Consider the following 60,948-nt stretch of genomic DNA (forward strand, 5'->3'; position numbering starts at 1 on the left):
AAATAAGTAACACTTGAGACTTTGGAAATCACACTTTCCCACACGTTGACACTTTAACACTTTCACCACACAAGCTGAAGTTGTGAGCGATCCAAAGTTGTCCAACTCTTTTTATTGTATGCACAGCTGTTTGTCTACACAGACACAAGAATACAGTCAATTTTAAGTTTTTAAGTTTTTAAGTTTTTTTTTCTAACAGAACAAACTAACAACAGAGGTATTAATTCACAATGTACCAGATATCACATAATGCTTGACACACTTTTGTCTTTTGTCACTTCTGGTCCCATGACAGCAGGACTCAAGGACAGATTATTTCTCTGCAAAAACTCAATTTAAAACTGCAATAATCAATATTTGTATACAAATAATGGATTTAAGTGACCCACAGATTATTATCACCCAATTCTGCAGTTCCTCTCTACTCTAGAGAGCATCATGGCATCTTCCATCTCATGGATTTGGTTGCACGCCCCACAACTTTACTGTTTCACACTCCAGTGAGAAAGCTGTAAATTGTTCAGCATTTTGTAAGTTAAAGTTTCCCTCTGGAGTTGGTAGAGACCAAAAACAGAGCTAAAAGAGAGTGAATTAGACTTACCTTTGCCAGGTGACCAGAAACAAGAGTCCAAATGAACTGTAATGTTGCTTCGTGGATGCTGGATGTGTAAATAGTTTGCCAACACATAACAACTTTATAAGGTGGGAATATGTTTGTTTATAGCTTGCTGCAATGCCCTCAAGAAGCCCCCCCCCACCCAAAAAAGAAAAAAATTCAATCAATACCGGTTAAAATGGTCAATGTAGTTTATTTCTAAATTTAGTACATATCTTAAAAATATGTTGATCATAAGAACAATGACCTCATAGAGTTTTAAACTCTTAAAGGGAAAATGCAGGATATTTCAGCAGGTGTTTCTATATATAAAAAGTGACAGACAATACGTATTTATCTACTTAATTACAATTCTATTTTAATAAAAAAAAAAGACGACATGTTTCTTATTGTGAGTAATAAAGACTGCATAGGGTTAACTGTGTTAAATATGATTGAGTGTGAAACAGGAAGAAACATTGTTGTTAGTGGTTTCACCCTCAACTGCAAAACTAAAAGAGAAAATGCCCCTGTTCACATTTTCCTGGAACCCTCAGCTGCATATGTGGACAAAACAGCAAGTACCGGTAGCTACTTGTGGTCCTCCAAAATGAACTGAATTGCAGCAGTTTTCTGATGCCATGTGGTTTTCTTACTTAGTGGAACCATGAATGTTAAAAGCACATGTGCGCGAAGTAACACCTAACCTGCTCCACAACTGCGGTGAGACCAAGGTTTGTACATGAAGCTGAATTTATGCTCCGTCGTGTGTTTGCAGAGGGGTTGAAACTGAACTGGTTACTTGATTCTGTGGTCTTTCAACAATATTCAACCGCAGTCACAGCTCAGTTTGCACAGTGCAGTTTACAAGTTTCAAGTCCCTGACAGCTGATTTCATAGCATATATAATGAATACAGGCCAGTGGTCTGCTTTAAACACTATATGGTACACTTTAGGAAATCATTGGCAGCACCGTAAAGTAATTTTGTCTTGTAGAAAAACAAATACTTATTGAAATAATTACACATGATAATATCTTGCAAATACTCTAAAATCCTTTTACAGTTACTCTCTCTCTCTCTCTCTCTCTCTCTCTCTCTCTCTCTCTCTCTCTCTCTCTCTCTCTCTCTCTCCTCACCAATTGTATTTGTGTGAGTTTTGGACAAGTTTTCTTTTGAAACCATTTATCAGATTGGTTGTACTTGGTGCTGAATTAGATTTTAAAATGTGACTCAAAGAGCCATATAGACAACTCTGGTGAAACATACGTCATTCATTGAAAAATGTTTTTCTTTCAGCGGTTAAGTCGTGGAAGTCTCTGACGGTCAAGACTGAAGAGGAGGAGAATTTTCCACACAGACATTTAAAATATGATGTAAGGGAGAGACTGAACCTCGGTACAGAGGAAGTGAGAAACGGTGACACACACGCACACACACACACACACACACACACACACACACACACACACACACACACACACACAACCTGATGAATTTCAGGTAAAACGCCCTGGGTAAATGCTGCATGGGTCAACATGACTGACTCATCAAGGAGTTGATATTTCCAATAAACACATATGTCATTGTCATTTGGTATGAAGTAAAACATTTTACCTCAATATTTCTTTTACCAGATATTACAGAATGGAGCTTTCCCAGGTTCCTTCAAAATAGTAAAGTCTATTCGGAGTCTGACTAAGGCTCCCTTATGGACTCTCACTTATGAACTCGACTGATTTTCATATTTTGATAGCTAATGAAATTGCTCAATAACCTTTCAGAGACCAGATTAATTTTTGGATAAATTCTGCGGACAAATATATCAATTTGTGTCTTTGATTAACGCCTTAACTGTCTTTACCACACATACATGATATCTTCTTTTTCAGCAAAAACCCAGCGACAAGTCTGACCGTTCATTTCGTTCAACATTGTCTATTCTTATATAAATATCAGAAAAATGATGTAGGTGCATGAAAATGTACAACTCTTTAATGATAATAGTTCTCACAACATTGTTATAGAACTCAATATTTAACTACAAGAAACACAACAAAGCAAATATAGTTTGAAAATAAATACTCTACCTCCGCACAGCAGTCAAATGCATCCGAATGATGCAAGGCAAAAACTAGAGATTATTGTGACAATATATCATTTAGTGTCCTAAAGACAAACTTTCATACAAGCTTGATTGTATTAAAATAATGAATTCATAAATTTCCAAGGTGCAACATGGTTCAATTTGAAATGAATGCAACTCAAATTTCTGACTCTATTTATTTTGTGTTTAATCATATATAGACAGTTGCAGGTGGACTGGTATTTACACAGTCCATGTTAACTAAGAGTCTCAAGGTTTGTCCGAACCCTGCGTATCTTTGTCATTTCATTCATGAACATTTTGCAATTCTCCACTTTCCAGTGTTAATGCTAAATGTGCGTTATTGTGTAATGGTGTTACTGTCAGTTGTGTTGCATGTTAAGACAGGTGCTTTTAGTTGTCACGCACTAAGATTTGCGGCCTCAGTGGATAACATCTGTGAAAAAGAGGAACATTATACACACCAACCGAGACAGCACCTTCTGGATGGTTTTCTTTATGCTACAATAGGCTAAAGTTAGCATGTTTGTCACATTAAGAATGGAAGCATACGCTCAAAGCATGCGTGATCACTGCCTCACAGAGCTGCTAAAATGGCTGTCGATTTTTAGGAAACCTCAAAGCTCAAAATGTAATTTGTAAGGAACCATGTACAATATTAAACGTTAATGTTACCATCCGCAATCCCTTGGCAGGTCGCAAATTAGAATAAACGGAGAATGAAAATCAATCAAAATGCCTACAGTTTTTCATGGTCAAATTCTCAACATCATGTGTTGGCGGGCAGCACACATGAACTGCTGAGTGATCTTTTGATTCAGTTTGCAAATAAAGATTTTCATCTTCATACAGATGAAAGATTAGATTGTTGTGCAACCAGTGTGTGAAATACTGGGGGGTCTCTGGGGGGCCGAGACCCTTTGATTGACAACTCAGACCCCCTGAAAGCTGCAATAGCAACATTTTGAGGGGCTCTCTAAAATCACAAGACAAATAGTTTATCACAAGTAATCGTCACTAAAATGTAGTTTAAAAGCTAACTAATGCCCAGCAGTTTTCATTTTTCAAATATAATTAGTGAGTGCAAGAGACCTTATTTTGCGGGACCTCCAGATTGACAGCAGGCCTTTCACACACTGTGGGTGCAGCACAAAATGTACTTTCATGCCAAAGAGTGAGTGCATTGACTGGAAGACGTGTCTCGATGAGTGGGACGTGTTAAGGTTTCGTGTGATTGTGGTCTCAACAAAACCACTTAAAAGTTAGAGACACTGCTGGTTGTGGTTTGAATTTCCATCTCCGGGGGCTGGCGTGAGAGTTGTTCTGCAGCCCCTCACCTCTGTTGTGTATAAAAGGTGTGATATCACCAGACACACACTCACACACACACACACACACTCAGAGATCACCGCTCACTGCCAGCAATGGAAACATCTTCAGTCCTCCTTGTGTGCATTCTGGTGACATGTTCAGGTGAGCTGATGTGTTTTTGATGGTAACATTGTCTTTATCGTGTGAAGTGTTCTTCACCATTGTTTGTTTTTGTCTCTTCACAGTTTGGACGGTCCACGGGAGAAGCTTCAGAGTCAACATTGATGATCAGAAGCAGGTGGAAGTGGAAATCTCCGTGAATGCCGGCAAGGTAATGTGGCTGTTTTAAACACTACGATAGACTGCATTCATCTTCAAATATGTCAAAATTTGATATGAACCACAAAGCTCAAGGTGGAGCTAGTCTTAATGACTTTATATATACACTTTGGTTACAGGTTGGATACAGGTCGGAAAGAAAAAACAAACCTAAAAAAGAATCTGCAAACACTTAAAAATGCCCCAATATGGGCTTACAACTAAATTGCCCCGAATGAAACTTATTTTGAAATTGATGATTTTTATTTGATGAAATTTATTATTTTTGGATTTACTGCTTATGCCACACTTCTCCATCACTGAGAGTATTATTTTTAGGACTCATCCCTTTGCTCAGTATTTAGAGTATGTGTGACTTTCATCTGCAGCTTCCAGGTGTGTGCTGGGCGTGCAAGTGGGCTTTAAAGAAGGTGAAGAAAGTCATCGGACCCAATGCCACTGCAGAGGTAACATACAGGCTAAACGTCTGACAGCTCAGTGAGCAGGACGATCTAGTTGCTGCTTTGTGTTATGAACAATAATGACAATCTTCTTCTCTCACAGAACCTGACATTGAAGTTGAAGTCCATCTGCAAGGAAATGGGCCTCTTAAAATCTCTGTGCAACAAATTTGTGAAGACGCACCTCGCAGAATTAATTGAGGAGCTCACTACTACGGACAATGTGAGGACGATCTGTGTCAACACCGGAGCCTGCAAGTGAGTTACCGGCCCGCCATTATGTTATTAACCATCAAGATAATGTAACTACAGTGTATCTTCACAAAGCCCTTCCACAATAATTATTATTCTGCTATTACAATTCATAAATGCTCTTTTTTGAACCCTGAAAATTTGCACAATAGGTCACCTTTAAGTAAATAATTTCAATACATTTGAATCATTTTGTATCTTTCCCTGTTTTTCTGATGTGTCTCTTTAGGCCAAAGGAGTTGTTGGACCTGCCCTTTTATCCAATGGACGAGGAGTCATCAAATGAAATTAATGAATATCGCGAATGGCGTATGCATGAACAATAATTAAGATGCACTTCATTTGTTTGACTGATACTCGGTGCATAAAAAGTATTTGATCAAGAATCTCTTTCAGGGTTCTTTCTACTTTGCAATGTCTGTAACGTCTATTTCTGTGCACAGAAGACATCAATAAATGTTTGCATTTCAAATTTTCAAGAATATTCTTTGTCGGACAGGACAATCCAGACATCTTCACCCTTAACCCTCGTTAAAATCTCATAAATCCGATTTTGGTGATTAACTATCTCTCCAGTTGGATATATCTTTCTTTTTCGATGTATCTTTTAAGGCTTATCTTTAATTTAATTTTCTCTATTTTAAGTTGTTTTTGTCAAAGATTTTGCAGCTTTGTTGTTCTATAGAAGTGAACGAGAAGGAAGGAATGCTCTGTGAACACATGATGGCACCTGTCAGACAATGTTAGAAAATGACACATTTCTAGTTTGCGTGTTGACTTTAAATGTGATCACTCTCGTGCGTTTTTTTGTCTTTCTCAGCACAGTTCTGAACAGCACTTGCTGTACAGAGTCCAGTTACATGCGTTTATGGAGAGGTGTTGCATCATAGTAGATATAGTATATCTCTTGAAGGTTGTTCTGCACTGAAACTCGGCTTTATTGAATGTCCAATAACTCCACATTGTATATACTGTACATGCAAAATTAAAATTTCTTCTTTATCACAACAACCATAAGTGTATTATGATGTTTTTTTGTCTGCCTTCTTCTCTTCTTTCTGCAACAAAGAGTTACTGCAATCATACAAACATATGCCTAATATTTCACATATCTCATCCTACTTCTCTCAGAATGATTCCTAAATTTCTCTCATGGTTCTCTCTCCTCTCTTGGGCATGAATTAGTTATCAATAATAAGCTCATCGTTCACTCAAGTTGGCCCCTACAAAATAATGCGTCATGCAATTATGCATATTATGATGTTATTTAGTTGACAGAGAAAACATCTGGATTGTGACTGAGTTATTCCCAGTGCGTAAAGACCCAAAAGCATTTTTCGCAGAAAGAAAGACCAAAGTGGGGAGAAGACAAGTAAAACATTTTGCTGTAATGCACAGAGATACACAACGATTCCTTTGTCTCAGTTTTCGCATCAGTCCCAATCTCTCAATGCTGAATTGTATACTTCTAATTCTGAACTGAGAAGCACATGAAACCTTGATGCCTTCTCGATCAGACAGCCACGATGGAATAATGCTGTCAAAATCCATCAAAATCGGATGCAATGATCATTTCTTAACACTGGGAAAAGGTCTTGAACTCCACTGATAGCATTACCTTTGTTATTATGATCCTGTATGCTGATACACGGCATTATGAATATACTAGAGCCCATCCTGATGCAAGTAGGGCTCAAAACAGTTCATTCCAAACAACCCCAAATAGATAATACAAAAATGGTAATATCAGCCAAAACATATCTCTATTTGAGATCGACAATTCATTCTTGAACATCTTAAGCAAAATTGTTATGCAAACATGGACGATGAGTCCTAGAAGTGGTCAGAGTATTGATTCTATTTTTGTATTGTGCAGTTTTGTGCCACACACAAAAGATAAGGTTCATCAATCTATCAGCTAAATTTAAACAGTTTCTACAGAAGTTTGGAGCTTGTTTTGTCACGATACTGTATCGTGTAGATACGGTTGTAAAAGCGAGATCATTCAGACGCTTTGCAAGTTTCACTAATTCGGGTTTGTACGAAATAATTTGCTCACATGCTCTCTGCTCAAAGCAAAACCTAAAAAAACCCAAAAAACTGTGAAGTGTTGTTTCCTTTTATGACGTATCTTTACCTCAGGACACTTTATCACCTCACCATCTCACAGTTCAGTAAGCCTTGCTGATGTTACCCTTTTGATCTGCTACACACCTTCTGACCACAGTCTGCACCCTGCAGTCCACCATCAGAGTCTGGTTCAAACTTCAGAGGCTTTAGCAGCTCCGTTAAACAACTGTTTGCATGTTTAAATTGTCTCTTGATGCACAGCAAAGCTATAGAAGTTGAGACAATCACAGACACTTTGCTATTTCAGAGTTTGCCCATTTTCCTGTTCTATGTCTGTGTAATGACAAATCCCAGGCCCAGGTCTCACATACTTGACTCTAGCACCACCTAGTGGTTCATTAGAGTAATGGCAACATCCGGTTACCTGAGAGCAGGGGTATTCAATTAAAATTCAAAAAGGTCCAGATTGAGAAAATCTCCTCGGGCAAAGGTCCGGAACATTACATTAATATCTAACTTGCGCTATTTAGGGTGTTGTGAAAAATAAAGCTATCTTTCACTCAGAGCGGATTTAAGAGGATAACATATATATATCCAAGCAGCCTAAACAACGTCTCTATCGAGTCAACAACTGTCAAATCAAAGAAAGAAAGTACACATCCATTATATTTTAACAATTATTATTGTGTTTTCAAATTTAACTGGATGGATTATGAATAACACATAGAAATACATGAATAAATGTTCTCATTTCAAGTCAAATAAGGGCTGGATTAAAGAATAACTGACATAACAGAAAGCTTTTGAAAAAATGTGCATCTTAAAATAAAGTATTTCATTTGAGAAAAATGAATTTCACTGAATTGCCCTACAGCTTTCAATTCACTTCATTCAGGTGTGAAGTGATGTCAATCAAAAATCAATATAATATTTTTCTCATCTTCTAACAAGATAAATGAGTGAGCATGGACTTTATCTGAGGTTATTAAACCACTTGTTTCAGCTCTATTCTGTGTCAGGGTGTATGAACATCTCACTCGAGTCAAGAAACTTGTCAAAATACCCATTCTTTTGATTGGCTGAGCTGCGTCACGTGATGCGATTTACACCGCATTGGTCGGCGTGTTTCTTGCACCGATGAACAAGTGCCGAGAAGGCTGAAAAAGATGCGCTGGTTAAAATAGAAGCGCTCCGTCAAAATAAAATCGGTTTTAGGTCCTGGGTCCGGATACAACGGCCTCCGGGTGACCCCTGCCTTCGAGCTTGTTGAGCAAGTGCAGCAGCCTGTGAACTAGTGAGACACAAATAAGTAACACTTGAGACTTTGGAAATCACACTTTCCCACACGTTGACACTTTAACACTTTCACCACACAAGCTGAAGTTGTGAGCGATCCAAAGTTGTCCAACTCTTTTTATTGTATGCACAGCTGTTTGTCTACACAGACACAAGAATACAGTCAATTTTAAGTTTTTAAGTTTTTAAGTTTTTTTTTCTAACAGAACAAACTAACAACAGAGGTACTAATTCACAATGTACCAGATATCACATAATGCTTGACACACTTTTGTCTTTTGTCACTTCTGGTCCCATGACAGCAGGACTCAAGGACAGATTATTTCTCTGCAAAAACTCAATTTAAAACTGCAATAATCAATATTTGTATACAAATAATGGATTTAAGTGACCCACAGATTATTATCACCCAATTCTGCAGTTCCTCTCTACTCTAGAGAGCATCATGGCATCTTCCATCTCATGGATTTGGTTGCACGCCCCACAACTTTACTGTTTCACACTCCAGTGAGAAAGCTGTAAAAACCCACTGTACACCTGCTCAGCACCACACAGCCGACAGACACAGCTATAGCCACTACAGTGAACATTGTTCAGCATTTTGTAAGTTAAAGTTTCCCTCTGGAGTTGGTAGAGACCAAAAACAGAGCTAAAAGAGAGTGAATTAGACTTACCTTTGCCAGGTGACCAGAAACAAGAGTCCAAATGAACTGTAATGTTGCTTCGTGGATGCTGGATGTGTAAATAGTTTGCCAACACATAACAACTTTATAAGGTGGGAATATGTTTGTTTATAGCTTGCTGCAATGCCCTCAAGAAGCCCCCCCCACCCAAAAAAGAAAAAAATTCAATCAATACCGGTTAAAATGGTCAATGTAGTTTATTTCTAAATTTAGTACATATCTTAAAAATATGTTGATCATAAGAACAATGACCTCATAGAGTTTTAAACTCTTAAAGGGAAAATGCAGGATATTTCAGCAGGTGTTTCTATATATAAAAAGTGACAGACAATACGTATTTATCTACTTAATTACAATTCAATTTTAATTTTAAAAAAAGACGACATGTTTCTTATTGTGAGTAATAAAGACTGCATAGGGTTAACTGTGTTAAATATGATTGAGTGTGAAACAGGAAGAAACATTGTTGTTAGTGGTTTCACCCTCAACTGCAAAACTAAAAGAGAAAACTAACTCAATTCTGAAAATGCCCCTGTTCACATTTTGCTGGAACCCTCAGCTGCATATGTGGACAAAACAGCAAGTACCGGTAGCTACTTGTGGTCCTCCAAAATGAACTGAATTGCAGCAGTTTTCTGATGCCATGTGGTTTTCTTACTTAGTGGAACCATGAATGTTAAAAGCACATGTGCGCGAAGTAACACCTAACCTGCTCCACAACTGCGGTGAGACCAAGGTTTGTACATGAAGCTGAATTTATGCTCCGTCGTGTGTTTGCAGAGGGGTTGAAACTGAACTAGTCACTTGATTCTGTGGTCTTTCAACAATATTCAACCGCAGTCACAGCTCAGTTTGCACAGTGCAGTTTACAAGTTTCAAGTCCCTGACAGCTGATTTCATAGCATATATAATGAATACAGGCCAGTGGTCTGCTTTAAACACTATATGGTACACTTTAGGAAATCATTGGCAGCACCGTAAAGTCATTTTGTCTTGTAGAAAAACAAATACTTATTGAAATAATTACACATGATAATATCTTGCAAATACTCTAAAATCCTTTTACAGTTACTCTCTCTCTCTCTCTCTCTCTCTCTCTCTCTCTCTCTCTCTCTCTCTCTCTCTCTCTCTCTCTCTCTCTCTCTCTCTCCTCACCAATTGTATTTGTGTGAGTTTTGGACAAGTTTTCTTTTGAAACCATTTATCAGATTGGTTGTACTTGGTGCTGAATTAGATTTTAAAATGTGACTCAAAGAGCCATATAGACAACTCTGGTGAAACATACGTCATTCATTGAAAAATGTTTTTCTTTCAGCGGTTAAGTCGTGGAAGTCTCTGACGGTCAAGACTGAAGAGGAGGAGAATTTTCCACACAGACATTTAAAATATGATGTAAGGGAGAGACTGAACCTCGGTACAGAGGAAGTGAGAAACGGTGACACACACGCACACACACACACACACACACACACAACCTGATGAATTTCAGGTAAAACGCCCTGGGTAAATGCTGGGTCAACATGACTGACTCATCAAGGAGTTGATATTTCCAATAAACACATATGTCATTGTCATTTGGTATGAAGTAAAACATTTTACCTCAATATTTCTTTTACCAGATATTACAGAATGGAGCTTTCCCAGGTTCCTTCAAAATAGTAAAGTCTATTCGGAGTCTGACTAAGGCTCCCTTATGGACTCTCACTTATGAACTCGACTGATTTTCATATTTTGATAGCTAATGAAATTGCTCAATAACCTTTCAGAGACCAGATTAATTTTTGGATAAATTCTGCGGACAAATATATCAATTTGTGTCTTTGATTAATGCCTTAACTGTCTTTACCACACATACATGATATCTTCTTTTTCAGCAAAAACCCAGCGACAAGTCTGACCGTTCATTTTGTTCAACATTGTCTATTCTTATATAAATATCAGAAAAATGATGTAGGTGCATGAAAATGTACAACTCTTTAATGATAATAGTTCTCACAACATTGTTATAGAACTCAATATTTAACTACAAGAAACACAACAAAGCAGATATAGTTTGAAAATAAATACTCTACCTCCGCACAGCAGTCAAATGCATCCGAATGATGCAAGGCAAAAACTAGAGATTATTGTGACAATGTATCATTTAGTGTCCTAAAGACAAACTTTCATACAAGCTTGATTGTATTAAAATAATGAATTCATAAATTTCAGTTGGAGGTGGACTGGTATTTACACAGTCCATGTTAACTAAGAGTCTCAAGGTTTGTCCGAACCCTGCGTATCTTTGTCATTTCATTCATGAACATTTTGCAATTCTCCACTTTCCAGTGTTAATGCTAAATGTGCGTTATTGTGTAATGGTGTTACTGTCAGTTGTGTTGCATGTTAAGACAGGTGCTTTTAGTTGTCACGCACTAAGATTTGCGGCCTCAGTGGATAACATCTGTGAAAAAGAGGAACATTATACACACCAACCGAGACAATACCTTCTGGATGGTTTTCTTTATGCTACAATAGGCTAAAGTTAGCATGTTTGTCACATTAAGAATGGAAGCATACGCTCAAAGCATGCGTGATCACAGCCTCACAGAGCTGCTAAAATGGCTGTCGATTTTTAGGAAACCTCAAAGCTCAAAATGTAATTTGTAAGGAACCATGTACAATATTAAACGTTAATGTTACCATCCGCAATCCCTTGGCAGGTCGCAAATTAGAATAAACGGAGAATGAAAATCAATCAAAATGCCTACAGTTTTTCATGGTCAAATTCTCAACATCATGTGTTGGCGGGCAGCACACATGAACTGCTGAGTGATCTTTTGATTCAGTTTGCAAATAAAGATTTTCATCTTCATACAGATGAAAGATTAGATTGTTGTGCAACCAGTGTGTGAAATACTGGGGGGTCTCTGGGGGGCCGAGACCCTTTGATTGACAACTCAGACCCCCTGAAAGCTGCAATAGCAACATTTTGAGGGGCTCTCTAAAATCACAAGACAAATAGTTTATCACAAGTAATCGTCACTAAAATGTAGTTTAAAAGCTAACTAATGCCCAGCAGTTTTCATTTTTCAAATATAATTAGTGAGTGCAAGAGACCTTATTTTGCGGGACCTCCAGATTGACAGCAGGCCTTTCACACACTGTGGGTGCAGCACAAAATGTACTTTCATGCCAAAGAGTGAGTGCATTGACTGGAAGACGTGTCTCGATGAGTGGGACGTGTTAAGGTTTCGTGTGATTGTGGTCTCAACAAAACCACTTAAAAGTTAGAGACACTGCTGGTTGTGGTTTGAATTTCCATCTCCGGGGGCTGGCGTGAGAGTTGTTCTGCAGCCCCTCACCTCTGTTGTGTATAAAAGGTGTGATATCACCAGACACACACTCACACACACACACACACTCAGAGATCACCGCTCACTGCCAGCAATGGAAACATCTTCAGTCCTCCTTGTGTGCATTCTGGTGACATGTTCAGGTGAGCTGATGTGTTTTTGATGGTAACATTGTCTTTATCGTGTGAAGTGTTCTTCACCATTGTTTGTTTTTGTCTCTTCACAGTTTGGACGGTCCACGGGAGAAGCTTCAGAGTCAACATTGATGATCAGAAGCAGGTGGAAGTGGAAATCTCCGTGAATGCCGGCAAGGTAATGTGGCTGTTTTAAACACTACGATAGACTGCATTCATCTTCAAATATGTCAAAATTTGATATGAACCACAAAGCTCAAGGTGGAGCTAGTCTTAATGACTTTATATATACACTTTGGTTACAGGTTGGATACAGGTCGGAAAGAAAAAACAAACCTAAAAAAGAATCTGCAAACACTTAAAAATGCCCCAATATGGGCTTACAACTAAATTGCCCCGAATGAAACTTATTTTGAAATTGATGATTTTTATTTGATGAAATTTATTATTTTTGGATTTACTGCTTATGCCACACTTCTCCATCACTGAGAGTATTATTTTTAGGACTCATCCCTTTGCTCAGTATTTAGAGTATGTGTGACTTTCATCTGCAGCTTCCAGGTGTGTGCTGGGCGTGCAAGTGGGCTTTAAAGAAGGTGAAGAAAGTCATCGGACCCAATGCCACTGCAGAGGTAACATACAGGCTAAACGTCTGACAGCTCAGTGAGCAGGACGATCTAGTTGCTGCTTTGTGTTATGAACAATAATGACAATCTTCTTCTCTCACAGAACCTGACATTGAAGTTGAAGTCCATCTGCAAGGAAATGGGCCTCTTAAAATCTCTGTGCAACAAATTTGTGAAGACGCACCTCGCAGAATTAATTGAGGAGCTCACTACTACGGACGGTGTGAGGACGATCTGTGTCAACACCGGAGCCTGCAAGTGAGTTACCGGCCCGCCATTATGTTATTAACCATCAAGATAATGTAACTACAGTGTATCTTCACAAAGCCCTTCCACAATAATTATTATTCTGCTATTACAATTCATAAATGCTCTTTTTTGAACCCTGAAAATTTGCACAATAGGTCGCCTTTAAGTAAATAATTTCAACACATTTGAATCATTTTGTATCTTTCCCTGTTTTTCTGATGTGTCTCTTTAGGCCAAAGGAGTTGTTGGACCTGCCCTTTTATCCAATGGACGAGGAGTCATCAAATGAAATGAATGAATATCGCGAATGGCGTATGCATGAACAATAATTAAGATGCACTTCATTTGTTTGACTGATACTCGGTGCATAAAAAGTATTTGATCAAGAATCTCTTTCAGGGTTCTTTCTACTTTGCAATGTCTGTAACGTCTATTTCTGTGCACAGAAGACATCAATAAATGTTTGCATTTCAAATTTTCAAGAATATTCTTTGTCGGACAGGACAATCCAGACATCTTCACCCTTAACCCTCGTTAAAATCTCATAAATCCGATTTTGGTGATTAACTATCTCTCCAGTTGGATATATCTTTCTTTTTCGATGTATCTTTTAAGGCTTATCTTTAATTCAATTTTCTCTATTTTAAGTTGTTTTTGTCAAAGATTTTGCAGCTTTGTTGTTCTATAGAAGTGAACGAGAAGGAAGGAATGCTCTGTGAACACATGATGGCACCTGTCAGACAATGTTAGAAAATGACACATTTCTAGTTTGCGTGTTGACTTTAAATGTGATCACTCTCGTGCGTTTTTTTGTCTTTCTCAGCACAGTTCTGAACAGCACTTGCTGTACAGAGTCCAGTTACATGCGTTTATGGAGAGGTGTTGCATCATAGTAGATATAGTATATCTCTTGAAGGTTGTTCTGCACTGAAACTCGGCTTTATTGAATGTCCAATAACTCCACATTGTATATACTGTACATGCAAAATAAAAATGTCTTCTTTATCACAACAACCATAAGTGTATTATGATGTTTTTTTGTCTGCCTTCTTCTCTTCTTTCTGCAACAAAGAGTTACTGCAATCATACAAACATATGCCTAATATTTCACATATCTCATCCTACTTCTCTCAGAATGATTCCTAAATTTCTCTCATGGTTCTCTCTCCTCTCTTGGGCATGAATTAGTTATCAATAATAAGCTCATCATTCACTCAAGTTGGCCCCTACAAAATAATGCGTCATGCAATTATGCATATTATGATGTTATTTAGTTGACAGAGAAAACATCTGGATTGTGACTGAGTTATTCCCAGTGCGTAAAGACCCAAAAGCATTTTTCGCAGAAAGAAAGACCAAAGTGGGGAGAAGACAAGTAAAACATTTTGCTGTAATGCACAGAGATACACAACGATTCCTTTGTCTCAGTTTTCGCATCAGTCCCAATCTCTCAATGCTGAATTGTATACTTCTAATTCTGAACTGAGAAGCACATGAAACCTTGAAGCCTTCTCGATCAGACAGCCACGATGGAATAATGCTGTCAAAATCCATCAAAATCGGATGCAATGATCATTTCTTAACACTGGGAAAAGGTCTTGAACTCCACTGATAGCATTACCTTTGTTATTATGATCCTGTATGCTGATACACGGCATTATGAATATACTAGAGCCCATCCTGATGCAAGTAGGGCTCACAACAGTTCATTCCAAACAACCCCAAATAGATAATACAAAAATGGTAATATCAACCAAAACATATCTCTATTTGAGATCGACAATTCATTCTTGAACATCTTAAGCAAAATTGTTATGCAAACATGGATGATGAGTCCTAGAAGTGGTCAGAGTATTGATTCTATTTTTGTATTGTGCAGTTTTGTGCCACACACAAAAGATAAGGTTCATCAATCTATCAGCTAAATTTAAACAGTTTCTACAGAACAAAGGAATAGGTGGAGCTTGTTTTGTCACGATACTGTATCTGTTTCGTTGCAGATACGGTTGTAAAAGCGAGATCATTCAGACGCTTTGCAAGTTTCACTAATTCGGGTTTGTACGAAATAATTTGCTCACATGCTCTCTGCTCAAAGCAAAACCTAAAAAAAAACAAAAAACTGTGAAGTGTTGTGTCCTTTTATGACGTATCTTTACCTCAGGACACTTTATCACCTCACCATCTCACAGTTCAGTAAGCCTTGCTGATGTTACCCTTTTGATCTGCTACACACCTTCTGACCACAGTCTGCACCCTGCAGTCCACCATCAGAGAGTCTGGTTCAAACTTCAGAGGCTTTAGCAGCTCCGTTAAACAACTGTTTGCATGTTTAAATTGTCTCTTGATGCACAGCAAAGCTATAGAAGTTGAGACAATCACAGACACTTTGCTATTTCAGAGTTTGCCCATTTTCCTGTTCTATGTCTGTGTAATGACAAATCCCAGGCCCAGGTCTCACATACTTGACTCTAGCACCACCTAGTGGTTCATTAGAGTAATGGCAACATCCGGTTACCTGAGAGCAGGGGTATTCAATTAAAATTCAAAAAGGTCCAGATTGAGAAAATCTCCTCGGGCAAAGGTCCGGAACATTACATTAATATCTAACTTGCGCTATTTAGTGCCATATATATATCTAAGAAGCCTAAACAACGTCTCTATCGAGTCAACAACTGTCAAATCAAAGAAAGAAAGTACACATCCATTATATTTGAACAATTATTATTGTGTTTTCAAATTTAACTGGATGGATTATGAATAACACATAGAAATACATGAATAAATGTTCTCATTTCAAGTAAAATAAGGGCTGGATTAAAGAATAACTGACATAACAGAAAACTTTTGAAAAAATGTGCATCTTAAAATAAAGTATTTCATTTGAGAAAAATGAATTTCACTGAATTGCCCTACAGCTTTCAATTCACTTCATTCAGGTGTGAAGTGATGTCAATCAAAAATCAATATAATATTTTTCTCATCTTCTAACAAGATAAATGAGTGAGCATGGACTTTATCTGAGGTTATTAAACCACTTGTTTCAGCTCTATTCTGTGTCAGGGTGTATGAACATCTCACTCGAGTCAAGAAACTTGTCAAAATACCCATTCTTTTGATTGGCTGAGCTGCGTCACGTGATGTGATTTACACCGCATTGGTCGGCGTGTTTCTTGCACCGATGAACAAGTGCAGAGAAGGCTGAAAAAGATGCGCCGGTTAAAATAGAAGCGCTCCGTCAAAATAAAATCGGTTTTAGGTCCTGGGTCCGGATACAACGGCCTCCGGGTCCGCCTATTAGTGACCCCTGCCTTCGAGCTTGTTGAGCAAGTGCAGCAGCCTGTGAACTAGTGAGACACAAATAAGTAACACTTGAGACTTTGGAAATCACACTTTCCCACACGTTGACACTTTAACACTTTCACCACACAAGCTGAAGTTGTGAGCGATCCAAAGTTGTCCAACTCTTTTTATTGTATGCACAGCTGTTTGTCTACACAGACACAAGAATACAGTCAATTTTAAGTTTTTAAGTTTTTAAGTTTTTTTTTCTAACAGAACAAACTAACAACAGAGGTACTAATTCACAATGTACCAGATATCACATAATGCTTGACACACTTTTGTCTTTTGTCACTTCTGGTCCCATGACAGCAGGACTCAAGGACAGATTATTTCTCTGCAAAAACTCAATTTAAAACTGCAATAATCAATATTTGTATACAAATAATGGATTTAAGTGACCCACAGATTATTATCACCCAATTCTGCAGTTCCTCTCTACTCTAGAGAGCATCATGGCATCTTCCATCTCATGGATTTGGTTGCACGCCCCACAACTTTACTGTTTCACACTCCAGTGAGAAAGCTGTAAATTGTTCAGCATTTTGTAAGTTAAAGTTTCCCTCTGGAGTTGGTAGAGACCAAAAACAGAGCTAAAAGAGAGTGAATTAGACTTACCTTTGCCAGGTGACCAGAAACAAGAGTCCAAATGAACTGTAATGTTGCTTCGTGGATGCTGGATGCGTAAATAGTTTGCCAACACATAACAACTTTATAAGGTGGGAATATGTTTGTTTATAGCTTGCTGCAATGCCCTCAAGAAGCCCCCCCCCCCAAAAAGAAAAAAATTCAATCAATACCGGTTAAAATGGTCAATGTAGTTTATTTCTAAATTTAGTACATATCTTAAAAATATGTTGATCATAAGAACAATGACCTCATAGAGTTTTAAACTCTTAAAGGGAAAATGCAGGATATTTCAGCAGGTGTTTCTATATATAAAAAGTGACAGACAATACGTATTTATCTACTTAATTACAATTCAATTTTAATTTTAAAAAAAGACGACATGTTTCTTATTGTGAGTAATAAAGACTGCATAGGGTTAACTGTGTTAAATATGATTGAGTGTGAAACAGGAAGAAACATTGTTGTTAGTGGTTTCACCCTCAACTGCAAAACAAAAAGAGAAAACTAACTCAATTCTGAAAATGCCCCTGTTCACATTTTGCTGGAACCCTCAGCTGCATATGTGGACAAAACAGCAAGTACCGGTAGCTACTTGTGGTCCTCCAAAATGAACTGAATTGCAGCAGTTTTTCTTACTTAGTGGAACCATGAATGTTAAAAGCACATGTGGGCGAAGTAACACCTAACCTGCTCCACAACTGCGGTGAGACCAAGGTTTGTACATGAAGCTGAATTTATGCTCCGTCGTGTGTTTGCAGAGGGGTTGAAACTGAACTGGTTACTTGATTCTGTGGTCTTTCAACAATATTCAACCGCAGTCACAGTGCACAGTGCAGTTTACAAGTTTCAAGTCCCTGACAGCTGATTTCATAGCATATATAAAGTAATTTTGTCTTGTAGAAAAACAAATACTTATTGAAATAATTACACATGATAATATCTTGCAAATACTCTAAAATCCTTTTACAGTTTCTCTCTCTCCTCACCAATTGTATTTGTGTGAGTTTTGGACAAGTTTTCTTTTAATAATTCTTTATTTTATATAGCGCTTTTCTAAGTACTCAAAGAGCACTTTACAAGGTCCCATGCACACCATTCGCCCAGTCATACCGGTGATGGTAAGCTACGTCTGTAGCCACAGCTGCCCTGGGGCAGACTGACGGAAGCGTGGCAACTAATTTGTGCACAACGGCCCCTCCGACCAACACCAAGCATTCACTCGCATTCACACGGATTCACACGCATTCACACCAACCATTCACCATTCATTGCATGTAACCGGAGTGCCCGGAGGAAACCCACACGGCCACGGCTGAGAACATGCAAACTCAACACAGGTTGTACCAGGAATCGAAACCACAAACCTCCGCGAACCCAGTACCTTCTTACTGTGAGGCAGTGATCTTAACCACTCTGCCACCGTGGTTTTGAAACCATTTATCAGATTGGTTGTACTTGGTGCTGAATTAGATTTTAAAATGTGACTCAAAGAGCCATATAGACAACTCTGGTGAAACATACGTCATTCATTGAAAAATGTTTTTCTTTCAGCGGTTAAGTCGTGGAAGTCTCTGACGGTCAAGACTGAAGAGGAGGAGAATTTTCCACACAGACATTTAAAATATGATGTAAGGGAGAGACTGAACCTCGGTACAGAGGAGGTGAGAAACGGTGACACACACACACACACACACACACACACACACACACACACACACACACACACACACACACACACACACAACCTGATGAATTTCAGGTAAAACGCCCTGGGTAAATGCTGGGTCAACATGACTGACTCATCAAGGAGTTGATATTTCCAATAAACACATATGTCATTGTCATTTGGTATGAAGTAAAACATTTTACCTCAATATTTCTTTTACCAGATATTACAGAATGGAGCTTTCCCAGGTTCCTTCAAAATAGTAAAGTCTATTCGGAGTCTGACTAAGGCTCCCTTATGGACTCTCACTTATGAACTCGACTGATTTTCATATTTTGATAGCTAATGAAATTGCTCAATAACCTTTCAGAGACCAGATTCATTTTTGGATAAATTTTGCGGACAAATATATCAATTTGTGTCTTTGATTAACGCCTTAACTGTCTTTACCACACATACATGATATCTTCTTTTTCAGCAAAAACCAAGCGACAAGTCTGACCGTTCATTTCGTTCAACATTGTCTATTCTTATATAAATATCAGAAAAATGATGTAGGTGCATAAAAATGTACAACTCTTTAATGATAATAGTTCTCACAACATTGTTATAGAACTCAATATTTAACTACAAGAAACACAACAAAGCAAATATAGTTTGAAAATAAATACTCTACCTCCGCACAGCAGTCAAATGCATCCGAATGATGCAAGGCAAAAACTAGAGATTATTGTGACAATATATCATTTAGTGTCCTAAAGACAAACTTTCATACAAGCTTGATTGTATTAAAATAATGAATTCATAAATTTCCAAGGTGCAACATGGTTCAATTTGAAATGACTAATGACTAAGAGTCTCAAGGTTTGTCCGAACCCTGCGTATCTTTGTCATTTCATTCATGAACATTTTGCAATTCTCCACTTTCCAGTGTTAATGCTAAATGTGCGTTATTGTGTAATGGTGTTACTGTCAGTTGTGTTGCATGTTAAGACAGGTGCTTTTAGTTGTCACGCACTAAGATTTGCGGCCTCAGTGGATAACATCTGTGAAAAAGAGGAACATTATACACACCAACCGAGACAACACCTTCTGGATGGTTTTCTTTATGCTACAATAGGCTAAAGTTAGCATGTTTGTCACATTAAGAATGGAAGCATACGCTCAAAGCATGCGTGATCACAGCCTCACAGAGCTGCTAAAATGGCTGTCGATTTTTAGGAAACCTCAAAGCTCAAAATGTAATTTGTAAGGAACCATGTACAATATTAAACGTTAATGTTACCATCCGCAATCCCTTGGCAGGTCGCAAATTAGAATAAACGGAGAATGAAAATCAATCAAAATGCCTACAGTTTTTCATGGTCAAATTCTCAACATCATGTGTTGGCGGGCAGCACACATGAACTGCTGAGTGATTTTTTTGATTCAGTTTGCAAATAAAGATTTTCATCTTCATACAGATGAAAGATTAGATTGTTGTGCAACCAGTGTGTGAAATACTGGGGGGTCTCTGGGGGGCCGAGACCCTTTGATTGACAACTCAGACCCCCTGAAAGCTGCAATAGCAACATTTTGATGGGCTCTCTAAAATCACAAGACAAATAGTTTATCACAAGTAATCGTCACTAAAATGTAGTTTAAAAGCTAACTAATGCCCAGCAGTTTTCATTTTTCAAATATAATTAGTGAGTGCAAGAGACCTTATTTTGCGGGACCTCCAGATTGACAGCAGGCCTTTCACACACTGTGGGTGCAGCACAAAATGTACTTTCATGCCAAAGAGTGAGTGCATTGACTGGAAGACGTGTCTCGATGAGTGGGACGTGTTAAGGTTTCGTGTGATTGTGGTCTCAACAAAACCACTTAAAAGTTAGAGACACTGCTGGTTGTGGTTTGAATTTCCATCTCCGGGGGCTGGTGTGAGAGTTGTTCTGCAGCCCCTCACCTCTGTTGTGTATAAAAGGTGTGATATCACCAGACACACACTCACACACACACACACACACTCAGAGATCACCGCTCACTGCCAGCAATGGAAACATCTTCAGTCCTCCTTGTGTGCATTCTGGTGACATGTTCAGGTGAGCTGATGTGTTTTTGATGGTAACATTGTCTTTATCGTGTGAAGTGTTCTTCACCATTGTTTGTTTTTGTCTCTTCACAGTTTGGACGGTCCACGGGAGAAGCTTCAGAGTCAACATTGATGATCAGAAGCAGGTGGAAGTGGAAATCTCCGTGAATGCCGGCAAGGTAATGTGGCTGTTTTAAACACTACGATAGACTGCATTCATCTTCAAATATGTCAAAATTTGATATGAACCACAAAGCTCAAGGTGGAGCTAGTCTTAATGACTTTATATATACACTTTGGTTACAGGTTGGATACAGGTTGGAAAGAAAAAACAAACCTAAAAAAGAATCTGCAAACACTTAAAAATGCCCCAATATGGGCTTACAACTAAATTGCCCCGAATGAAACTTATTTTGAAATTGATGATTTTTATTTGATGAAATTTATTATTTTTGGATTTACTGCTTATGCCACACTTCTCCATCACTGAGAGTATTATTTTTAGGACTCATCCCTTTGCTCAGTATTTAGAGTATGTGTGACTTTCATCTGCAGCTTCCAGGTGTGTGCTGGGCGTGCAAGTGGGCTTTAAAGAAGGTGAAGAAAGTCATCGGACCCAATGCCACTGCAGAGGTAACATACAGGCTAAACGTCTGACAGCTCAGTGAGCAGGACGATCTAGTTGCTGCTTTGTGTTATGAACAATAATGACAATCTTCTTCTCTCACAGAACCTGACATTGAAGTTGAAGTCCATCTGCAAGGAAATGGGCCTCTTAAAATCTCTGTGCAACAAATTTGTGAAGACGCACCTCGCAGAATTAATTGAGGAGCTCACTACTACGGACGGTGTGAGGACGATCTGTGTCAACACCGGAGCCTGCAAGTGAGTTACCGGCCCGCCATTATGTTATTAACCATCAAGATAATGTAACTACAGTGTATCTTCACAAAGCCCTTCCACAATAATTATTATTCTGCTATTACAATTCATAAATGCTCTTTTTTGAACCCTGAAAATTTGCACAATAGGTCGCCTTTAAGTAAATAATTTCAACACATTTGAATCATTTTGTATCTTTCCCTGTTTTTCTGATGTGTCTCTTTAGGCCAAAGGAGTTGTTGGACCTGCCCTTTTATCCAATGGACGAGGAGTCATCAAATGAAATTAATGAATATCGCGAATGGCGTATGCATGAACAATAATTAAGATGCACTTCATTTGTTTGACTGATACTCGGTGCATAAAAAGTATATGATCAAGAATCTCTTTCAGGGTTCTTTCTACTTTGCAATGTCTGTAACGTCTATTTCTGTGCACAGAAGACATCAATAAATGTTTGCATTTCAAATTTTCAAGAATATTCTTTGTCGGACAGGACAATCCAGACATCTTCACCCTTAACCCTCGTTAAAATCTCATAAATCCGATTTTGGTGATTAACTATCTCTCCAGTTGGAAGATTGCATGCATCTGAATGGTTTGAGAAAATGTACAGAGAAAAAAACTGGGCTTTGTGAAACTTCTTTGTGGCGAAGCTTCTCAGATACCTTTCGTTTCGATACTTGAACTCCTGCACCTCATGGCATCCAGTCTGTGTGTAGCTTTTAAGGATGGACAGATGGCAAAAAACAAGCAACCCTTGCCCACTAAGCTTCCTCTGCACCAAAGCAATGAAAAGGAGAAACAAAAACATGTTTGAAGTTGGTGTTAAATCGGTGATACAGGCCGGAATACATGTGAAAATGTGTGAGCCAAATGTCTTGAAGACAGCACTGTCCTATCACAGCTCATTGGCTTCATCAAACAGCAGATCATCCTCACCTCTTTGTGTATATAAACCAGAAAGAATCCCTTCATAGAGATGAAAAATGGACAAAAGCCTCATGAGTCACTTTAATTGTTTTTTTTATATTAAATCATACAATCCGGTATCCAGCGGGTGCGTTACGACACAAACACACTGCTGCCAACATAACAAACTTAAGACTTTGACAGACACACATAAACGAGTACAAAATAGAACCCCATAAAGCATTCACACAGAATGTCCGTGGATGCCATGTCACTGGCAGTTTGCTGCTTTTGAAGACTTAAGTGCGCAGCCTCAAGTGATGACTGCTAACAGAGTGGACCCTTTAAGGAATAGCACCCTTATCATACAAGTTGTGTGTTAACCCTAACCCAGCGTCCGCGATTAACGATCTGCCATTGTGTCTCTGACACGTTTCACTTTCCCCCTCTTCACGAGGAGGCGCCAGCAGAGAGCAGACACTTGCTGTTCCGGTCAATGAAGTGTCCACGGGACCGACTCGTGTCCCAGCTCTGCTTTAAGGCCTGCCGGTCCAGCTTGTTGAGTCCCTGAGAGCAAAGACGGAGGTCCTTGACCAGCTCCGACAAGCCATCCAGACCGGCACTGTCCCAGGGGCCGGACACCTCGCAACCTGTGGGAGAAGCAACAAGGAGCTTGTATTAAACTGTAAATAATAAAATGAATTTAGTTTTCCAGCTAATTCAATTTGAACAATATTCCCATTTTATAATCTTCAATAACCCCTTTGAACCTTCCAGTTTAAATATGTAACGGCCATGTTAGGTTCAACACACACTGGTACCTTGAAGGTTTAGAAGGGTCAGAGGTCGACGAGCCTCTCTGAGTGAGATCAGGATGTTGTGAAGTGCTGCTGAGGTAACAGACGGATTTCCTGACAGGTTCAGACTCACCAGAGTCGGACATGAAGGCAGGCACCTGGAAGGAGAAACCAAAAAGTTTCAGAGAGAAACTGATGATTGCAGACAGAGGCAAACAAAGGACGACAGACCAAACCATAGAACTCCTAAATGAAAGACTGTTCACAGTGAAAAAGAGGCCGTGGCTTTGTGTTGATGTACGAGGCATGAAATGAATCCAATCATAATTCTGAGCACATGTTCACAGACGTTTGGCAGCACACTTCAAAGATGTGATTACAGAGTAATTATGATTAAAGTTATGCATATTCTCACAAAACAATGCAGGGGCACACACTCACCTGGCCAAGGTGGCTACACTGCTGTCCGTCAACCCGTTTGCTGCCAGACTCAGGTGGGTCAGTGAACACTCATCCTAGTACAAAGACCAATGATGTGATTCGTTGGTATTGTACCGACGTTACAGTTAAAGCTCTCAAGTGTTCCACACGTGAATGATAGCCGTGTATTCATTAAATAGTTTGTGTGCAGAGTACCGAACATGATTTATGCGCGTGTACCTGCGACAGGATTTTGGTGAGGTGTTCCAGCGCCGGGTAATCAGCCGGACCCCTGCAGACAGCAGACAGGTCCAGGTGTGTGAGACAGTGGAGAGGCAGAGTCTTTAACAGCAGCTCAAAGCCAGTGGAGCCCAGTGCATTGTGGGACAGACACACTGATTTCAGGTGGCCGGTTCCTGAAAGATCAAAAGGATATTAATCTATTTATCGATATACTCATTGTAAAAAATAAAACAAAAACACATTTCTTTCAAGCTGATGAAGATAATATGTTGGTTCCTGATACATATTGACTTGTACATGAATAATACCAGCCTTTGTCATTTCTAGTTACTCATTGACAACACAGTCTTTAGACCGTCACTTTTTAGAGTTATTTATTTTGCACAATTCAAACAACAAAATTTTAAATAATCAAACATAACAGAAATAAATGAATATCACAGTGCAGGAAGAGACAGAAAGCCAACTTGGCTTATTTGAAGCCTCAACCTATATAATATTACAAAATTACAAAGAAAAAATAAAATATGCATAAGACATTACATTACAACAAAACAAAGAAAGAAAGAAAAGAAAAAAAAATAATGTAATCGTGTCGAGTGTGAGTGAGCGTGTGTGTGTGCATGTGTAATATAACAGCTAAAACAAGAAAGACATGAAAACTAATACACAAACAAACTGTTACAAAACAGCAATTAGATGTTCTTTTAGGCATCTTTTAAAACATTTCACAGAGGGACATTCTTTTGTTAGGTGGGAAAAGTCATTCCATAGTTTGGTTCGCCCAAATCTTATTGAAAATTTACCTCTTTGTCCTCACCTGTCAGAGCGTTGGCCAGCAGCAGGCGATGCTGCTGTAGGAAGCGGGCGGTGAGGCCACAGGCCTGCAGAGACAGCTTGGCTAGCAGAGGGCAGCAGGACAGCAGACAGGACAGGGTCTCGGACACTCCGTCACCCAGCTGGTTCATGCTGAGGTCAAGCTCCTCCAGGCACTGTACGAGGAAACGACCACAAACAGCATTTTGTTTGTAGTACTGAATCCAACAGCAGCACGTCTTTCCATGACTTTTTATAATCTACAGATCTCACTGTGAACAGATTGCTGTCGGACTTTGGTGGAGGAAAAATCGCTGCACAATAAAACAGAAACTATCTGCATGGATAAGAGTAAAAAGAGTGAGCAAAACAAAAACTCGTCCAGCCTGGCTCTTTACCGGAAACGCAGGATGGCTCTGTCCCTTCAAAGCATTTATTAAATTCTCCAGCCCTTCCCCTGTAATGCCGTTGGCAGAAATGTCCAACAGCCGAAGCCGAGGCATGGTGACCGTAGTGGCAACCAGATCGGGAAGAAGGTTGTCATTGAGACGGTTGCCGGAAATATGCAGCTCGGTGAGGCTGGCCTGCAGTTTTAGGGCACGAAGGAGCGGGTTGAGGGAGGAGGCCGCCAAGCTGAGGCCGCAAACCGACACAGAGGAGCTCCCGTCCTGCACCTCACACAGCCGGGTGACACGCTTGTTCTCATCTGCAGGGAGACAAACACATGCTCCAGGACGGGGTATCAAAATGTGTGTGTCTGGTTATTTGTGTGTGTTGCTCACCCACTGCCAGGCTGTTACAGGCTTTCTTATAGCGCTCAGGGAGAGGAGGAACAACCCAGGAGCTAACCTCAGCCAGAACCTACAACAGAACACACCTTTAAAAGTCTATGAAAATAAGTGAAAGTAATAGTAAAAAGATACTTTTCTTAAAGCCAGCCTTACCTCTTCATTGGTGTGTAGGACAGCCAGCAGCAGGTCCTGCGGGGAGAGCAGAGCACCTTCCTTCTGCAGTGAGAGGCGAGGCAGGAGGCCACATTTCTGGTAATAACGCTGAGCGGCCTGCTCACACAGCCAGGACACGGTGCAGGAGTCCGCCTCACTGGAACACAGAGGAGTGAGGATATGGATAAAAAAAAAAACAGGCAAAAATGTTAAATCTGCAAAAAATGAATTACTGGTATCTTTTAAATCACTTCTTAAAACCCATTTTTACACACTGGCTTTTATGCGATGTCGTCGCTTTGCTGCTTTATTTTGTATTATTATTATTAGTCATTCATATCATTCAAAAGGTACATATTCACCAACCTTTGTGGAACTGGGATGAGGAAAACATCCTCCTGAACTCTGACCCTCATTCTGATCGGTGGAGGCAGTGATCTCGGCATGGAAGCAGCAAAGCTTTGAGCTGGAAGCTGAAATAAATGGACGAATAAAGAAACAACAAACACATGAGCAAAACAGATTGGAAATCAGATCCAGTGGGTTTCGATCCACGGTGAAGATGACGGCATTCAAGCTGCAGCAGTGTCTTTTCCACCATTGCGACATACTGTCAGGTGTGTTTGGTTTTTTCTATAGTAGAACTGACTCCATCTCTAACTTACACAGGGTTTGATACAGAGGGTTTTTTTTCTGACCTGCATGATTATCTGTGGGGGTGGTGGCGTGTCCGGTCTGACGTCCTCATCGTCTGTGACTGTGGGGCTGTGTGACCTGTTCACCTCTCGTCTGCCCAACCTGACCATCCCGGGCATCTGAGTCATTTTGACCTGCTGAGGCTTCAGAAAGCTGCTCTTTTTCACAGAGAGACTCCTGCTGGAGAACGACGGAACTGCAGAACATGACAGAAAAGAGGAGCACAATGACGGTAAAAATAAGCAAAGAAATGTAGAGGAACATAAGATGAGACAAAAATAGTGAAGTCATTACCTCTGTAGGCTGCGTCAGAGTTTAAGAGCCTGTTTTGGCCTCTTGCTGATGCGGACACGGCTGCGTCCTCCCCTCTCAGCTCACTCTGATCCACTCCAAGCCTCCTCTTCTTCTTCGGCTGGATTTCCCCCAAATCATCCTCCAGCCAGTCATCAGCCAGATCCTCCTCCTCTGGAACCAGGGCTGATTTGTTGCTGGATGTAACAGCTGTTGTGCTGGAGAACTGAGGCTGGGACAGACCCTGGAGAAGAGTTTTGGCGCTGCCTAAGCCTCGAATGGCGCTGTGGTACTCCTCTCGGGCAAAGACAGATGGCGCGGGAGCCTCCCTGAGACTTTCTAGACCGGAGTTGGGGATCGGGTTGGTTTCCCTGTTCGGGGGGACTTCCTTTTGACTCGGGGCTGCTGGGAAACTGCGTCGAGGGCGGATGGCATGGAGAGGACTCAGCTGGCAGTCAGAGTCGCTGTCTTCTGAGGAGCTGCCGTTATTCTAAGGACGACATACATACAAATCACTTACAGTACTTGTAGATCTAAAGAATTCACTTTCAGTGGCAGGGTTTCTGCAGGGAACAACCAAGCTAATCCAAGACTTTTCCTTACATCACATAGAATGCTATTTAACCGTCCAAAGCATGAAAGCAGCCGTGATGGCCTAAATGGATTTATTTATATGTCAGATAATTATTTTCAGGACATACAGACAGTTGCTCCAGGATTAAACAGCCTCTTGCAGCACAACTTTTAGTTTGAAAAGGTGTATAAAGTCTCCTGACAGGTTATAATCAGATACAAAAACATTATAGTATTTCTATCGTCATATAAAAGAGGCATTTGGCAGACATTACCCCGTACAAGACAGCAGCCTCTGTTCCTCTGGCTCTGTGCCGCTGTGACGAGCCGTTGCTCTTCCACCGTTTGGGGCTGGCCGGTACCGCCTTCACCTCTGAGCTCCTGCTGGTCCGGGGCCTGTCTTGGCTGGAGGAACAGCCCCTTTCAGAGGACAGCAGCGGCTCTGAGAACTCAGCATCAAACACCTGGCTGTCCTGCAGCTCATCAAAAGCCTTGGCTGGGGCCGGAGCAGCGGGCACTGTGTTAGACAGAGATATAAAAACAAAACAAAACAAAAAAACTGTGTCTGAAAGAATATTTTAAAAAGCAAACCGAGGCGAAACTGTTGTGATGATGCAAAGGCCTCACCTCCCCCTGCAAGAGCCTTCCTTAGCAGTCTCTCTGTAGCGATGCACTCCTGCTTGGCGTCCTTGTCCAACTCTCTGCTGTACGTCCTCTGCCACTGGCGCAGGGTGTCCATGGCGGTGTGACCCTGACAGAGGATGGTGGACGCATGAGACAGATGCACGCATGTAAGACCCATCGGAACAGATTTGGTTGGTTGGGTAATAACGCAACGCAGAGGGGCGGTAACTATTTCGCCCAGAAGGACACACGAACAGGGACTCGCATGCACGTGCGAACGGCCAGGCTACCAAAACAAAACAAGAGAGCGGCTCGGATCACAACACACACACACACACCTTAGAGTTGTGTTGGGTGACAGAAGCCCCTCGTTCCACCAAGAGTCTTGCAACTTTGAAATTGCCACAAGAGAGGGCGTCGTGTAGAGGTGTCACTCCATCACACGAGGGTCCACCAGGATCATTGATGTTAGCGCCGTGCTCCAGAAGCACAGCCACAATGTCTGCATGAGAGAAAGAGTTGCTTTTTTTGATATTTTTTTTGTAAAAGCAACATTTAAAGCAGGTTATATTAAGTTAATATGAAATCAGTTACCATAGTGGCCGTGGTTGCAGGCCTCATGAAGAGGAGTCCAGCCACAATAGTCTCTTGGGTTCACTGGGTGACCCTGACATACAGACAAGCAGAGCATCATTAGTCATCATACAATCCAGGTTCTCTTTTTTTTTAGTAAGATATTTTACTGTTAACTGAGGATTTTCTTGCCATTTGTCTGGATGACAATTTTGTCTTAATTTAACACTTAAAAAATGTGCATTATTTATTGAAACAAAAATGACAAATGTTGTTTTCCTCACCTGTTCCACCAGATACTGGACCTGCTTCAGGTTTCCGTCAATACAAGCCCTGTGCAGAGTCGTCTCGCCCTTCTCGTTCCTCCTGTTCCACTAAAGTAGGAAAACAGATGCAGAAAGAGCAGACGGTAAACCACTGAAGAGGGAGGACACATGATTGCTGGGGAAAATGACACCGGATGTGATCACTCACCCTTCCCGTCTTCCTCCTTCCTGATACCATCTTGTCATAACCTTCCAAATCATCATCTAGAAAGCACATGAAAAGTCATACGAGACACATATAAACAAACGGAAACATATAACGTTAAAATTTGTCGAGAGAGGCAGAATGCCAGTTGTACCCGAGTCTGAGAGAACGACATCACTGTCATCCAGCGGTTCACTGTTGTCCATCTCCTCCTCTTCATCGTCCTCACCATCACTCCCATCTGGACTCCAGCCCTCAGCAGCACACAGCTCCCGCAGCCTCGCCTCAGTGTCGCCAATCTTTGGCGAGGCGTGCCGTCTCTGCGACGCCAGCCAGAGCCTCAACGCGCGTTTCTGTTGGAGAGAAGTGAACGTTTTCACACAGTAACTGCTTTTAGAACCTTTAGAAAGTATTGTTCTTTACACATGGCATATGGATTGGCAGCTATTAAAAGGGCAGCTGTGTACGTAACAGCCTTTCAAATCCATTTCAGCTCACATGTAGTCTGGTCTGGCCAGACTTCTGAGCGCAGAGTGAGGCCGCACTGTAGCTGCCGTCTATTTCCTCAAAGCCACAGCCGCTCTCCTCCTGAGCTGTTGCGATGTTCAGCCAGGTACTACACTCCTGATATAGACACAAACAAGTGATGAAAGTGGGTAATAAAGAGAGTAATGTTGGGTGAAGATACATATATATATATGGTACATGTATACCTCAGTAGCGCTGCCCTGGCGTAAAGCCAGCTCCTGTCTGTAGTGCTCCACTGCCTTGCTGTGCTGCCTCAGGTCGGTGTAGGTCGCAGCCAGGGACACATGGATGACAGCCAGCTCCCTTGCAGGCTTTCCCAAAACTTCAGCGCCCTTTAACTGCAACACATAGAAAACACAACTTAACACAACTCATGATATTGTGTGAATACACTTGACTGGAGAGAGGTTCAAATGCAGTCATGTTGGGTGAGGTAAACACTGAAATGTTCTTTACCTGAGCTTGATACGCATCCAGAGCTTTGCTGTAGCAGCCGACCTTACAGTAAAGGTCCCCCAGCTGCTCTGCCAGCCCCACGGCCTGATGGGAGCTCAGTCCTTTGCCCGGATCCTCCCCCAACTCTTCCTCCAATTTACAACCCTGGTCCGCTATAGAATTCACACAAACCACGACATCAACTCAGCTATCTTTGTGAAAAAAAAAGTCAAATAATCAACAAGACTGAGTGGATAAACACACCATATTTAAAAGCTTTCTTCACTGTTTGCCTGTCCAGTGGCTGCTGGGAACCCAGAAAGACGGCTTTCTTCAGAGATCGTCTAGCTGCTACAAAATCAGCCAGAGACAGCTGCACCTGTGGATGAATGTCATGCAGATGCACCGGTTACAAAGTGCACAGCCACAATCACAGAAAACGGGTACTTGGTTGAATGCATAATTTGACTATTTTTGCGAATGGGGTTTTTGTACCTTGCCAATGCAGTGAAAGCACTCGCTCTCACTGAACTTGTCTTTGATCTTCCTTGCACACTCTTTGGCCTGTTGAAGGCAGCGCACAGCATTAGACTGCTGACCATGACGGAAGTAAATGTTGCCCAGGTTAAAGTTTGCACGGTAGAGATCCTCCAGCAGATGACTCTTCCTTTACAGGACAAGAATACAGAAAGCAGAATTAACAAGTTCATGGTAATCTTTAAATCCCTGTTGTACTGAAAAAAACTGAAACTTTTTTTAGTTTTACATTATTATAGTTTAGGATGTTCTTACTCTGCAATGAAGACACTTCGTCTGATGAACTCGCTGCAACGTTTGTGTTCCCCTAGATGATCACAGACCAGACCAAGATTGAGGAAGAGGCGTGCCTTCATCTCTCTGATCTCTCGCTCTGGCACAGTCCCTGGAAGAAAGAAAAACATTGGAACAGACAAAAGTTACAAAAACTATGGGCACTAGATCATTTAACAGGCTCCATAAAAACCCTGAGGATAAAAACAAGTACATTAAAACAGTGCAGACCTTCAAGACGGTCATCCACGATGGCCAGGCTCTTCCTGAAGGCCTCCTCCGCTTGCTCCAAGCTCTTCCTCGATTGGTCTGATTCATAACGGAAGAGGTAGGTTCGACCAATAGTGGCGAGGGCCCTTTGCTCCTCAGCATGATCTCTGACAGAGCGAGCTAGGTCCAGGTGACATCGCTGGTACTAAAGAGGAAAAATACATACGACCCATTAAATGCTTTCTGAAGTGCTTTTAACATGAGCCGGCACGCTTGTATCACTACAGTACTAACCTAAATAGTTTTAAGTATTGGTTTAATGCCCACAAAAAGACATTCTGTATAAGGCAGAACAATCTACTCACTTTCAGTGCAGCTTCAATGTTTCCCATCTCTGCGTAGCATTCTCCTATCTTACGATGGGCCACAGCTCGTCCAATCACATCGTTTAGCACCTCAGAGAGAGACAACTCCTGCTGGTGCTCCCTGATGGCCGCCTCATAATCACCTGAGAGACACAAAAACAACAGGAGGATGAATGAGTAGATTAAGAACAGGACACAGTAATATCGGCGCTGCACTTTACATTACTGGAAATTGTTATATATTTTGTTTTTTGTGATAAGTGCATCGGGACAGAAAGAGCGTGTAACATACACACAACATGTGACAGAGACACAAGAAATGATTGCAGCAGGACTAAAATAGAAGACAACTAAATTGATTAAACTACTAGAAATGTCACGCTAGTAGCAGTTTAATTATTAAAGAGGCAGCAGCAGAAGAAGACAGTGGTCATTCTTCAATGTCCAATATCATGTGAAGGTATTGTGAGTAAATTGACGTTTAGTTTTTTTTAAATTAGGAGTTGTGTCTAGTGAAATAACCCCGATCTGTATTATGAGTAACTCTGTATAATCAGCATTATTTACACACATGACGGCTATCAATTCAGTTTGAAAACTATGTCTATTTCACATCATTATGCCTTTATTATACATAATAAATGCCATCTGCACAGATTCCTATTGCTGCATTACATTTCGTCATTCAAAAGCAACTTTAATATTGTGACTATCATGAACCACTTACCACTCCTGGACAGCAGTTCTCCCAGCTGATTGCAGATGGTTGCTTCCTCTCGTAGATTGTTGCTGTTCTGCGCTTTGCTCTTTGCTTTCTGCAGCTCTGCGGAGAAATCCCACATTGAGCAGATCCCGCATCAACAGTGTAAACAAACAAAGCAAAAACGTGCTGAATCAAAACTTACGTTTTATCTCCCGTGAGGAGCTCATCTTGATTCGGAACTGATTGGCAAAAGCTGTGTTAGCTAACCACAACGCAACGCCATCCGCATTAGCTTCGCTATCTGGATGACACCCAACTGGCAAATTAAAAACAACTTTTTTTAAACTTTATTTTCACTTGTACTTGCATTTGCATGTCAATCAATGTCCTCGTTGTCAGTGTATTTATCCGATCGTGTTCAACATCTCATCAAACAGCGCTACCTAGAGAACATCTCAGTAAACGTCTTTATATTCCAGCTATCGGTCCTCTGTAAACTTTACAATGCCCCGCCAGTATTGCGCGACACCAATGACGAGTCGACACTGTATCTGAGAAGTGTGACCTCCCCCGATCATTGCCTGTCAGGTACAAATCCCGCCTGGCTCAATAGGATTATAAAATGTTGTGTTCTACACTGCCCTCAACCTTTACCATCGCTATAATTTAGCACTTAAAGATAACGCATATGATTTGTAAACGTGTCTGTGGATGGTGTACTGCAGACAACTGAGTGTGTCTCTCTGACAGACTAAACTCAGGGCACAGGAACAAATTATTCTCATATGACTGCCGTTCATTGGCTAACGCCAGAAGCGTGACGTAGGTCTACATGGAAACAAAGAGAAGGGTGAGTTCAAGATACACATTCTGGTGACTTGTTACAGTTTGACAACTAGCGATTGTAGATGCACTTAAATCCCCCCCCCCCCCCCCCCCCCACACACACAAAGCTATGGTACAAAAATATAGGATTAGAATAAAGCCTCGTGAGTGAAACAATGCATACAGACGTAACAAAAGGCCCATGAGGTCGTGTCGATGAGTAGCTGGTGCCTGTTTCTGAACTCTTCTGTATGTGGGCCAAGCGAAGTCACTTCGGTCAGAAAGGTTAGGAGGGACGTTACTTCCGGAGCCAGTTTTGACCTAAATTATCACATCTAAACACGATGTCACTGTTGGCTCGTCCATTATGCTGCAGCAAGGGAGATAATGAGATCTGTTTGTTTATAGGTAATATTAATTATGATTCCATTCTGCTAGGGAGATAACAACAGATATCTTGTATTATTTGAATTGGTCGGAAAAACTATTGAAATACCTCATAATACTGTCAGGATAGAAAGTTATTCCGAGCTGAATTAGCAACATTCATCAAAAATGTTTGTTCATGTTAATAAATGTAAAGATATACACTTCACTCTCTTCTTCTATGAAATATCATGGACGCCTGCTAGATATACAAGACAAACTGAAACATCTGCACACCGCGTCTTCTGCAGAAAATGTTACTTACCATTAAATAATAAGCACATATTATTCTGCATTAGATATTATTTCCTGCACAAGGCACGGTGTCTGTTTTATGTCCTACTTATGAACATTTTCTGGAGAGGTTTTTATTTAATTCCATATCAAATCATATTTTAACACCACTGTACAACAACAAAAAAATCTGTGTATGAATCATACATTGTTTGTTAGTTTGTGTAATTTGGTAGCTGGTATTTGCTGCGTCAGCAGGACTCAAATCCGCAAATCTGAAACACAAACAATGCCGAACGTTACTGACATCAATTTTCAGATTGAAGTCCATGGAGCTAACCCAAATTCATGATTTTATAATCCAACTGTTCAGACTGACAAAAGGAGGCCACACGGCTGGTGACGTGCTGAGATGTTTGTTTTTTTATTGGCTTATGCAGATGGACAGCACGCCTTGACAGACAAATAGTGGTGCAGCCAGTCGAGTGCGTTGCTAAACTGAAAATACATCCGTTATTTCTCCTCTTGAGTTTGTTAAAGCAGCTTGATAGGTGTGTGTGATGATCAGTCTGTTGTAACCAAATGCATGTCGTCCAGTATTTATTCATCAATCATCTGACAAAAACAGACGAACAGAGGAATTAAGCAAATATTAAAATGCTGTTGCTTTAATGGCTTAATATTCCACATTATATATCCTCTAAATTATGTATTTATAGGTCTATTGTTTGAAGAATTCAGTTGTCCTTATTTCTGCTGGATTTGCCAACACATCAACCTGTGTCATCATTTTTTTCTTTTTTGGAGCATCCAAAAATATTCCCCGGAGAAAAAACAGGAGACAGACACGAAAATAAATCCACATCCAGAAAACCCGACATTCACAGTCGAGGCAGAGATTTATTTTGACATGCCAGACCCAAGACTCCTGCATCAGAAGGAGCCGAGAAGCCTTTCACATCAGACAAAGAGCTCCCTCTCAGCCTCTGTGAGTCTGCATCTCTAAACCGTTGACCTTACAAATGAGTGCGCCGCATCATTGTGAGAATTGGTGTTTCTGGGCGGTGCGAAGTGGAGAAGAGCACATCAGAGTGCAGGATATCAGAGCAGAGCACAGAGAGGCAGGCACATCCACCGCTGGAGGGATCAAACCTGTACCATCTGACACTCAAGGATTTATGGGTTTAGTCAAAATTGCTTTTCCTACTGTAGAGATTAAGCACAGTAGGATGTTTTCCACTCAGGCCGTAGAATAGCTCAGTGTGGCTGCTGCTGCTGTTGCTGTTTTTCCTCCCTCTTATCGGCTCCAGCGCTGGAGAAGGGGAATGTCTCAGCAAGGCAGAGTGCTCTGAACCCTTGAGGGGAGCAGATTCTGACTGACAGGAGAGGTCCGTCCTCTGGGGAATGTGAACCATGCAGGTGGATGCTGTCCTCGTTCTCTTCTGTGTTTGGCTCGCAGGTGCAGCAGGGAGGATGGTCCAGTCGAGGGCTCACAAGCTGGAGACCTACAAGCAGAACAGGTAATGTCAAAGGAGTCACTAACACTGTTTTCATTGTCTCGACGGTATGTACGACAGTTTTAAATGGAACATTTATTGCACGTGCTCTTTTTATAAAAGCTCTGTTCCCCATAATGGCTTCATCATGTTCTGATAGATGTTTTTTGAGGTTTATGCAATGTTGTCCAGTGTTTCCTGTGTCACCTGTGCTGATCCCTTCTGAAAACAGACTCATTCAGATGTCAGATTGGAGAGCGGAGAGAGAGAGGGAGACCTAAATCCCCACATCTATTTATGCACTACTCGTGAATGTTGTGTTCTCTTGCCCCACAAATGCTGCAGGCCAGTTATTGACTGTTTTCCCCACTGGCAGCAGTTGTAGCCAATGTCATTTCCAGGTTACTATTTAGGCTAATTGCTGCCTTGTTAATGCGTCCAGTGGATTAGATGTTTTTGTCGGTGACTGAACTAGATCTGGGAATCGTTAAAGCACCCTCAATTCTATATACACATTATCGATTGAGTTGGCTTCAACATGGTAAGGGATTGAAATAGAAAGGTTTGCATATGTTTGACAATCAAAAGTTGTATCACTGCTGTTATGTGCAGGGAGCAGTTTGTGGAGGGGCAGTCTGACATAGCTCTGGTGGAAGAAATGTCACATTTTCACAACAAAACAAGCTATTGGCTTCTTAGTCTTTTTGTAGTCACATTAGAAATGCTGATAACTTGATGCTGGTTATTTAAAATTGATTAATGATTCAGTTAGATTTGGGGCACATAATGAAGTATGAGAAAAATGTTATGAAATTTATATTTTGTGTATAAATATTTTTAGAAAGGTGAATGCTTAAACTACATAGCAAAATTGTCAGAAATAATTATTTCGGAATTATCATAATATTAAATACAAATTATTTTCACAATTATTCAAAAGATGAATGTTTAAATGCACAACAAAATTGTCAGAATGAATATAAATAACACCCTCACATGGCGTTGAACACCTGTCAAGTGCTGTGAGCAGAGAAATAACTCAGTGAGGCTGCAACTCATGAGTATTGTCATTACCGATAAATCTATTGATGTTTTGTTGTTGATAAAATGTCAAAGCATGACATAAAAATCATGGATTGGACTCTTTCCCTGCACCATTTATATCCACAAATTCAAATATTCTCTTGTAGCAAATATCAGCAAAATAGCTCCACTATATCCTGAGCTCCTCCAGTGAGACATGATAAGATTCTCCCAAGCAGGCAAAGTACAGCGCCATACGCTTCATGGTGCAATCTGCGTCAAATAATTAGCATCCACTTAATATCCTCAACAAACCCTGTCAAATCATATAACCCCTCTGCCTTTAGATACAGTGTCACTTTTCATGCTGTAACTGCTGTTATTTATAGAGCAGAGGAGACGGCAAACAGCATTTCACTGTTGAGATTCTCATCCACTTGAGTGAAATAAACGTGTTTGACGTCACATTCTTGCTGGTTCTTAAGTACGTCACGTCAAACTGTCAGAGCGCTTGACAGGGCAAATCGGATTTTATTGAATATGCAGTATGTTAAAGAGTTCAAGCTGTCTCCTTACATCCAAACGATCCTCATTCAAAGTGATCATCCCAGCCATAAGATGATCATTAAGTAGAAGAGGAGCACAATCGTAATCATCTGTGGGAAATCTTCAAAAGACTGAAAGCACAAGTGGCTCAAAGCTGCATTGTAATCTCTGAGCACCAGTGTTGCCTTGTTGTCAAATCACTTTCCGCCGCCCCCAACCAGTTGAAAATCCTCTCACGTTATGTCTCTCTGCTGACACACAGGCTGAGAATACAAATCAAATGTTACTATTTCATGATATTCCAGCAGGAGGGGGAAGAAGAATCCCAAACGAGAAGAAGTCGACCATTTCCTCTCCCTGTTTCTCATCACACCCCTCCTCTTCTCTCGGAGTGAGAAATTGTGGAAGCGGCTGGATGCTGCTGGCATGTGTAGTGGGATTTTTCACTTTATTACTTACAATTTCCATTTTTTCGCTGCCGTGAGAAGGAAGCAGAGAGGGGGATAAGTGTAGGATAGCAGACTCCCACATACGAAAACATCTGAGGAGAAAACCCTCATGAGATCGTTTTTAGTGGTGGCTTGATGATTATTGATACAAAAACACATTCTGATTTCCCTATACATTTGCTTTTTTTCACACCTGCACATAAACAATCTAAAGCAGTGGTTTTGGTGACTGAGTGCCTATTGAGGGAGCCAGCGTTGAGGGCCACACAAATTGAGGTTCAGGACCTTTCACCAAGCCGACCCACACAAACTCTCCATCATTTAACAGCTCACTACTGCGCTCAGCAGTTTTGTGAGATACCGCGTAGTTTTCTTGTGTTTTACAGCCTCAATACTTTTCACAAGATTTGTCAAGACTGACTGTTGTGTAGATAACCCACGTTCAGCTGTTCAACTTTATGTTTGTGCTCTTCACCGGTGAACTTTTCATGGGATTTGTTATTGGTCTCATAATGGCATTAAAGATTTGTATTTTGACAACAATGGGCTGTAACAAGCCCAGTTTAGCAGAGTAGGCTACCAGATGCTGTCTTAGCTTCCTGACTATATGAAATCACGATTCAATTTTTACATTCATTTTATTGAAACTAAACAACGAACATGGCTGTTATTAGTACTCACAGATGTAAATCTAGCAGTTTGTGGAAGATGACGCCCAATGAATGCACGAGCAGAGTGTGTGCAGGCAGGCAGGTAGACATGTAGGTAGCCAGGCAGGTAGCCTGGCCAATCAGATTGGACGGTTACAGTCGGTGGACGTTTGTTTTGTCAGACCATTTGATTTATTGATTGCTGTGGGGATTATTTGAGAATTTCAACAAATATAACAAAAACATTTTTTGAAGAACAATAGCAACCCCAACTGTAAGTGCAATGCCACAGGGTACGAGTAAAGGTCTTGCATTCAAAATCTCAAGTCCAACCAACTTGTGAGGTAGCTAATGTTGGAGTCAAAGGTGTAAGGTATAGCACGACATGAAAATAAATAAAGCACAAGTCCCTCAAAATTGCACTTAACAGTACTCTCCACCACCATGATTGTGGTAAAATATGTCTGAAAATACATCAAATCTAAATATTACACCATCTTCATCTGTTATAGCCTACCCTGGCAGCCGATACTTTAATTCCCCTTTTTCTCAAATTCAGTTTTTTCCTGCCATGCTGTCTGCATACATTAATGTGTCCAGAATGATCAGAGTAATGTGGCCCGTCAGCCCTGATGCAGCCCCCGCAGTGATGTGTGCATGCAGGTCCTAGCCGCAGAGCAGAAACAGCGAGCAGACAGGTGGTCTGCTGTGCGGCGTAGGCAGGCGGAGGGGGATTGGAGAGGCATTTCTGCCAAGAGGATTATGGAACCAGCTGCTGGATGGACACAGACGAGTAGCACCCATTGCCCATCAGAGCTCTGCAGCCAGAGAAACCCTCGTCTTACCGTTTCAGTTTGCATGTTTTTTTCTTCTGTATTCATCCCCCCCCCCCTCTATCTCTCTCTCTTCCTCTGTGGTATTTCCTTAATGCATGTCTGTAGTTGTCATAGGGATTTGTCCCTGTCTGTCACAGCATGCTCTACTCTAATAATCCATTTTAGGGTTTTAGGGAAATCTTTTGTTCTTCTCCTTCTTTCTCTGTTCGGCTTCCTAAGAGATAAGTATAAGGAGGCAGCACTCCTTAAAAGTGACACCAGAGAAGAGCTGCTTCCTCTCAATACGATGTGAAGAGGAAATTGTCTTTTGTCCTTTGTGCGATTTGTGGATAAAATGTGTTGTTTAACCGGATGTACGGCTTCTTAGGAAGTGAGAAGCATCAAGACAAAACAAAGAAAAGGCCAAAGTATCGTCCATTATTGTCCCCACCCTAAAACCATGTACCGGTACATTTATGAGCAAAATCATTTATTTCTCAATTAAAGCAACAGATACTGATTTTAATTAATTTATCTGCAGATTACTTTCTCATTTAATTGATATAATCTTTAAGTAATAGTTTCAAATCTACAGTGGAAATAGTGAACAGTGACTAGTATAGTTTCTCAAGATTTAAGTTGCTTCTTTTTTTCCAACCAACAGCCCCAAACTCAAAGATATTAAGTTTAACATTGTAACATATACAACTGACAGATCTAAACATTTAATCATTTTGTCAATAATAAAATAGTGATTATAATTTCCCACAGTCCAAGGTGACGTCTTGAGATATCAGGTTTTGGTCGAACAGTCCAAAGCCCAAAGATATTCAGTTTACTATCACGTCCTACAACAAAGAAGAGACACAAATCCTCTCATTCCACAAGCAGGAACCAGGAGATGTTTGGCTTTTTTGCCCAATAAGTTTGTAAAATGATCATTTAATTATAAAAATAGCTGCATAATTAATTTCTGTGGATCGACGAATCGACGTTAAATACGTCAAAATAAGGACAATTTGATTTGACTATAAAATCTCAGCAAGCTCAACTACTTTGTATGATGTTGCTGCCATGTGACGGATGTTCTCTTCTCTTTTTTTTTTTTACTGTCGTGAACTTATCAGGTCGCGAAGAGAGACCAGAATGGATGGAGGTGGAGGTGAAAAACCTGGAAAGTGAGTGTTTTCAAAATCTTTAATTTCAACAGGATCCAAGTTCTTTTGATTCTTTGGCGAATTACTTTGGACTTTTTTGTTTGACAGCCCAATTTACAAACGGAGTCCAGACATGACAAAATCTCTGGTGACAAAATCTGAGCAGCTCCTGAGAATTGACGACCATGATTTCACCATGAGGCCAGCGTTTGGAGGTCAGAAACTGAATCTTACTTCAGTGCTTTTGAATGAAAGGGTTTTATTTGTAGCTCAACGTGTTCAGTGCATGCTGGCTGCATGCTCAGGAAGAGATCTGTGCAGCGTTCACTGGTTCGGGCCAAACGGTCCCATGAGCATTAAGCTCTTGGAGATCTTTAATGACGCAATCAATGCAAGCTGTGCTGGGGTTTCCAGTTGCAGCTCAGTTCTTGACATCACGCAAGTGTTAAATTCACGATTTTTGCATCATCATCACTGTGTATTACAGGGGATTTGATGTCAGAACGATTTTTATTGCAATGAAGTATACATTAATAATCCTTTTAGCTGTCTTTATCTTTTTATTCGTCATTTAAAAAACACGAGAGCTGTATTTAAGTACAAAACGAATCAGCCATGACACGTGCTGTTTTTATCAGCACGTGTAATAATCTGCTGCTGAAAACACACCAAGTGACCCGCAGAACCCTTTAGCTGTGTTTGGTTTCCAACATCAAGTGTGTGGAAAAGAGAGGAAAAGAGAGCTATAGATTTCATCCGTCGCTGCATCATCTTTGATCCATTATTGTGACCTAATTGTATTTTTGTACTGTTAGTGGATGATGATGCAGAGTAGAAAGGATGAAATAGGTCAAAAGTCAGAGAATCCGTGCTCTATATTTGTCATTGTTCTTTTTGGAAACATGATTCTTCAAAACAAAAGATTCAAACAGTCTCTGTTGGCCAGCTCCAAAATCAGGCAGAGCTCAACAAGAGAAACATTTTTTTAATACATTTCTGACATGAGTCCATTTTCTTTTAGGTCCTCCAATTCCTGTTGGAGTGGATGTTCAGGTTGAAAGTCTGGACACCATCTCCGAGGTGGATATGGTAAGTATGAAATAGCCTGTTTGTATAATTTAATTTGATCTGAAATTCACATTTCAGATAATTCCACCGATTGTCTCCGATGGTATCAAATCATCCAACATTGCACAAAACAGAAAGATTATGTGTATGTAAGAACTGTATTTTGCATTCTTTCCCCCCATCATTAATCATCTCACAACCCCACAGATTCAACTTGAGCCCCTTCGGAGGGGCTTGACCCATAACCTAAATAACCTAACTGTATATAAAGTAGATAAACTAGGTCCCCGTCACATCCACTACTTTTACTTTCAAACTTATGATGATAATACTGCACTTTCATCTCAGTAAGATTTTAAATGCAGGTAAATCGTGCGAGTAAAAACTTGTAATGGAGTATTGTACATTGTTGTGTTGGTACTTTTATTATGTAAAGCATTTGAGCACCAGCTTCTTTTCTTCCTTTTGAAGACTTTTGTTGCTGCTCTACATGCCAAGAGGCGTAAAGGGAAATGATGATGATTCTTTTCTTCCTATAGGACTTTACCATGACACTGTACCTGCGTCACTACTGGAAGGATGAGCGGCTGTCGTTCCCAAGCACCAACAACCAGAGCATGACCTTTGACAGTCGCCTGGCGAAGAAGATTTGGGTTCCTGACATGTTCTTCGTCCACTCCAAGCGCTCTTTTATCCACGACACCACCACCGAAAACGTCATGCTGAGGGTTTACCCTGACGGCAACGTCCTCTACAGCCTCAGGTAAACACATGGACAGCAGCCTTAACTTGGCCAAGGAGGACTGAGTCATACAAGGAGATCCACATCCTTCCACAAGCAGTTTGCATATCTATAAAAAAATAATTTTAAGATCAAGATATTGGTCATTCATCACTAAAATAGAAAACAGTGGTGAAGGGAAATGTTTATTTTCATGTAGTGCAAAAAAAAGAGAGAAAAACATCACGATAAAAACAACAACATACCACATAGAAAGATCAAATAGCAGGAATTAGAAATGCGAAAGGTCATCACTGATTGGCTTTGATAATTTTCCCAGCAGGTGATGCATTTTGTGGAATAATAACATTTCTGTGTCATTTGATAATTTACAATCAGTGTAGCAAACAAATGTGACGGTGTCAAGTTATCAGAGGAGAATGACAAATGTGTGACTTTTGTCAATTCACTGCAGGGACTTCTTAACTGCTATTTAATCAGGCAATATATATATATATATATGAACAAGTTATATACAAGGAAAGTGTGGAGGCTACGTGATGGGTGGAATTGGGGGGAAAGGGTGAAACATCACTGCTAGAATAGAATAGCATACAAAAAACAATTCTTCTTCTATTTCTTTTGTTTTGGGTCGACTAACACAGAAGCCAATATACAGAAATATGTAAATCAACCATTGCTGTTTCTTGAGGAAGTTGAATTCCAGTGTTTTCCTTTGGGTCACTGCTGTTTTCCCTGCAGAATCACCGTCACCGCCATGTGCAACATGGACCTCAGTCGCTTCCCTCTGGACACTCAAACCTGCTCGCTGGAGATCGAGAGCTGTGAGTAGAAATGGAAAAAATGATTCATGTTTCCCAGACGTATGGATTCCATCCTCTTTGACCTCGCCTCTAGCGCCATCAAAGTGACAAATATTTCACTTATATAGGCTACTGAGCTCATACACACCTTTTTACCATTTCCATTTTGTGGATACGATATGAGCTTTTCTATTGCGCTCTCTCCTTGTTGCCAAAATGTCAAGATTGCGAATCAGATCTCATGAAATCTATCATGCCATAACATGGCAAGAACTATTCCCGTCAGTGGTGCTTTGGAATTGTAGTCTTGTTAAATCGTCACACATTTTGTTCACATTAACATCCAACAATGTTCACACTAAATCTGTCCTGATTTGCTCACTTCTACTTCTTTCCCCTCCAGATGCGTACACAGACGACGACCTGATGTTGTACTGGAAGAAAGGCAACGAATCCCTGAACACGGACGAAAGAATATCCCTGTCCCAGTTCCTCATTCAGAAGTTTCACACCACCACCAAGCTGGCTTTCTACAGCAGCACAGGTACTGTAACCCACAACACCAGCACTTCTTATGCAGTAAACTGAACAGATTATGCATGGCAAATCTAGATCACAATTTAATTACAACTTCAGTGAATGTGATTTTATTTTACAAGCCTTTTCCAACTAAAGGATCAAGTCCTTTGAACGTCACACCAAGAAGAATGTACTCATATTTAATCCTAAAAGGATTTTGTGTCTTATCTCTCCCTGCCACAATAGCTGGGAACCTCGGCTTCGAGTGTTTGTACAGTGCATCGGCAGCTACCATATGACAAAGTAATGGTGATATTTCTTCTTCCCCAGGCTGGTACAATCGTTTGTACATCCACTTCACCCTGCGGCGCCACATCTTCTTCTTCCTGCTGCAGACCTACTTCCCTGCTACTCTGATGGTCATGCTGTCCTGGGTGTCCTTCTGGATTGACCGCAGGGCCGTCCCTGCCAGGGTGCCACTAGGTGGGACAGTTTCCTTTACAGGGCACGGCCTTAGCAAAGAAATCTAGCTTTGCAAAAAGATTATTTCGTACGAGAATTGAAAACTGAAACCGGGTAACATAGTGCAGTGGTTCCCAACCTCTTAGTGAACCCAAATTTTGGATTTCTACACTGTTTTCTTGCCGAGAGTTAGATGAGAAGATTGACACCGCTCTCCTGTGAATCTTTCATGGGTTCCCGACCTGCAGGTTGTCAATAAGTCGGTCATTTAATATAATTTCATGTTGCAGCTGAGACTGAGCAGTGACCTTCCCGATGAAGTGGGAGAGCAATTACAAAACGTTCCGACGGTGATAAACTAGTGGATCACATTAAAAAACAAAACAAGTACGCAAATAAGAAAATGATTACAGCAGTACAAAATGAAACAATATTAAGTGTCCCCTTTCTATGATGTTTAGCATTGAGTTTTAGCTTAACTAGCATGACTAAACTGTTTGTGTTTTTCACTCCAGGCATCACCACAGTGCTGACCATGTCCACCATCATTACCGGGGTCAACGCCTCCATGCCGCGGGTCTCCTACATCAAGGCAGTGGACATTTACCTCTGGGTCAGTTTTGTCTTCGTCTTCCTGTCGGTGATAGAGTATGCGGCAGTCAACTACCTCTCCACCGTACAGGAGAGGAAAGAGAGGAAACTGAGGGAGAGAGTAAGTGTTATTTAATGTGACTTCTCTTTGTGGTTGCTCATCGCCTGCAGCTAAAAACACAGTTGAAACCTTGGAAATGTTGATTTACAACATTTGAATAACAGTAAAAACGGCTTTATTCTTACTCAGTGATGAAATCACATTCCCACTCGTTCTCTTACTTTTTTAGTTTTGCAATAAAAAATAAGCACGCAAACGTGATGTTTTCATAAATACATAAATTACGACCGTTTGACTGTGAAACAAACAGTTTGATCTTGTTTAATGCTGTTTTTTTCCCCTGAGTTAACCCTCGCCACATAGATTTGGATCTGTGCAGAGGGCATCGGGACTGTTATAGTTCTAAGTGGTTTAACCCTTTAACAACCACCCCAAGGCACACGTTTACGGTTTGAGTCGTATATTCCCCAATGCATTGTTAGTTTTTCTTGGAAGCTTGCAAATTTTCAGTGTTACTCTTGTATTTTTAAATGTGACCAACCTGACCAGACATGCAAGAGTCTAAATGATCGATACTTAAGTTCATATACTAATGTAAAATGTGTCCCACGGGTAAAACAGGAGTTGTTAAAGCTTAGAAGTCAATTAAAACTATTTCATGCTCAAAGAATCTAATCCAAATTGACCATGAAGCTTCTATGATTTAAATCCCCCTATGGGATTATTTGAATTTCCTTAAACTGTTAACTGATAGAACTCTAGTTACAGCCTGTAATAGCTGCAGATAAGATGGTCTCATTAAAAGTAAGGAAGGAGACAGCTGAAGTGAAATGAAGCAGACACATTAATAGCTCTCTCGAAGTCAACACAGGACAAGGCTGACCTGATTTATATTAAAATATTTTACACATTACTATATTTCTAAACTGGTAGAAACATAGAGTATTACTTAATGCGCATTTCCAATAAACAGATAAATATTTTTCTAAATTGACTCACTTTAAATTGCTCCCGAGGCTATGGCAAATGATTTCTGGGACTACAGCTTGCGTACTATATTGCTCTTCTTCATCTGCCAAATGCTGCAGCATATGGAGCCAAATTGCCCACATACCCCGAGGAACATTTGTAGCACAAACATCCTTCCATAAATGTTTCATGCAGAAGTTATTTAAAGGCACCGAGTGTGCAGCAACATGCTAAACATTTAGCAATCTAATGTATTTATAATCTTGTTTTAATTCATGGCTTTACAGAAAACAGCGTTTACAATGAACAGATTACAAAGTGTAACAATTACCTTTGTCTTCTTTATACCTCTCTAGCTGCCGTGTACATGCGGCATTGGCAACCCAGACGATATGATGATCGACCCCCAGATCACTGGCTACGGGTCCATGGATGTCAACACCACAGGGAATTATGGGATGCCAGAGAACGGCGGTCGCCAGGATCGAATGTTGGCCCAGGTTTCCCTGAATGACCCGCAGATCACAGGCCAGGTTCAGCCATCCAGAGCCTACGTGAACGTCTGGATAGACACCCACGCCATAGACAAGTACTCGAGGGTTTTGTTTCCTGGTGCGTACATCCTCTTTAACATCATCTATTGGTCCATCTACTCGTAACCCGGGATGAAGAAGTAGACTCGAGGAGCTCGGCTCATTTGGTAAAGAGCAGGAAAAACAAACAAACATTGCATGCGATGCTTTTCAGACAGAGAAACTACAGTTAAGATGCACCTTTGGCAGATTGGTGACCATTGCCTTCTCGACCCAGCCACTTAAAACTGAAGAGTTTATAAATGAGTTACCGCACTGACAAACGGGACGATCATTGTTGTCGCTGGTTTTGTCAATGGATCAAGTCGATGTGGTTTCATATTGTACCTAGAATGCTGTTGATGGAAAGATTGGACGGACTGCACAGAGAGATATTATCCTGTGTTCAGTTCCCGATGCAGCGATTCTGACCCTATTTCAAAACCGAAAATGAGAACTGAAAACGGATTTCTGACATTGCCAGGATATGGACAGATTCCTTCTTCTCTGCATATGAACTGTACTTGACAATCAACGGTAAACTTAAAATACTTCAATGGTTCGGCTTATTTGCTTTCTGGTGGAAAGCTAGAGAAGACATGAGAGTGGTGTCAATCCTCTTATCGGACTCTTGGCCGAGAAAACAAATCAGTGCCATTTCCCAAAATGTGGGACTACGTCTTCAAAAAAAACCTGCTGATGCGATTATTCTTAAAGCTTGATTTTTCTTTTGCAGCACAGAACGATTCAGTACGTGTTCCATTTTTCTTGTGATCTTTGTATCAATGAGATTGTTTTGTTGATTATGGTATTGACTTTTTAAAAATGTCCCTTTTTTCTTCTTCTTTTGATACAACTGAATCTCATCTCCTCTGTTTGGTGTTCTAGTTTTATCGTCCTTTTCAGCTTAAAACAACTTCATACTTTGTTAGGCAAAAGATATACCGTATTTCAATATATTTTGGTGGTTAATGAACAAACATGTTAAATTAAACTCTGGAAAAATGTTATATATGGGGAATATGTTTAATGTTTTCTGAATATGTGAAAATTATTTGAGCAGAGGTGCTGAACAACACAAACACAATACTGTACATTTTAAATCTCCATGTAATACATTTAGTATGTACAAATATAAATGGATTGAAACGCTTGGCTGAATATTGAATATATCATCAATTAAAATCTGCTAAAACATTCTGGAACGACCTCTGAAGTCTCTGTGCCAAATGTTGCTCAGGAGTATGTTCCTGCTCTCTTACACAGAATACTGAAACGGTGCCGGAGAATAAGATTTCACAGTTATTAGACGTTGGATTGCCACCATGCTGCAGGATCTCTCCTCTTTCTATCGCACAGGTCTGATTGCTGATGAGCTTTTCACACCAAATCATATAAACTGCATATTCTGTAATACCATTATCTGCTCACATGTGTCATGAAGGGATATGTTGAGCCAATTTTCAGATTTCTCCCAGCCAAATGTGTGGATTAAGTTTCTTTTTTTAAAAACTTTTCTTTGCATCAAAGTAATGTCCCAAAGGGAAAGTTGACAACTCAACCTTTGTGCACAATCATCCCTCTAAAAAAAAAAAAAAAAAAATATGAACAAAGGCATCCCTGCAGATAAAAGACATGAAAAGGATAAAGCATCAAAAAAATGCCCAGAACCTGATGTGCCACCACATCTGTGACCTCTAAAGGGAAGCCAAAGATTTGAATCGACCTGTGTGCTGGTGAAGGCATGCCTGTAAATCTAAATGAATGAAATTACATATAATTATAAAGCAAGAAATCTCGGTCTGTCTGTCTGTGTATGTAGGTATTTGCGTTAGTTCTCGCATATCTCGAGAATCCGATCTACTCCACACTTGCTGGTTGTATACCTGGGGACCAAAGGGAATGCTCTGTCAAAATTCCGCACGACACATTCAATATTAATGAAAAATAAACAAGTGCTCTGATCAGCAGCGGGGGCAGGCTTCAGGGCTCTGCAGACTGAGTCCAGTGTGTCGTCTGCAGCTGGCCTTTGTAGATCGCAGCTCTGCAGTTCACTGGATGCTGAATACGTGTCATGGATGCTGACTCATTAAAGTTACGACCACACTCTTCTTCATCTCCCTGGTGTCAACACCAACGGATTGCCAACTGAAAGCAGAGTTGAACCAGAGTGCAAAATACCTCTGCTAATTAAATCCAAGCTCTACTTTAGAACCGCGGTGGTTAGGTCATAGAAAGTGCTAATACTGCTAAAATGACCTCCGCTAAGTAGGCTATACAGTTGAATTGGATATTTTTAAGGGCTTTTTGTAAGTCATTTAGTACAATGAGTTGGAATAGTGACACAATTCAATACTTTTCATATTTATCTGAATAACAATAGATGGTGCTTGGCCCTAAATGCTAACACATTTTAATTTAGCATGCCAACAATATTTTATCAGCACTAAATGAGAACTACAGCTGAAGATTATATGAATGTGATTCGTTTTGGAGGTATTTTAGTATTTCTATTTAAAATGTTGGCGTGAATCATTTACGAAATTACCATTTCATTGTGCAAACGTAACTATTTTTCCAGTTCCTGGCACCACACAACCTATATAACTATATACCCATGTTGATAGTGAACCTAATGAAGGTGGTATTTGAGATACTCAGAGGCCCTGTTGTCGAAAATATTACACACCACACCGAGTTGCAGTTTTACGGCTCTGTCCTTCAACCGTAAACATACAAACTGTTGAAATGTGCTCTTGAGTTAAAGCTTGATTGTCAGCTGTAAAATGTGCTATAATTATTACTAAATGAATTGTATTCATTGGGCTGTCAGAGCTGTATTGATGCCTTTTAGTTGTTTCTCCTGTTTCAGTTTGGCCAGGCTGAAGTCCTCCCTGACTTGCCTCAGCAGAACAGGGCAGCACACTACATCCACAGCTGTCATCGCCAGGGCTTTGGCTGTCCTCAGGGTGAACAACTGGGCCTTTTCAGCTCCTGGCACAGGGGAAAGAGCAGGAGGAGGACAATAAAACATCTAAGCAAATAGAAACTTAACAGACAAACCGAGTGACCTGGAAAGAGTCTGAAATCGTCGGATGGTAGTACAATCCAATTCCATCACAAGAAAACGACATCTGTTGCCAATGGACACGTGCTGCCGTACCTGCTGCTTCGGTGTATTCCTCGGTGTGGTTAAACGCGTCGGTGCCGATGTAGAAGAAAGGATGGATACCGGGAACTATGAATGATACGTTGCCAAAGTCTGTAGAACCTGCCAAATAATTATAAATACACTTTGATGACGATTCTTTCTTAATTAAGTGAAAAAAAAAAAAAAAGAATCTGTGGAAAAAAAGACAAGTTCTGCTGTTTTCTTCACATTTCTTCTGCACAAAGCAGGTAAAGAAAGATATTGTTAAGTGTAAATAATGTCCGTTGCTGTAATACTTTTTTTTATTTTCACATACCAGAGAAGTTGGCTGACTGCTCTTGAAACTGAATCCCCAAAGCTTTTCCATTATTTTCATACAGGTTTGCCAGTGTGGCATTAGGCAGAATGTTATAATAGCCATGGCTTGGGTAGATTATCTCCACCTGAAGGAAACACAAGTATGCAGTCATCCATAAAACAAAGGGTGCAACGACAAAGACTACTATAATACATCAACACCTTCCGGAGCCCCGTGCATGCTCTGTAATGTGAGTTTAACCTGCCTGAAGCAAGTGCGGACCTGGGAGAGAAAAGCAGCCTGAAGAGAACGGTGAATTATGTTACAGTAGAACAACACTCGGAGCATAAGAACAGGGCTATGTTAGAAAGGGCAATGTTATATAACGGAAGAGTCAACTCCAACATTGAGCATTGCTCAGCTATATCAACGTACGCTGTTTGTTCTTGCAGCGCCGCTAGAGGGAAGACAACATTTGTAGGCAAGCTTACTCGGCAGCCGGTGGCAACAGCAGCTGCCCTGAAGCAAGCCTCCGCTTTGGCCTTCAGGTCACAAAGATCCTTAACCTGCGGCGTGCGCAGATAATAATTTAACTCTGTGTAGACGGGGATAATGTTGGGCTTCTCCCCTCCATGTTTGATGATGCCTGTAGTGGAGAAAATGGAAATAATAGGAGGATAAGATGGGATGCATCCATAACACTGAACTATTCCACATTTCATCGAGGTTATACTGTCATTTCTGATTCGCATTAGAGGTAAAAAACAAACAAACAATCCCTCTACATTTCAAAAGGCAAGTCAAAATATGTTACACTTGGAAAAATTGCCCTACATCGTTTAAATTTTCATTTTCCCTGAGTACATTAAGAACTTCTCGTCCGTGTCGGTTTAAGCAATAAATGGACTTTGAGGTGAGATTGTTTTTGAATGAACTTTGAAGCTCAGCGGATCACAGTTTCTGCCTGTTGCCACACCGTGAAGCCTCCACTCCGGCTTGAGTTGCTGTCTGAGTGCAGAGAGATTGTTGTAGGCCAGCACAGCAGCATCCAGGGCGTTTACTCCCTCCCAAGGGTATGCAGAGGCATGAGATGCCTTCCCGTGGTACTTCACCGACACCCTGTGTAACATCAACACAGCGGCTTAAGGGCGATCTGAAATACGTAGACGTTAAAGGTCACAGAACGAGTTGTAATTCCATAAATGCTGTAAACAGGAACGTACTCATCGAGTGCGACACAGGGCAGGAATGACGCGTCTTGCTGAGCCGGGTGAGCCATGAAGACGAGGTCGACGTCAGCGAAGGCTCCCGCCTTGATCAAGCCAATCTTTCCTCCTATATCTTCCTCTGCAGGAGTTCCCAAAACTGTTATCTGGTATAAAAAGTGTTTCATTTAGTAATTTGACATCATCATGTGAGCTCATGTGCGTTAGTCCACCTCACTGGACAAATAAGTCACAAATAATGTGGAGGTTCACTCTTGACATGGAAACAGTGGTTTTAACTCAAGGTCCACTTACTAGCTTTTGCAGAGTGCACTAAATTCAGTGAATATCATTCTTCTTAGTGGATGGAGTTTGCTTCAAACGCAACTAAAGACCGCCATCTTTAAGCAGAGACAGAGGTTACACATCTCTCCCTTTCAAACAGGACCACATGTCTTCACCATACCTCAGCCATCTCCTAAACAGCTGACTCAGCGAACACCCATCAACTGAGGAAGACTGCAAGATGCAGTTGAAAGCTCCAAAAAGACAGAAAAACTTGAATCAGAATCATCTAAATATGCCAAGTATGCGTGCACCAACAAGGAATATGACTCTGGAAAGACAATTTTTTTTTTTCTGGAGCTTTTAACTGCATCTTGCAGTCTTCCTCAGTTGATGGGTTTTTGTGATAGGTTTATGTTTTGGATATATTACACATGTTACATAGTTTATTCTGTTGTGTTTTACATATACGTCAGAACAATATACAGACTTGTACAAACAAAAAGTAATATACTCATATATAACCACAACATTTAACTTTTCAGAGTAATTACTGGAAGTGCAAATGTTGATTGTTTGTGGACTCTCAGAATATAGGCACGTCATTGGGATGTTGAAAAACATAAAAGATGAAGGAATAAATTCTAAAAATGTATATCTTCCTATTAGAAAACCTCTTCTAGCCAATTCATGCATCAACGCATCTTGTTCTTATTAGGTTATCTATGAAATAAATAGATAAATAAATAAATTTATGTAGTATAAATAAATTTATGTAGTATAAAAATATGTTCTACTATTATATGGGCAATGAAATGTAATTTGCTCGGGGGGTTCTGGTCATCTTTCATTGCTTTAAGGAACAAAGACATGTCTTGTGAAAAAGACAGAAGTGCTGAGCATATTCCTTATATTAGTAGCAAAGCCATGTTGAGTGGCCTGTGCAGTGATGTCACGTGGGAGGATGTGTGTCTGTGTGCACTGGAATGCTGTTGTGCGCATGTGCAAAATAAACGGTCCGAGTGTGTTCCCAGACCAAAGAAACAATGGCGGTGTGTTATTTTTCTCCCGTGAATGCTAGCTACTACTAGTGAAAGTGGTTCGCTAGTAGTACTAGCGAACCACTTTGCGTAGATAGCTGCAGGAATATCTAGCGCTACAAGAAGACCTTATGGAGATTTTAAATTGTAAAAAGAAAAAAAGAAGAGCTGTCAATGTTTGACTTCTGGCCAGTTGTTGATGTAACGTTATTACCTACAGCTCCCTCGTTACCTTCACTGGTTGAGGGAGTTCAGTCCGGATCTCTAAAGCAGCTTTCAGCCCCAGAGCGGCGGCAGCTCCCACCTCCGCTATCAGGTTGTGACCGCACGCGTGCCCGATACCCGGGAGCGCGTCGTACTCGCACAGGAACCCCACGTTCAGCACCGGCTCTCCCTCCCCGCCGCCGACCGGGCCCCAGCTGGCCCGGAACGCGGTCGCTAATCTGTAGTGAGCTTCGACCGTCCACGTGTCGTCCTGAGAGAAGAAGCGGACCAGCCGGTCGTGCGCGTGTGTCTCGTTACCGGAGAGTTCAGGACGGCTCCAAATGTCCCGACTTAAGTTGTGCAGCTCGTCTTTGCGTCCGTCTATGCACCGCTGCACGGCGTCTTTCACCTGCTGTGGTGTCAGCCCACCGTGCAGTGAGGGGAGGTGGGGAGCTCCTGAAATAAACTACCTTGCGTGACACGTGGTTCTGCTTTTGGATGAAGAATTGTTTTAGTTAACTCTGACTGACACTTTAGTGTCGTGGGTGCAAAGACCGATTGGCTAAAGTGATCTCTCGTGTAGACAGGGTGGAACCGGAAGTAGATTTACATAAACGTGCATTTGAAAGTTGAGTAAATATGGGTCGGTACCTATGGTCAGTACTAGATTGACCCAGAACTGGGTACCACGACTGACCCAGTAGTTGTCACTATTTTTTACGATACCATACGCAGTTTAGAGCCAAGATAATGAGCAAAAGAAACGATACAATACTGCTTAGAAGTGTAATCTATAACAGTATATCATAATGCATTCGTTTATACTGTGTTAGCAATATTAGTCTACAAATGAACTAAATTTGTCACATACATGTAGTGGAATAAAAATTACAAAGTGGTACATTTTAGAAGCAGCATAGAGTCCATCTTGTGTTTAACCTGTTTTATTTAACATATGGTAGCCTAACTGTATTTTGGAGGCTGCAGTAGGAGTTGCTGTTGAACATAACCCTTGACAAACCAAAGCACATTTTTTCAATGTTAGTCAAATCAAATTGATGCTTCTCCACTGTGTGTAACTTTATCAAGATGAATCAGAAGCCTTCTATCAGGCCCATGTGCTGTGCTGTATCCAATGCCAGTAAATGTAGGCTCGGAGTAAAATCCATCTGTTACCACACTAGAGGGACCCAGAGTGACATACTTTGGTAGAAGGCGCCTTCTGCACAGGGTTCTGCATTTCATTAGCAGTGAAAATAAATCTGTATTCTGCTGTGTTTCACATTCTAACCTTGGAGGTTTGAATGAATAGAAAAACCATGACAATATTCTATTACTATTCTATTTATTAATTAAATGATTGCCTTCAGCTACCCGGATAACTGTACACATGCAGCAATCAAACAATGCTGCCTGGCTGAGGAGGGACTAACTCATGAGAGCCCTGTAAAATAAGGTCAATTAGCGCTGAATGAATAAAGACAAAGCTCCGCAGCTGTCACACCCAGTGAGTGTGTGTGTGTGAGAGAGAAAGAGAGCAGGTGTACTTAGATGTTTTTTTCTGTCTGTATTTGAGTTGGAGGTTAATTGGGGGCGGTTGTCAGTCACAGGAGGAGACATGTTGAACAGCGCTGAGCAAGCTGACATCTGACATGGCCTGTCTGTCAGCTTACTTTACGGCCCCGCCGGTGATGCCGACACTCTCCATTGTGTATCAATTAAGTGACATCGAAGGGAGGCATCCATGTGTCACTCCATTGTCTTATTCAGGGAGTTGCATTGTGAGCATGTGTTTCATTTCACATGATCACGCACGTTTTGAAGCAGTGCAGATTTGTTGTGTAAATGTTAATTTAAGACTGTTTTTATTTGTTGCAAGATAATTGCCTCGAATAGTGCATCACATAGATTGTGATGATAAAATAGTTGCAGGAAGAAAGCCAACTGCCCTACAGACAAAAGTAAAAGCGATTGCATCCCCTGAGTGATGCAATAAATAAAACCCTGCATGTCACTCTAAGCTCATGATACATGCGTGAACACGCGTTCAATTTTTCAACCAGCATAGATATTTTAGGTGGAGCCACTTGGCATCACACCCTGCCGGAGTGACGCATGAGTTGTGATATATGCGTCACAACAGCAGGAAGGCTGGTTTTGACAGCCACAGTGGATGTGCTCCCGATGACAGCATTCAGTCTCTGAAATGGGAGATGAAACAAACAACAGGCTTTGCTTGGATGTGTTTTCGTGTCTGTGGCCACATCACAGAGTGTGGTCCACATATTAATGTGTTTGTGCCTCTGCTCTCGCCTCCAGGTATGGAAGCCCAAGCCAGAAAAACAGAATAAAAAGAATAAAATAAGAATGCATGGTAAGAAGATTGTTTTTTAAATTATAATTATTATTTTGACGAAGAGACTCGGGGTGACCATTTGTACAGCAACGGTTTCAACCTGTTGGTAGTCTGATATTGGACCTCATGGCATAGTAACCCCCAATTCAATATTGTTGCACCAAGATAATCTTTTGCCCATCAGTTGTGTTACTGATACAAAATGATTTACTGTATGTTTAAGAAGTGTTTTCCAGGAATGCTATGGATTTGAATAAACATCTGAGTCCCTTCTGCCTGAAATACATGTACCCCAAATTGCACATGGATTTTAAAACAATGCATTTTCTCCTTGCAACTCATCACTGGTTACATTCAAATTGCATTTAGAGGCCAGTAAAAACAACAAGAAAAAAACAAGAAAGTCTGAAAAAATAGACATAATTCTGAACACAGTTTGCCGGGAACCTCTGTTGTAGCCATTAACTGCAAGTCATGTATACTTTACATTACAGTTAACTATTGTGCAAACCATGTGCTGCTGTGTTTTAAAAACGTACTCAATTATAAACTCGACATTTTGATACACCTTGAGCATTTACATTTGTTTAATAAAACCTTGTCATCTTCGTTCTTTTCCCTGCATAAATCGGCTACCATATCAGCCTCAACTGTTCATTTTCTTTCCACGAGACAAATATGAACCCTGACAAGTCACTGATGAGCCTGGTTTTAAACATGAGGTTCCAGCTGACTGAAGGAAACTGACAACTTGTCAGTCGTGCTTGCTCCATCCTGTCAGCATCACTACCCAACAAAATGCACCCTGAGAGGAGTCCCCTGGAAATCCAGCCATCAACGTTCGATATCGCACAGCAAGCTGCTTGGTAGTTGGAAAATATCACCCGCGGGCCTCAGAAATATGAGCGTGCATGTGTGTGGGTTCACGTGCTACTCAACTGTCCCGTTTCTGTCATTAATGTCACATCAGTGCACACAGTGTGCCTCTGCGTTCTGCGAGCTGGAATACATTAACACCTCGGTTTATCAAGTCGTCCTGCATCTTCAGGCGGTGGAGTGGGGGTGGAATGGTGCCGCACAACATTTGTTCTTGTTTTTGTGATGGTTTATGATTGAATTTAGGTTCAGACTGCTCTCTGAATCATGTAAATCTACATAAACAACTCTTTTTTACACTGTCAGGGCATGTGAATTCTATTAATGAGAACCGTGATCCACATTGTCCATATTATTGTCTTTGTTGATTGTAAATTAAACAGTTTATAGCTGCTTCAAGTCATTTCTAGTAAATAAAAGCTTATACATTTGGTGTTCCTAACACCCTTGTAAGTTGTCAGAAAAAAATCTGGCACACAGATAGTGACACGTTTTCTCATCTCGGGTTGCAACAGACAGGAAGTGATTTGTCTGTAATGGATGGAGGATGAAGTTAATCTGCATAGGCAGGAGAAGCCATGATTGCGCTGCAGAAAGAGAAAGGAGCACAAAATACAATGGTCGATTTGGATGAAGAGCTGTTATATCGATATCACAGACATCACAGTGCAAAGGGAAAATGTCTCATTAAAATACAAAACCTAGATTGCTGTTTGAACAGAACACTTTTTCCCTGTCTTCAGTCTGAATCGTATGTTTTCTTGTGTGCCTGCGCAGCTAGCGGTGCCCTTTCTTTGTGCGACAACGCTGAAAAGGCTGCTGTCTGCCCCCACAACATCAACCTTTGTGCGAGGAGTCCCTCCTCAGAGGGGCTGCAGTCAGACAGCAGGGGGTGTGCAAAGTGGAGCTGCAGTGCCGACTTGAACTCTAACTGAATTGTTGTGCTGGAGGGTCTTTTATGATTCCAGCAAATAAGTAAGAAATCTGAAATGCTATTACTCCTCAAATTACACTTACTGTACATCAAGCAGATACATCTATATTAAGGCTTTCTTGTAAGTTACCCCCCCTTTTTACATCAGTAACAGGAAGCTGTCGTTGAAAAGGAGGAACTTGTTGAAAATAATTGCACAGCCCAGAGACCAGTTGACATATTGATTGTGCAGAACAGACCACAGCGTAGCCTGATTTTCATAGGACCCACATGGATTGCGTTTGAAAGGTTTGATACTCTCCTTGGTGCACTATAAGCTTTATTTCTTCAGAATTCAGTCTGTGAGTTCCTGAGGGGGAAGGATTCATTTCAGTTTTCTGCTCCAGAGGAGGGAAGAAACACCTCCATACCCCAGCTCTGACAATTGCCACAAGCACAAACCGTTTAAATAAAACATTGACTGGTGAGATGCCAGACAACAGGGGGGGGGAGTCTGCGGAGAGGACTGTGGGATCAATTAGGGTTCAGTGTTTGTCTCTAATAGTGAAAAGGTCTGAGACAACACAAGAGAAATATCAGTTTTTTTCAACCCTTTAAGGAGCATGAGGGAAACTGCTGCGTCAGAATAAACCTGCCCACCGTTAGCTTCGACAGTCTTTGTGAAGCAAAACACAAGAGGAGCTGCTGTTGAGGCGACACAGGCAGATAAAGAGGAGCCTGCACAAGGCAGTTTTACCACGAGAGTCATTAAGACAAAAAAAAAATACAATACAATTTATTTTAATTGTCTAAGAAATATATTGAGTCAGTGCACAACCATGACCAAGATTACAACAAAATAATATTGGTCAGAAAGAATATTACTTTTTTAATTCTTGACAGAGTAACGATCGTCGAAAGCTTGATTTAAACTTGTGGCTACTGCGAGGGTCATGAGTGTATGTTTTTTTAATGCACACTCATATTCAACTATTATTTCAAATATGACAATATTCAGAATTTGAGATGGCTCATACAAACATCATATTCCTTTTGGGTATTTCGAATTAGGTCTTATTCCAAAGGGAGCATTTTCCGATTAAGACGTGTGGGATTGGCTGATATTATTCAGGTTTTAGGAGCATTCTTTGGACATGTGTAGAGCACATTTGGAATATGGGTCTCAATAGGAGTTTTACGGCACTTTGCGACACACAGCCTCGTAGAGTAGAAATGCATGCCCAAAAGAAAAGCCCAAATTTCGTCGTAAGGACAAATACACCTACTTCTAAGCATTATGAAGGACTTGGATATCAACAGGTTTTTGTAGATGCGTAAATATCGCAGTGCTACCTTTTCAAGATGCAAAATGGCAGAAGCAGCTCCTGCCATTTCACTTTTCCATATTTTGACATGATAAACGACAGCTGTGTTTGACCACATGTATTGACCTCATGTTGGTGCGAAAGGAAAAAATGTGTAGGCTCTCCCAAAGCAATTAGGATGTATCCTCTGGGGACCATGAAGGTCTGTACAAAACTGCATGCCAATCAAACTAACAGTTGTTAATAAAACCCTGTATTCATATTTTTTTATTTCAAAGAAAAGATTCACAGTGTGCACTAGTTTTCTAAAGACCATACATCTCATTGAGTACATATCTTTCGCCTTTACAAATCAATGCTTTCCCTCCCTGTGTGTATGCCGGAGCACTCTCTCCCGCTCTCTCTCTCTCTCTCTCTCTCCCTCTCTCTCTCTCTCTCCCTCTCTCCCTCTTTCTCTCTCTCGCTCTCTCGCTCTCTCTCTCTCTCTCTCTCTCGCTCTCTCCCTCCCTCCCTCCCTCTCTCTCTCTCTCGCTCTCTCGCTCTCTCTCCCTCCCTCTCTCTCGCTCTCTCTCCCCCTCTCTCTCGCTCTCTCGCTCTCTCTCCCTCCCTCTCTCTCTCCCTCCCTCTCTCTCGCTCTCTCTCCCTCTCTCCCTCTCTCTCTCTCGCTCTCTCGCTCTCTCTCCCTCCCTCTCTCTCTCTCCCTCCCTCCCTCCCTCCCTCTCTCTCTCCCTCTCTCGCTCTCTCTCTCTCTCTCTCTCTCCCGCTCCCTCTCTCTCTCCCGCTCCCTCTCTCTCTCTCCCTCCCTCCCTCTCTCTCTCTCGCTCTCTCTCTCCCTCCCTCCCTCTCTCTCTCCCGCTCCCTCTCTCTCTGCATGTCCTTCCATCTCTTCACATTCTTGAGCCAGCCATCACGTCAGAGAGAAAGCTTGAGTGTTCCTGTAATTGGAAGCTCTCCCACGGGAACTTGTAGGCGTCTTCCTTGTCCTCCGTGTTTATCGGCTAATGTGATTGCCACGGCCCCCTCGGATTCATAGCTACTCCTGAATAATGAACATGCTTAGTATTCCTTTCAGACTCTTGTGACCTGTTGTGCGTGAATGATACTTCAGCACTGAACAAATTTAACCCCAGCTGACACAACTGGATTCATTGTTCTACAGCAGATACAGTGGAATGTTGTTTTTCTGATGGATGCTCTGTTGTAGGGTTGAATGGAACCAGCTTTGATGTATGCCGTCTTCTGACACTACTAGTAATGTGTTCAAAAATATTTCTTTCTTGCAGAGAGGTAGATGAAAGACTGATACCACTCTCATGTCATAGTAAATAATATCTCACCTTATATTTTCCTTTTAAATGAGCTCATTCAGTGATGGCTGATCTTGATAATACAGTAATATCATACATGGCAAGCACAATATTAATATTTGAGACTGCACTAGACGACAGTACACACTCTGTAGTTGGTGTTTTAACCTCAATCTCATCAATCAAGCTCTTTTGATTGGCTCAGTGATGTGATTTGCATTTGATTGTAAAATTTGATTAATTCCCTCGACGAAGTGATTTTTATAATATATCTCTTGCTGCCTGCGGGTCCAGAGGTGATATTTCTGAAGCTCAAAAGTGAAATCTGTCCGTGCATGAATTACACCAGTAGCTAAAGTGAGATAATGTGCGCTCATGAAATTGCTTTTGTCTAATTTGATTTTCTCAAAGATTAGTGTCACAAGAGGCTAATCCTCACAAGACTTTTTTATTTGTTTTGTAATGTTTGATGGAGAATAAACCTGCTGTGTGTGAGTGATATGGTGTTATCAACTGAGAAATGAATCCAATTGTTCTTTTCAAACAGCATGAATCAATTACATTTTTCAAAGAGACCATGATTTTAATATGCACTCCACGCCCCTGCTGCTGATTTTTCAGCTTACAAGCATGATTTAAGTTTTGATGAAGTCGATTTATAGATTTTGAATTTGAATTTTGAGGTAGAATTACACTTATGGAATTATAGGTGGTCAGAAAATGTCTCAGTATCATAATGGCTTTAAATGGTTAACATTGCTGTTTAAATTGCGATAGATTACCTGAAGTGTAATGAAGATGAAGACAACAATAATTAAAATGTAAGTTACCGCAGCTGTAATTTACACAAAGTCTCACTCAGCCATTTGATTGCTCGCTCAGCCCTAAACAACCAGACAATCATCATGCAGGATGTGAAGAAAGGGTTACTCACCACGGGACGCCGGTTACAGCCTGATTCAAATGGGAAGCAACAGTTTAAAAAATGGAGCCTGTTGCGAAAAGAGTTTCCTGCTTTACAATCACTGATTATCCCTCCAAAAAAATAGCGTAATAACAGCTTGCTTTAAAAAAAACTAAAAACTAAAAACAACAACACCATCACCACCACAACCACAAAATATGTCCAGTTAAGACCCTCAGCTTTGTATCTATTTTCCTCTTGGCTCATTTATCCTCTTTCTTATGTTCTCTCTATTATTTATATCCGCTTTGTTGTAGAGGTATTTTCGCGGGATGTTCTTGGTAGGTTGACGGCGCATTCATGCTCCCGAGGAGATGAATCCTTTTGATTTGAATGATCCCACAGTCTGAGAGTCAGATACACCTCTCAATGTGAGTCTGTCTTGGCTTGTAGACCAGCAAAACCGTGCTCTTTGTATTCTGGTGTGGAATGAACATTCTTGTGTGGGGTTGTTTCTATCTATTTTTTTTAGATAATTGCATTTTGCATTTTTAGGAGGCTGTCCCACATTTCTTGTTTTCTTTCAGCTTCAAGGTAAAACAACGTACAAAACAAACTGGAGACCAACAGAACAGAACGGTGATGCTTAACATGGCCTTTCATGGAACCACTTCTTCCCCTGTATCTTTTCAATATCACTGAGGCTATTTTTCAGGAGAAAGATAGGTGCCCAATTTTTGGATGTAATACTTTTGGCATATCTGTTAGTTTGTATTTTACCAACCCAAAAAAAAAACTCTTTGGGAGAAATAGAATGTAATTTTGATACAAATAGAAGCATTGTTGATGCAAAGTCACGCAGGCACAAATAAAAAGGACAGGAAGAGGACAGGAAGCGTTTGAAGCTTTTTTTTGTCGATGCTTCTGATATTTTATGAAAATGAAAGACATACTTTATCCTTTAATACGTCAACAGTGTTAATGTTAGCGTTTTTGAACAGAACCAGATTTACTTCTTCAAATGATTACTGCCAAAACCTTTCGGCTTTAATAATGTAATATCAGGCTGTCTGTCCCAAGCTCCCAGAGCTCATACATCAAAGAAATAATCTAGACACCTCCTCTGACGCCACAGAGCACTAACACTAACTCTCTCTCTCTCTCTCTCTCTCTCTCTCTCGCTCTCTCTCTCTCACACACACACTCTCTCACACACACACACACACACCCACACACA

At 40.8% G+C, this 60,948-nt stretch overlaps 6 protein-coding genes across 7 annotated transcripts; 4 read left to right on the forward strand and 2 right to left on the reverse strand.

The window, feature by feature from the left end:
* Window positions 1–4,117: 4,117 nt before the first annotated feature.
* On the forward strand, window positions 4,118–5,054 carry LOC306789904 (antimicrobial peptide NK-lysin-like; the record flags this gene model as incomplete). Its single annotated transcript, XM_079285986.1, has 4 exons — window positions 4,118–4,175; window positions 4,259–4,344; window positions 4,721–4,798; window positions 4,896–5,054. Exons 1-4 carry the CDS (start codon window positions 4,127–4,129, stop codon window positions 5,052–5,054), a joined length of 372 nt encoding a protein of 123 aa, XP_079142112.1. The 5' UTR covers window positions 4,118–4,126.
* A 7,459-nt stretch (window positions 5,055–12,513) lies between these two features.
* On the forward strand, window positions 12,514–14,271 carry LOC306790037 (antimicrobial peptide NK-lysin-like; the record flags this gene model as incomplete). The annotated part of the gene is made up of 6 exons (XM_079286137.1): window positions 12,514–12,571; window positions 12,655–12,740; window positions 13,117–13,194; window positions 13,292–13,446; window positions 13,670–13,749; window positions 14,261–14,271. The coding sequence occupies exons 1-6, from the start codon at window positions 12,523–12,525 to the stop codon at window positions 14,269–14,271; spliced, it is 459 nt and encodes a 152-aa protein (XP_079142263.1). The 5' UTR covers window positions 12,514–12,522.
* A 6,827-nt stretch (window positions 14,272–21,098) lies between these two features.
* On the forward strand, window positions 21,099–22,386 carry LOC306790746 (antimicrobial peptide NK-lysin-like). The gene is made up of 5 exons (XM_079287227.1): window positions 21,099–21,156; window positions 21,240–21,325; window positions 21,702–21,779; window positions 21,877–22,031; window positions 22,255–22,386. The coding sequence occupies exons 1-5, from the start codon at window positions 21,108–21,110 to the stop codon at window positions 22,349–22,351; spliced, it is 465 nt and encodes a 154-aa protein (XP_079143353.1). The 5' UTR covers window positions 21,099–21,107; the 3' UTR covers window positions 22,352–22,386.
* Window positions 22,387–23,080: 694 nt separating this feature from the next.
* On the reverse strand, window positions 23,081–32,797 carry tonsl (tonsoku-like, DNA repair protein). Of its 2 annotated transcripts, XM_079286013.1 has the most exons (28): window positions 32,642–32,797; window positions 32,464–32,559; window positions 31,737–31,879; window positions 31,393–31,576; window positions 31,144–31,273; window positions 30,847–31,018; window positions 30,616–30,730; window positions 30,373–30,524; window positions 30,102–30,254; window positions 29,887–30,012; window positions 29,543–29,741; window positions 29,392–29,447; window positions 29,202–29,291; window positions 28,939–29,011; window positions 28,683–28,846; window positions 28,348–28,471; window positions 27,996–28,237; window positions 27,151–27,637; window positions 26,859–27,052; window positions 26,527–26,633; window positions 26,161–26,317; window positions 25,999–26,077; window positions 25,615–25,922; window positions 25,221–25,392; window positions 24,398–24,573; window positions 24,179–24,252; window positions 23,762–23,895; window positions 23,081–23,590 (listed from the first exon to the last, which is right to left on the reverse strand). In XM_079286013.1, the coding sequence occupies exons 1-28, from the start codon at window positions 32,664–32,666 to the stop codon at window positions 23,391–23,393; spliced, it is 4,332 nt and encodes a 1,443-aa protein (XP_079142139.1). In that variant the 5' UTR covers window positions 32,667–32,797; the 3' UTR covers window positions 23,081–23,390. The 2 variants fall into 2 exon arrangements, with proteins under 2 accessions (XP_079142139.1, XP_079142140.1); XM_079286014.1 differs by lacking the exons at window positions 23,081–23,590; window positions 23,762–23,895; window positions 24,179–24,252 and having other exon boundaries at window positions 24,424–24,573; window positions 25,207–25,392.
* Window positions 32,798–35,266: 2,469 nt separating this feature from the next.
* LOC306790354 (gamma-aminobutyric acid receptor subunit rho-1-like) lies at window positions 35,267–46,756 on the forward strand. Its single transcript, XM_079286553.1, has 10 exons — window positions 35,267–35,444; window positions 40,031–40,081; window positions 40,169–40,275; window positions 41,082–41,149; window positions 41,668–41,891; window positions 42,612–42,694; window positions 43,077–43,217; window positions 43,523–43,675; window positions 44,170–44,366; window positions 45,632–46,756. Exons 1-10 carry the CDS (start codon window positions 35,338–35,340, stop codon window positions 45,932–45,934), a joined length of 1,434 nt encoding a protein of 477 aa, XP_079142679.1. The 5' UTR covers window positions 35,267–35,337; the 3' UTR covers window positions 45,935–46,756.
* Window positions 46,748–53,738, reverse strand: LOC306790038 (peptidase M20 domain-containing protein 2-like; the record flags this gene model as incomplete). Its single annotated transcript, XM_079286138.1, has 9 exons — window positions 46,748–48,841; window positions 49,011–49,118; window positions 49,315–49,441; window positions 49,788–49,942; window positions 50,273–50,415; window positions 50,520–50,668; window positions 52,059–52,486; window positions 52,682–52,740; window positions 53,704–53,738. The coding sequence occupies 9 exons, from the start codon at window positions 53,736–53,738 to the stop codon at window positions 48,666–48,668; spliced, it is 1,380 nt and encodes a 459-aa protein (XP_079142264.1). The 3' UTR covers window positions 46,748–48,665.
* Window positions 53,739–60,948: the final 7,210 nt, after the last annotated feature.

This window comes from Melanostigma gelatinosum (genome assembly GCF_949748355.1).
Source record: "Melanostigma gelatinosum genome assembly, chromosome: 16".
NCBI lineage: Eukaryota > Metazoa > Chordata > Actinopteri > Perciformes > Zoarcidae > Melanostigma > Melanostigma gelatinosum.

What these genes read in the sequence shown, in the direction of transcription:
- tonsl (XM_079286013.1), bottom strand. Translation starts at nt 32,666, where the DNA reads ATGAGCTCCTCACGGGAGATAAAAC. An exon ending in CTCTGACGCAGCCTACAGAG is followed by an intron (nt 27,053 to 27,150) that starts GTAATGACTTCA and finishes CATGTTCTGCAG; the next exon opens with TTCCGTCGTTCTCCAGCAGG. An exon ending in GCTGGCCAACGCTCTGACAG is followed by an intron (nt 24,574 to 25,220) that starts GTGAGGACAAAG and finishes TTGATCTTTCAG; the next exon opens with GAACCGGCCACCTGAAATCA.
- LOC306790746 (XM_079287227.1), top strand. Translation starts at nt 21,108, where the DNA reads ATGGAAACATCTTCAGTCCTCCTTGTGTGCATTCTGGTGACATGTTCA. An exon ending in CATTCTGGTGACATGTTCAG is followed by an intron (nt 21,157 to 21,239) that starts GTGAGCTGATGT and finishes GTCTCTTCACAG; the next exon opens with TTTGGACGGTCCACGGGAGA. An exon ending in TCTCCGTGAATGCCGGCAAG is followed by an intron (nt 21,326 to 21,701) that starts GTAATGTGGCTG and finishes TTTCATCTGCAG; the next exon opens with CTTCCAGGTGTGTGCTGGGC.
- LOC306790354 (XM_079286553.1), top strand. Translation starts at nt 35,338, where the DNA reads ATGCAGGTGGATGCTGTCCTCGTTCTCTTCTGTGTTTGGCTCGCAGGT. An exon ending in GGAGGTGAAAAACCTGGAAA is followed by an intron (nt 40,082 to 40,168) that starts GTGAGTGTTTTC and finishes TTTGTTTGACAG; the next exon opens with CCCAATTTACAAACGGAGTC. An exon ending in GGCTTTCTACAGCAGCACAG is followed by an intron (nt 43,218 to 43,522) that starts GTACTGTAACCC and finishes CTTCTTCCCCAG; the next exon opens with GCTGGTACAATCGTTTGTAC.